Source organism: Amia ocellicauda, chromosome 18, assembly GCF_036373705.1.
Source record: "Amia ocellicauda isolate fAmiCal2 chromosome 18, fAmiCal2.hap1, whole genome shotgun sequence".
Lineage (NCBI taxonomy): Eukaryota > Metazoa > Chordata > Actinopteri > Amiiformes > Amiidae > Amia > Amia ocellicauda.
This window is the reverse complement of record NC_089867.1, coordinates 5,884,742-5,956,830: the sequence shown is the minus strand read 5'-3', so window position 1 is coordinate 5,956,830 and position 72,089 is coordinate 5,884,742. Positions and strand designations below refer to the sequence as shown.

The following is a 72,089-nucleotide window of genomic DNA, read 5'->3' as shown; positions in this document are numbered from 1 at the left end:
TCATTCATTCTGGGTGTAATGCCTTTTGTGCCCCACCCTAGATCTTATTGCAAACCCTCATGAGAAAATCAAAAGGTACAGCCAATCAATAACAAATACTGCTATACTGCTGTATGAGATGCAATTCTCAGTAGGAAGATTGGACAACTACACACTTTATAAATAGATGGTCTTATTTCAGTCTCTACAGTTTTACCTTAATTTCACATTCTAATATGTGTCTGGTGACACCTAGAAGAGTGACCCGGGCAATACTATGGCTGTCAAGGAGAAGAGTGGCTCTAAACTGGCCGCGAGTGTTATGGTGCACATAGGTGATGCCATAATAAACACCAACAGAGTCTTCTAAAAGGATTTGATGTTTTTTTTGGAGGCAGTAGTAGTGAAAGCTGGTGTCACGGGTGAATAAGGTTAGAGCTGAAGTAATGCATGTAGCTTGGACTTTAACATGTAGCTGGGAAACCTGTGGAGGACTAAAAATCGCAGAGAAAGAAAACAAATCACTGTTACAATGCACCATGTAAACTAATCTAATCTCATCTAACTGACAGGATTTGATTTAAACATTATGTGGAACAGGGGGGTGGGATGGGGGCATAAATAGAATTTCCAGTTATACGGATTACAAGAAAGATGTTCATTGTAATCCAAATCAATACAACAATAAAACCTTCATCTGCTATCTGACTTTCATCTGGCTTACCAGCAGACAGAAAGTCAAAGTGCAACTGCAACTATATATCCTTAAATAAAAGTAGGACTTTCATTATTTGTTCAGGTTTTTCTGGGAAAGTTTTACAGTCAACAGAATACTTTCACTTTAACTGTGCTTCCAATTTCCCATGATTGCAAGAATTCACATCAAGACCTGTTATGTTATGTAGAGGTGCAGCATATAGATTGACAAATAATTTGTTTTTGACAATACAGTTGTAGTAGTATTCAGACCCAGCGATTCAAGTAAGGTTCATCAATGTTGGATTCATGTAGACACCATCCTGTGCCAAAATGTTCAAAGAAAGATCAAATGAAGTATGTGTAGTTCCAGACTTTGTGCAGGGAAAAAAATGGCATTACATCAAAATTAATTAACTAATAAACTGAAAGTGTCTTCAACAGGCAGTGAATTGAGTCTTTTTGTGCATGTGAACTGTTAATTGATGTCCTTCCCATGCACAGACTCTCACTCTTTTAAATTTCAGTGTTAATCTTTCATGCTCAGAGGAGAGCAACCAGACTTATTCCATGTCTGAAGGGAATGTCCTGCTCGGAGAGACTTGAGGAACTGAACCTTTTCACCCTGGAACAGAGGAGACTACGTGTGGACTTGATTCAAGTCTTCAAAATCATGAAAGGCATCGACCACATCAAACCAGAGGAGCTTTTCCAGGTCAGCAGGGACACATGGACCCGGGGACACAAATGGAAATTGGGCTTCAAGACATTCAAGATGGAAAACAGGAGACACTTCTTCACACAGAGAGTTGTCACAATCTGGAACAAACCGAAAATTTGGGAACATTTAAAAATACACTGGATAGGATCCTTGGATCACTCAGTTACTAATGGACACCAAACGAGCACGATGGGTCGAATGGCCTCCTCTCGATTGTAAACTTTCTTATGTTCTTACGTTTTTCTGTTAACTAGTTATGCAAAATTGTGATTATGCGGGAAAGTAATATTCAATGCTGAGTACAATGTGCTAACAAGCATGCTAACATAAACAAACAAGTCACATTGAAATAGTTTTTCATCAAAGTTTTTGAGAATAACGTTTAACCAAATCACATGCTTCAAGTTGTGGGACTGCTAGTGAAAGCTCCATGAAACATGGTTGAGTTATAAAGAGACAGCACACCTACAGTGAGGGAAAAAAGTATTTGATCCCCTGCTGATTTTGTACGTTTGCCCACTGACAAAGAAATGATCAGTCTATAATTTTAATGGTAGGTGTATTTTAAGAGTGAGAGACAGAATAACAACAAAAAAATCCAGAAAAACACATTTCAAAAAAGTTATAAATTGATTTGCATGTTAATGAGGGAAATAAGTATTTGATCCCCTATCAATCAGCAAGATTTCTGGCTCCCAGGTGTCTTTTATACAGGTAACGAGCTGAGATTAGGAGCACTCTCTTAAAGGGAGTGCTCCTAATCTCAGCTCGTTACCTGTATAATAGACGCCTGTCCACAGAAGCAATCAATCAATCAGATTCCAAACTCTCCACCATGGCCAAGACCAAAGAGCTGTCCAAGGATGTCAGAGACAAGATTGTAGACCTACACAAGGCTGGAATGGGCTACAAGACCATCGCCAAGCAGCTTGGTGAGAAGGTGACAACAGTTGGTGCGATTATTCGCAAATGGAAGAAACACAAAATAACTGTCAGTCTCCCTCGGTCTGGGGCTCCATGCAAGATCTCACCTCGTGGAGTTTCAATGATCATGAGAACGGTGAGGAATCAGCCCAGAACTACACGGGAGGATCTTGTTAATGATCTCAAGGCAGCTGGGACCAAAGTCACCAAGAAAACAATTGGTAACACACTACGCCGTGAAGGACTGAAATCCTGCAGCGCCCGCAAGGTTCCCCTGCTCAAGAAAGCACATGTACAGGCCCGTCTGAAGTTTGCCAACATCTGAATGGTTCAGAGGAGAACTGGGTGAAAGTGTTGTGGTCAGATGAGACCAAAATCGAGCTCTTTGGCATCAACTCAACTTGCTGTGTTTGGAGGAGGAGGAATGACCCCAAGAACACCATCCCCACCGTCAAACATGGAGGTGGAAACATTATGCTTTGGGGGTGTTTTTCTGCTAAGGGGACAGGACAACTGCACCGCATCAAAGGGACAATGGACGGGGCCATGTACCGTCAAATCTTGGGTGAGAACCTCCTTCCCTCAGCCAGGGCATTGAAACTGGGTCGTGGATGGGTATTCCAGCATGACAATGACCCAAAACACACAGCCAAGGCAACAAAGGAGTGGCTCAAGAAGAAGCACATGAAGGTCCTGGAGTGGCCTAGCCAGTCTCCAGACCTTAATCCCATAGAAAATCTGTGGAGGAAGCTGAAGGTTCGAGTTGCCAAACGTCAGCCTCGAAACCTTAATGACTTGGAGAGGATCTGCAAAGAGGAGTGGGACAAAATCCCTCCTGAGATGTGTGCAAACCTGGTGGCCAACTACAAGAAACATCTGACCTCTGTGATTGCCAACAAGGGTTTTGCCACCAAGTACTAATTCGAAGGGGTCAAATACGTATTTCCCTCATTAACATGCAAATCAATTTATAACTTTTTTGAAATGCGTTTTTCTGGATTTTTTTGTTGTTATTCTGTCTCTCACTGTTAAAATTCACCTACCATTAAAATTATAGACTGATCATTTCTTTGTCAGTGGGCAAACGTACAAAATCAGCAGGGGATCAAATACTTTTTTCCCTCACTGTATTAGAGTAGCAGATACTTTTATATCTTCTCCCCCCTCAAGATCTTCAAATCCTTTTCCAGGTCATTCACCTATTTCTGGAATATCTTCCTTTAGGCACTGCAATGCATTACAAAGATTTGTATGTGTTCACTTTGGTTCAAGGTGGCTCTAAGATTCAGTTTCACGATCAAGGATTTCCCATCTTTCTCCAGTGGCTGTGGTCATTTCACTGAGGGCAGTTTTATGAGAAAACTCCCCAGCTCAGTAATTTGAGGCTAGAGAACCAGACATGGTAATTGGTTGTCTCTATGCCACAGACAGCAATGACTTCATACCTACCTCTTGTTTTGTTTTCTGTTTGTTTATTTTTTCACATTTGGTAGTGTTTACTTCAATATGTACTTTTTTGACACTTATCTATAGACACTTATTTTTCAACCTCAGATTTCTCTTAGCCACCACCCATTTTCAATTCCTTGCATATACTATTAGGAAAAATGTGAAAAGTGGCCTCCCCCGAGCATATTATCAATTTATGATGTACAACAGAGCCTTGGGGTCATGGTAGCCTCCAATAGCAAAGTCTCCCCATATTTGGTAACAACACCTGGAATTTATCCCTTTGCTCCTGCATAAAACTAAGATTTTAGACAGTGGCTTTTTAAATTAAGCCAAACATGTTAATACAATTAAACTGGCAAAAGAGAGAGACTAGACTGCGACCTTGTTTTATTTCTTCTATTTTGCTAGTTTTGGCAGAAGAAAGCACCTTTTTATTACCATGGCGATATTCAGGAAAACAAACAAAATAAAAGAGGAAAAATATATACAGACCATATGATATCTGATGGATCAAGCAAGCTATCAAAATACCGGTAACACTTTACAATAATAGGCATTAATTCCTCATGAATTCTGATAGTACAACACAGGAAAAACACATGAATACATGATGTAATTCATGTGAACTCAGATTAAATTAATTTGTAATTCAAGTAAATGAATTCATAATGATTTAAAGACTCTTATTCATATGGAATATTTTTTTATAAATCAAGTTGATCATATATATATTTCATGTCATCACACATTAATTCATGTTTTTCACAACCCCCTGGCGAGCAAGTAAGAGGGTATGAATTCATCTTGCAATAATCGGCGTTATGCCAATTTAAGTGTTCTTGTGAAGAATCATGCTTATTTACAAGCTAATCACATGCACTTCATGTTTACAGCCAATTATTTTAAAGTCATGACTTATTCATGTTATTTCCTAATGAACACTGCATGATCAAACAACAATAGTAAACTGAAATATGTGGGTATAGCCGCTTCATGCTATGCTGTTTATTTGTTTTAAATGTTAGCGCATATACACCGATCAGCCATAACATTATGACCACTGACAGGTGAAGTGAATAACACTGATAATCTCATTATCATGGCACCTGTCAGTGGGTGGGATATATTAGGCAGCAAGTGAACATTTTGTCCTCAAAGTTGATGTGTTAGGAGCAGGAAAAATGGGCAAGCGTAAGGATCTGTCACGATTTCCCCCTGTGCTTCTCCACCTCGCCACCAGAGGTCATCCTCACCTGAGTTCTAATCCAGTCCACATTCCTCAAACCCCAGTGCACACACTCTCACCTCCCTCAGCTCTCATTCACCCAGCACTACCCAGCACCAATTACCTTCCTTCTCCTGCCCCTCTTATAAACCCCTCACCAACTCCCACCCATCATGAAGTTTTGTCAGTGTTAGCTACATCTCCGAGCAGTCTCCCCGTGCCTTGTTATATTCAAGTTTCCTTGACCTCCTTTTTGACTTCCCGACCTCAACCTTGTGCTTCCCCTGTTTGCCTGATCACCTGACCATTGCCCGTGACCACGACTCCGTCTTTGCCTTGTCCTAGTTTGCCCTATCTGCTGGTACCCGACCAACGCCTGTCTGACCATCCCACCTGCACCGCAACTGGGTCCCCCTGTTCCTGTGCTCGCAGTACGCTACAGGATCTGAGCAACTTTGACAAGGGCCAAATTGTTAATGCTGGTTCTGATAGAAAGGTGTCAGAACACACAGTGCATCGCAGTTTGTTGCGTATGGGGCTGCGTAGCCGCAGACCAGTCAGGGTGCCCATGCTGACCCCTGTCCACTGCCGAAAGCGCCTACAATGGGCATGTGAGCATCAGAACTGGACCACGGAGCAATAGAAGAAGGTGGCCTGGTCTGATGAATCACGAGTTCAAGGTGTTGACTTGACCTCCAAATTCCCCAGATCTCAATCCAATCGAGCATCTGTGGGATGTGCTGGACAAACAAGTCCGATCCATGGAGGCCCCACCTCGCAACTTACAGGACTTAAAGGATCTGCTGCTAACGTCTTGGTGCCAGATACCACAGCACACCTTCAGAGGTCTAGTGGAGTCCATGTCTCGATGGGTCAGGCCTGTTTTGGCGGCAAAAGGGGGATCTACACAATTTTAGGCAGGTGGTCATAATGTTATGGCTGATAGGTGTATACAGTTGTGCTCAAAAGTTTGCATAACCTGGCAGACATTGTGAAATTTTGGCATTGATTTTATTTAAGGATAGTGATCATATGAAGCCATTTATTATCACATAGTTGTTTGGCTCCTTTTTAAATAATAATGATAACAGAAATCACCCAAATGGCCCTTATCAAAAGTTTACATACCCTTGAATGTTTGGCCTTGTTACAGACACACAAGGTGACACACACAGGTTAAAATGGCAATTAAAGGTTAATTTCCCACACCTGTGGCTTTTTAAATTGCAATTAGTGTCTGTGTATAAATAGTCAATGAGTTTGTTTAGTATCACGTGGATGCACTGAGCAGGCTAGATACTGAGCCATGGGGAGCAGAAAAGAACTGTCAAAAGACCTGCGTAACAAGGTAATGGAACTTTATAAAGATGGAAAAGGATATAGAAAGATATCCAAAGCCTTGAAAATGCCAGTCAGTACTGTTCAATCACTTATTAAGAAGTGGAAAATTTGGGGATCTCTTAATACCAAGCCAAGGTAAAATAGACCAAGAAAGATATCAGCCACAACTGCCAGAAGAATTGTTCGGGATACAAAGAAAAACCCACAGGTAACCTCAGGAGAAATACAGCCTGCTCTGGAAAAAGACGGTGTGGTTGTTTCAAGGAGCACAATATGACGATACTTGAACAAAAATGAGCTGCATGGTCGAGTTGCCAGAAAGAAGCCTTTACTGCACCAATGCCACAAAATAGCCCGGTTACAATATGCCCGACAACACCTTGACATGCCTCACAGCTTCTGGCACACTGTAATTTGGAGTGACGAGACCAAAATAGAGCTTTATGGTCACAACCATAAGCACTATGTTTGGAGAGGGGTCAACAAGGCCTGTAGTGAAAAGAATACCATCCCCACTGTGAAGCATGGTGGTTCACTGATGTCTTGGGGGTGTGTGAGCTCTAAAGGCACGGGGAATCTTGTGAAAATTGATGGCATGATGAATGCAGCATGTTATCAGAAAATACTGGCAGACAATTTGCATTCTTCTGCACGAAAGCTGAGCATGGGACGCTCTTGGACTTTCCAGCATGAAAATGACCCAAGGCCAAGTTGACCCTCCAGTGGTTACAGCAGAAAAAGGTGAAGGTTCTGGAGTGGCCATCACAGTGTCCTGACCTTAATATCATTGAGCCACTCTGGGGAGATCTCAAATGTGCGGTTCATGCAAGACGACCAAAGACTTTGCATGACCTGGAGGCATTTTGCCAAGATGAAAGGGCAGCTATACCACCTGCAAGAATTTGGTAGGTTAGATTAAAGTCTTTCTAAAGTCTAAAGTCCACCTTTATCAAATTATCCTGATGGTTTTACTATCGTTGTACCCTAGTTTGACAGTTGTTTTAGCAACATGCCTTATTTGGGCTTTATAACACTCTACCACGAATGCTGCATAATTATCAATACAGTAAACACAAGACATTTGAATTTGGTTTCTGTGGCACCACAGAGTGACTTTCCATTGCATTATGCCCTAGATGTCACAGTGTACCTCCTCACTTCTATTTGTAGCTGGGTTGGTCTTGTATAAACTAAAAGAATAAAAAATAAATGTGATTGAATTGTTGTTTGCTGTATCAATTAAACACATCCATTCATACTCAGAGACACTCTATGTTTACCCCCACACTTTCATTCCTTTTTTCCTGAGGATAAAAATATAACAATGCAAGCCTAATGACTTCACGGTAGTGTGTGGCAGGAAGTGTGAATTCAGAATATCAGCTAATATTTGAATTTATGTAAACACGGCGTCACAAAAATGGAAAACACAAATGGAACAAAACCTCATTTGATTATGTGTTCGCGTGTGGTCTCCCATGCATTTAACACCATCACAGGCAAGCCCGTGCACCTGAAACGCACAGGCCCAACAGATTGACACACCTGCTGCGTCAAATGAACAATGCTCTGGTCTTCCAACGCAATAGCAGATCCAGAGGGGAACAACGTCAACATAACAAGCTCTTTTTACACACTAATGTCAACTATTGGAACTATTTTGGCTTCTGATCTCTAAGTGATAAGAACAGCACACAACCAAAATAAAAGACCTGTTCTCTTAATGCTCAGAAACAGGAAATGCCTTTATCAGATCAATCCTGAAACGCAATGTGAGACATTAGACATTGGGCAGTTTCATTACTCATATTTGTGTATCAATATGGTATGTCTGGTGTCAATTACAGTACTTGAATGTTGAAAGAAATGTATTTAAATCTTAAGTTGTTCACTATGAAGTGGGTGAGGGGTAAAGTGAATAGAAGCTAGGTTTCTTGTGTGGGTTTTTAGTTGTGCAATTCTTCGCTGGGTGTATTCTGAGAGAGCAGCAAGAGAAGCGAGAGGCAGCTGCCCAATTTCTGCTGTTCCACAGATTCTAACACTCATGAACTCTCCCACTGGAATCAAGTAATACATGATGGGATGAAGCCAAACAAAACAAAAAAGAAAGCGCTGATGATTCAGAGTAAAATATATCTATCCATTGGAACATGGCTGTTCTGAGGGAAAAGTTCAAATGATTCTATTGGGATACTGATCTCCTTCCATAACAGTAGGTGAACCTAGAACATCATGAAATGTCTAGCTTTCCCTTTTTTCTTTTTTTTTAAACTTTTTCCAGGAGTTCTCTTAGAGACAAGGAATAATCCACATACATCACAGTCAATAGAGTCAATCACCACTCCCCTTCATCCAGAACCTGCTCCTAATCATCCCTGGACCCTAAGTGGTGGAATGACTTTCCCACTGAGGTTGGGACAGCAGAGTCCCTGACCTCCTTACGGTCTGCACTTTATATAACTGTTTCATTATACTGCTTGCTTTTACATTGCTAGTAATCTTGTTGTTTATTTGTGATTTCCCCTATGTACCCTTCACATTAGCTCCTATGACTTCAGGGCATCTTGTCTGCCATTAGAAATAGGATGTATGACTTATATTTTATTTTAGCTGTATATTTTACCTATGCATTTCTGTAATTTTGAAACTGTATTATGTGTTACTGTTTGATTTTTAATTTTGTACTGTATTATTGCACTTTGTATTGCTTTTGTATCCTATTAGCCACCCTGGATAAGAGTGTTTCCCCAAGAAATAATAATTGAATAAGTCTTCACCCCAAAGGACTTTTGTACTGTTACAATCTTGAATGAAAATTGATTTAATTGGGGTTCTCTCGCTTTGATGAACACCACATACAAAATACATTGAAGGTGCAAAATATGTTTCAATATGAGTCAATACTTGGTAGAACACCCTTTGGCAGTAATCACAGCTGTGAGTCTTTTCGGGTAAGTCTCTACCAGCTTTGCACCTCTGGTTCCTGTCATGTTTGCCCATTGTTCTTGGCAAGATTGTTCAAGCTATCTCAAGTTGCATGGGCACCGTTGGTTAACAGCAAATTTTCAGCTTCTCTGAACACCGACCTCATTGCCAGGATGTTCAGTTTTGATGGACAGCCTGTTCAAGGCAAAGTCATAGTTGTGCCATATTCTTTCAATTTTTGTATAATGGATTTAGCTGTGCTCCAGGGGATGTTCAAAGTTTGGAATATGTTTTTATATTTTCTCTCTGACTTGTTTTGAAAGCTCTCTGTTGTTCATAGTTTGGTTGTTTAGATATGCTCTCTGACATATGGAAACAGGAGTATTGAATGAGATCATGTGACACTTGAATTGCATAGAGTTGGACTCTATTCAACTAATTATGTGACCTCTGAAGACAAAATGCCATGACTTTCAGCAAGTTTGATAAGAAAGGGCTCTCAGGGAAGAGGAAGAGCTACTGAAACTGCAGCTAAATGTCAAAAGGTGAGTCAGTCCGCATTTATCAAAAATAGATTGACATTAACCTTTAACTACAATATACATAGGGAAATCATGATACAGTGCCTATAGATAGTCTTTCAAAATGTTCAACTTTTTGTTTCCTTGATTCCTTAAAATGCATTCAAAACTTTTTTTTTTCCCACATTTATCTACATATCCTACCACACAACTTCCAAGTGATTTTTTTGTGTGAAATTTGTAGAAAATGAAATACATTAAATTAAATAGCTTAGTTAGTGTCCACCCTCCTTGTAATAGCAATCCTACATTTTATCAAGTGTAAGCAATCACTTTCAAAATTACACACCAAGTTAACTCCCCCAAACTGTGTTAAATAGTGATTCACATGATTTCAAGATACATTCAGTAGTTCCTGTAGAATCCCTCTGCTAGGTACATGTCAAGTAATAGACTTAACCATGAACACCAAGGAGGTTTCAGAAGAACTCTGGGGCAAAGTTGTTGAAAGGCACAGATCAGAGGATGGGTATAGACAAAAAACAAATCAAAGGCCTTGAATAGCCCTTGGAGCACAAATCAAGATTATTATTAAAAAGTGCAATGTGTATGGCACCATCAACATCAGGCAACTTTGCAAGAGTTTCAAAATGTTTTTGACCAAGACTGGTCAAAGTGTGTATGTCACAACATCCCAAGCACTCCATAAATCTGGCCTGTCTAGTACTCAAGAAAGACCACCTTAAATACCGTTTGAAGTGTTTGGTGCAAACCCAACACAAACCCCTACTGTGAAGCATGGAGGTCCCAGCATCGTGTCATGGGAATGTTTTCACTGGCAGTGCCTGGGTCAGTTGTTAGGATAGAAGGGAAAATTAATGGAGCAAGGTATAGAAACATCCTTAAGGAAAACCTGCAGCCCTCTGCAAGAAATCTGAAACTGGGATGGAAGGTCATCTTTCAGCATGACAATGACCCAAAAGCACACAGCCAAAACTACACTGGAGTGGCGAAGGAACAAAAAGGTTAATGTCTTGGAGTAACCCAGTTAGAGCCCTGCATGAGTGACTCGCATTTGAGTAATGCCAAAACTATTGCGTTTTTTTATTTGCCTGGTGTGGTTTAATTATGCAAAATAGCATTATACCTGGAATATTGATGAGTAAACACATTACAATACCAGAGTACATTGCGTGACGAATAACATGTGATGGGGGGGTCACGGGGGGGCTAGAGGGACTCCCCACTAAAACCCAACCACGTCACTATACCTCCCTTCCGACCATGCCACCCTGTTTTATTAATGTGAGGGCGGGGGCCTCGCCAACGACCACTTCCCCTGTACAGGTTCAATGCTCGAGGCACCCAACACAGAGAAAACATCTATCCTTCCATGGTTTATTTAGCCATACATACAAAATGACACAAAACCACAAACCTTTCTAAAAACCCGGGCTATCCCACTAAACCTAAATTAAAAACGGTACATATGGTGAGAAAGGCCTGACACGAAGCTCCCCTCTAACCATCCCTCAGGCTGCAGGCTTTCCTCTCGGCTGCAGGCTTCTCTCTGGGGGACACGAGAGTGGACTGGGCAGCTGCTCAGGCGAGGGGAACACAAGGCACGGGAACCAGCACCTGCACTGCAGCTGTCTTTAGTTCCTGCTTGTTCTTGGGGCGTTTTGCCATCAGCAAGTAAAATGCATGCTCTATTGGATTCAGCTCAGGTGATTTACTTGAATGTTCTGCAATTGCCGTCAATCAACTGACCTGAAACCAATTGAACAGCTGCAGTGCAGGCCTGGCAGAGCATCACCAGGGAAGAAACCCAGCATCTGGTGATGTCTATGGGTTCCAGACTTCAGGCAGTCTGCAATGGATTTGCCACCAAGTATTGAAATACACAATTTAATTCATGATTATGTTAGTTTGTCTAATTACTTTTAAGCCCCTAACATTGGGGGGAACACATATAAAAATGGGTGTAATTTCTACACCGTTCACCCAATTTGAATGTAACTACCTTCAAATTAAAGATGAAAGTCTACACTTAAAGCACATCTTGATTGTTTCCTTTCAAATCCATTGTGGTGGCGTACAGAGCCAAAATTATGACAATTGTGTCACTGTCCAAATATTTATGGACCAACTGTATACTTCTAAACACAATGTTCAAATTTATTAAGCAGTATTTTCCGGTCCAAAAATGCATACAATCATAATTCCTGTGGATGTTTCTAGGTTATCTTGTATTTAATGCTGTGTGATATACTAACTGGCATCTTCAGTGTGCCTGCTGTATTGGTGATTGTGATGGTTGCATGTAAACAATACAGCTGGTCCATAGCAGTAGGAATGAGGGCATCTTATATGCTAATTGGTATAGATCCTGTTTCAAGGTTATTGAAGGTAACAGTAGTACACGGTAGTAGTGTTTTGTGGCATGCCGCATCCCTGACCAGGAAAGGGAAGCTCCTGCAGATTCTCATTTGTGGATCCTCACCTGTAGTGTGAAGTCTTGTGCCAGTCATGAAAACTAATCCACTTCCCTTCAATAGTTCTCCTTTTTCCACTCTAATGAGTAATATACATATAACCAAATGTGTATACTGATCATTGCTCCTGTTTACCTCAGAATACATAAAAACTGCAGTTTTACATGGTTTTCCTTTTGCTTTCAGAATGCCATGGGCTACAATGTCATGCCATTTGTCTTAAACATCTCTTAATCTCATAAACATGAATTATTTTCCCCCTGTGATGCAGGTTTAGCATTTGCAAAATACAGCTGCTTGGAATGTAGATTCTTACTAACCAAGTGCATGACTGTGCTTGTGTCCTTCCTTTTAATTACATCTCTTGTGCTTTAATAATAGGAAGAATGCCATATTCCTTAAAAAACTGATTCCAAAAACTTGGTCCAGAATATTTGCCTAAAAAATAAGTCTCAGAGGCAGTTATTCTCATGATTTTGAAACAGTAACAGGGCACTTAAAATAACAGAAAAACAGTGGTTATTCATATATACAGCAACATACCTTACCAGCATCTTACAATTTTCTGTTTGTCTTTCCAAAGTTGACCATTAAACATTTTACTGCTGGACTCATCATGGTCAAATCACTTATGCTAATTGTATTTGTATTGTATTGTATTGTAATTTTTATTAAAAAGGTCACTGAGCAGTTTGCATTATGTTCTCAGTCATGTAGAACATACAAAAAAAACAGCAGCCACTCACATTGAGGTGAGTCACACTTTGTCTTAGGTTAAAGAGAAACCACAATCTCCACCAATAAACATCTTTCATTAATTCAGATAACCATGGGCTGTCACAAAGAATTTCCCCAGCTACTCAGTTCCTGTTTTCTATGAGTTATTAACTGATTTCCTTGAATCTGGAATTTAGATTAAAAAAAATAGATTCAGGGAAACAGCTTCACCTGAAAACAAGGATGTTGGTCACAACCTTCACTGACTAAGCAGCAGGTGACAATTAGGCTACCAATATGTTACCACATTTACAATTCCCACTTTCTGTTGAGGAGGATGTAGAATATAGAACACTATCCTGCAATAAGTAAGTTAGTGAAGCAGCCATCTTTATCTACAGCAACTACACTGTCCATGTTCTCAGAAATCAGTTTAGGTGCTTTGTGAGATTATCTTTTATTATTTATAGGGGCCAGTGCAAAAGAGTGCTGCATCAGTGAGAGTAGTTTATAGATGAGAGATGGGTCATAGAGGGTGAGGTGAATGGAAGGGAAGCAGCAGGAGATAAGATGGGATATCAGGACAGCATGATAGGAAGGAGCAGTGTCACGGAAAGAGATAGGCAAGGACAAGATTGTTACATTGTGTGGGAAAGCAGATATCAGCTCTTTCCTGGCAGCCTTCAAGAGCAGTTTTGCAGTGGGGGAGCAAGGCAAAGAAAGCAGTGGGTGAGCAGCAGTCTTGGGAGAACTTGAGACATTTGTGAGTTGTATTACAAAGGACTAAGGCCTATACGGTATACGAGGAAGCAGCTAACAAACAAACAAACTGCTCTATGTGACAAAAAAGGGGGAAAGTCAAGGTCCAAAGCAGAAGGAAATATGGTCTTACTGTTAAAAAGATAGGAGAGTCTCTGTTGATCTTGCCGTCTTGACAGCAGTTTTAACAATCCTTATTGTCCTCTCTCTGCTTTATTCGGCTCCACAATTCTGCTACCGGCAAAAAGTTCACTTCCAACTCCCCTTTACTTTCCCCTTTTACTATACTATATTCTGTTATCTATTGTGTACTGTTTACAAGTTCATTGCTGCTATTATTGTGATTGCTATTTCTATTGCCCCTTATTGTGTGGTGACAATAGTATGTTCTTTAGAAAACTCTAGATGTGTCTTCTCAACTGGACATCTCCGGAGCGCTTTGTTATAGCTCAATACACTATTTTGGTCTAGGGTAACACTGCAGGGGATTGCAGTGCTGGAACTCCAACTACTGACACTGCAGGTGCAATATCATCATGTGTGCATACTGTATATATGCATCCTTGATCTCATGTTGTTTGTCTCCCAGGCCCTGATAAAATAAACACTGAGAAGGAAGACTAGCAAATGTCAATTGCTTTCAGTGTGTTATTGTGTTAATAACATTGTTTCTGGAAGCAAATTAATAGGAACTTCACATAATAGGACAGGACATCTGAGAAATGTTCTAACTTAATACAATACTAAAGTGAAACATTCTAATATATTATTGTAAAATGCCAGCATTAAGCAGGAGCTGTATTTTCTATTTTAGTCAAAATAATTGACAGCAAGATTACAACTGAGATTACAAACTAGACAATTAAATAATTGAATGTATTCATTTAAACAGATTTAATGATTATTATAAACCTGCAATATTAATTCCAATGTATACATCATGGAATTCTCAACAGGTGCCAGGATCATTCTGGAATTAAATTATTAAATTATAAGTTATTTAATTTGGATATGGTGTGAAGTATTCTGCTGGAATAGCCACTGAAATGCAAGAAATGCCACTGAAATGTATAGAATCTTATCTAATGGACTGACGTAACAGAATATTATATCTCCTTTTTTCAATATGGAATAAATTCCTCAGGGTCTGCGATGGGACCATCTTTTTTCATTTTGTTATTCACCTTCCTGAAATATGCTCTGTTGTGAGGTTGCAGATGTTTGCAGACAGATTTATGAATCTTTAACAAATCCCTCTTAACAGACAGCTTACTTGAATAGTGTGTCTCTTATTGTTTATATAAATGAGAGAAAATAAACAAAACAATTACCTTAGTGGTATTAAATAACATGTTATGTTTGAAGAACCATAAGTCTTTCCTTGTGTGTCTGTGTGAACAAGGTCACTGTATCATGGTCTTACTGTGCTATGGTACTGTGCCATAACATCAAAGTGATCAGAAATACAGTGTAGACTTTGTCAATGTTGTAAATGACTATTGTTGCTGGAAATGTCTGATTTGTAATGGAATATCTACATAGGCGTACAGAGGCCCATTATCAGCAACCATCAGTCCTGTATTCCAATGGCACGTTGTGTTTGCTAATCCAAGTTTATCATTTTAAAAGGCTAATTGATCATTAGAAAACCCATTCGAAATCTCAGACTGGCCAATAAAAAGAAAAGATTAAGATGGGCAAAAGAACACAGACACCGGACAGAGGAAGATTGGAAAAGTGTTATGGGTTAGTTAGTTTGAGGTGTTCGGATCACAAAGAAGAACATTCGTGAGACGCAGATCAAATGAAAAGATACTGGAGGAGTGCTTGAAGCCATCTGTCAAGCATGGTGGAGGCAATGTGATGGTCTGGGGGTGCTTTGGTGGTGGTAAAGTGGCAGATTTGTACAGGGTAAAAGGGATCTTGAAGAAGGAAGGCTATCACTCTATTTTGCAATGCCATGCCATACCCTGTAGATGACACTTGATTGGAGCCAATTTCCTCCTACAACAGGACAATGACCCAAAGCACAGCTCCAAACTATGCAAGAACTATTTAGGGAAGAAGCAGTCAGCTGATATTCTGTCTATAATGGAGTGGCCAGCACAGTCACCGAATCTCAATCCTATTGAGCTGTTGTGGGAGCAGCTTGACCGTATGGTATGTAAGAAGTGCCCATCAAGCCAATCCAACTTCTGGGAGGTGCTTCAGGAAGCATGGGGTGAAACTGAACTTCCACTCATCACGGGACAGACATGTGGGCCTGTTATCTTTCTCTCCTGTCTTGTCTCCATAAAAGTGCCTGTAGATTGTAACTTCTCTAAGACTGTTCTTGAGATCGCCTCTCGAACCTCTTCCATGCAGCTGCTAGTAATAAAAACCTTTTGATTGGAGGTGCATCTCTCTCTCCGTATTTCTACGACTCTTCATGTTAAAATTGCTTGCTCAGGGAATGAGGGATTTTGAGGGATAGCTTTTCTCGACAAACAAGTGAATGGGTCCCAAAAACTAAATTAAAAACTGATAACATGATGATATCAGATACTCATGGTCATTAATCAAAATAAAATATTCAAGACCAGGTGGCTTTCAACAAATAATATTTTAGTCATTTGATAGTGCTAATAGAAAAAAAAAACTAAGAACTTCACATCACAACATCTATCTTTTGATCTGTAGAAATTGAAAGAACTGCAAACATTTGAGACTATTAGCTGGGCAAGTTCACACAATGCAAAGTCTGCAAACCCAAACTGATGCTTTAATTACTGTCACTTGATGGGGCACCTTTGAAGCATGATTGTTGCTTCAGCCTGCCTGTGAAACAGCTATCTCCAGTCTACTAAACATTATGGGCTATTGCATTCCTTTGTGCACATACCCCCAGGCTCATTAGAAACCTTCAATAAAGTTTCCAATATAGCAACAAGAATTACTCACTTTGCTAATCTGTATACACTGGATATCTTTGAAATAGTAAAAACATAGCTTAATATCAACACATACATTACCCAACAAAACTTTTATTTATTTATTCAATCATGTTTATTTTTCAAGACAAAGATGCAGACACACACAGAGACACGCTAAAGTGCATGCAAAACATACTACAAAAAAAGAATATGAAAAGAAAATTGCATAACCAACTACAGAGAACAAAGAACATACAGAAACTGCTCTCCTGACAGGAAACCTCTCATTATGGTGGTGGGTAAGCAATCAAGTACAATATGAACACCAAAGCGGATTGGAATTGCATAGCTCCAGAAAAGTTGTTATACTGTAAGCATTTGCCTATAAAAATATATTCAGAAACCAGCGAAGGCATTTCAAATATATATATATATCATGTTATACAAGTAATTCCCTGCAAAGAGGGGTACAAAAATAAAAAATAAATCTGAATATAATGTTTGATAACAGTTTAAGGTCTTTAAATAAAGTTCACCTGACCACTAGGCACAATCCAGTTGCACAAAAAAGCACTGAATCTTAAAAGCAAGCCATTTGTGGTGTACTCCAGTGGATATGTTGGAGACATATCCTACACAAACTTTGATTCTCAATTTGAGAAAACCATTATTTGCCTAATGTCCTGTGACAGGGATTACAAAATGACTATTTATTTATTTATTTATTTATTAGTTGGTGTGTTTGACATTTGTTTCTCAGATAACCTTGCACAAGCTCTTAATGAGTCTTGTGCTTAGAATTCTTTTCAACATGACAGGGATTACTTTCGAAAATGGGTTTCAGTTTTCTCCCTAACTTCCTTGCTACTTTGTGGAGACTCGATTTCTTAAGCAGATCCATTATTGTCTTAACAGGATCTGTGCCTGTTTTCCGAAGAGACATCCACTCTATCACATAAACCTGGATGAGTTTCTGAGCAGAAAGGTGTGTATGGTCTTCCAAGAGCTTCATCCCTTCCTCGCGAAAAAGGCTGATTCCGAACCGGATCACCTTCTTACGTTTCATCTTTTGACGTGCAAAGAAATCTGGAAGGAATTCTCTGTATAAAGGCAGATTACCTAAACATACAGTGAAGAAAAAATCAGTTACATGAGCCATACTGTAAGCACACATTCACTATAAAGTACCAAACCTAATCAGTCAGCACAAGGAGTCGTCTTCCCATGCCATTTCCCTAGCCTTGCCAAACTGCCATGATGAAGTATTGAAGGGATTCTGAAGCAGATATAGATAATAAATTGAAATGACAACGCCCTGAAGTGCTGACTGAGTTTTATTGGGTGAATCAAGAGGGTGAACTCATGGGGATCTGAATGAGAATGTGTGACCACTAAATCTTATGGAGGATAAGGCGATGTCATTCAGAAATGCAATATAAGGCTTTGAGACACCACCCAAAGAGCTTAATATTCAGCTGAACAATTCTTATGGTTGACTGCTCAGCTTACTGATAGGTTTGCATTAAATATTTTATACACAAAACACTTCCCCCCTCATATTCATCTCTTTACTTGAGATTAAAGACTGTGACCCGAGCATATTCATGATCACAGTTGGATTCTATTCTCCTTGTGTCAGCATTGAACTCTCGTTTCACATGATCAACAGTAAGTGTCCAGATTAGTATATAGCTGACTCTTTGCATGGCTATTTATTGCAAAGACAGTTTCTTAATTTGGCAATAACAGAGCAGCTATGTTGAAAGGTTCAACACTGAAACATTCAGTGCAGATCCACTGAAATCTGATTGAAAATGTGCTTTTCAGCCATAACAGCATACTTAACACAGGAATCAAACAAAAAGCTTATTGATCACTAGAGGAAAATTCAGAGCACAAATCACTAAACCTCAGAAACATAGACTGCAACCAGTTTGAACAATTCACTTCCTCACATTCATGTCAGTCCAGTCTTTTTGAATGTTCAAACAATTATTTTCAGATTCAAAGATAAGCCAGCCTCAGGACAAATAATGCCCTTCACAAACAATGAAATCAATTCTAAATCAAAGAATTTGACAACCTCCATTCATATGCAAAGGGTAGAAAAAAGAACTTGTGTTCCTTTACAGTGTCAAATATTGTTACTGAATTAACAGGACTGAACCTCTTCTGAATATAATGAAATAATAAGATAATGGCCAATTTTGGATGTTGTGACAATGTAAGGTACTGAAGGTACCAATTAAGATGGCTCAGATTTAGTTTGCTACTGCAACAGTGAGAGGAGAGTGGTTAAATAGCCGGAGCACAGACTTGGCAGACTTGAAAGTGTTGTTCTGAAAAAATAATAAAATGTACCTTGAGCTTCAAGATCGTTGCAAGGGACACACAAGCTGTTGTGCCAGGCAGTGCCTTGGAGAACCTGTTTCAAGCCAAGAGTGGTGCAGTTGGTGTGCTTCACACACGAGAGGTGTCCCAAGGTTTTTGAAGAGAAGTACCCAGAAGGGCATTTCTCACACAGGGTATCTCTGTATGCAGTTCCTGGGGGTGAAATTTCAATAGTTCCAAGTTAGCATAGTTTAATTCCTAATACAAATCTTTTGCATAATCATCTGAAACACAACAAAAGGTTTGAAAGTTTATTTTAACCCCATCTGTTCACACAATATGGAATATCTGCTTATGCACATTAGACACTTCAAAACTTACATTATTACCTACTGAAACATAAATACATAAAATGGTCATGTCCTTCCTATAATAAACCTTTTTTTAGGCATACTCATGAGTATGTTTACACAATTTAATAAAAGCATTTTTTCCCCACGAAACTCTGATAAGGGAAAGGTACATATTGATATACAGTGCGCAGCTACTATAGGTGGATTTACAACCTGCTTCTTCTATATGCTATAAATTAGACTATCGCCTTGCAAAACAAAATATAATTTTACTGATTTCTAATCATGAAGAGATCACACATAGTCTTATACGTCAGCGCGCTTCTATGTGAGGACATTTACCAATTTAACTATCCAGCCCCCAGTTGGAACTACAGGTCTTAAAATACTGTCAGAAAGCTGTGAACACATAATGACCTTTCACTTTGATCCCATATCCTGAAGGGCACTCCGTATGCTTGAGGCAGAACTCCGAATCCCAGAAGTAGCCTTCCCTGCACTCGCAGATGCGGTTGTGAAGAGCAGAACACTCCTTCTTGACGAACTGGTTCTCGTTGCAGAAATTGTTGCAGTACTGGCAGCTGTATAGGTAATTCCAGTACTGGGTGTAGTGAGAAGCTGGACAGGGTGCGCAGACAGTCTGCCTGGTCGCGGTGCAGTGACTGTGCAGGTGTGTCCCCGGGGGACAGTGGTCACAGGAGAGCATCTTGCCAGTGACTGGATCTTGATGCTGGTATGTAGGCGCTTTCCCATGCACCACAACGTCAGTGTTGCAGTCAATACACAAGGCCACAGTACACACAGCTAGGAGCAACTGCAAAGAAGTAAAAACTTAAAATAGCAAGTGTAGATGACACAGCCCCTAAATCAGCCTGATTTTAACAAATTAAGACATAGATCAGACAGATATTCCAGTATTTTAATAAAAACATAAAATTAACCAAAATAAATGACAAAGCCACATGACAAGACCCTGAACTCTGAAGCTTCCTGATTAATTTGGATACTTGAGAGTGACAAGCGCTGTGTACAGGTAGCACAGTACTGCAAAAGGGATATAGTCAAGGCAGTATTTAACAATCTCAAAAATACTTAAACTACTAATACTACTACCAATAATAATAATAATAATAATAATAATAATAATAATAATAATAATAATAATAGTAAAAATGCAAAACAGACCACTTGCAAATCTCAACTTTACATAACACCCCCCTTTTCACTACAAAACTAGAAATACAAAATATCTAAAGGAATAGAGAGCTTAGTAATTAGAATTTGATTAGCAATTGTACAAATTAAAGTCACACAAAAGTGTCAGTCATTCATATACACTGAATTATTACACACATGACCTCATGACAAAATACCATTGCTTCAGAGTTTCAGAGTTAGATCTACTCGACTGGGAGGGGGAAAAAGAGCAAAAAGCGCCGGGTCTGTGAACTCACCGTTTTGATGAACATTTTCCCTTCTTCCGCGCAGTTCTTCATGCTGCTCGGTTTATATCTTTGTTTGGGGAGGAGGCGTGTGCTGTGACGCCTCTTATAGCAAAACAATGATCTAAATAGGAAGTAAGAATTCTTCGCTAATATGACCATATGAATCAGGTCCTATTATTCAAGTTTAAAATGTCATATATAAAAACAACATTACTGAATATAATGAATAAATATAGATATTCGGCATTGGTTATACAGATACAGATCAAATGCAGATCTTACTTCTTGGGCAGTAATGCAGTGCACTACTTAAACCAAATGCAATGCGAGGACGGCAATTAAATTATGATAAATATAAGTGTAATACAAAAATATAATAATCATTAATACGTCATAAAAATACAATTGAGTAAATCGGTAAGTTAATAACTCAGTCAATGAGTGCAATTATGGCAATAATAGCTGTTCAACATACAATGCATTTAGATTGTAATAGATTTTTCGCAAATACTGCCTTTGTGATTATAGTGCAAATTAAACCTACATTTACACAACACATAATGACGTTATTACCATCATAAGAACTGTATTACCAAAGAATCTGATTACTTTGCCCACACACATATATTTTGTTATTTCAAACTGTTTATTGTTCTCATTAAATAGCAATAAATATATCCTTACTAATATCGTTATCTCAATTTCTTTAGTATTGGCATCATTAATGCAGTATAATATAATTGACAACCATACACCCCCAACGTGTTTCAGATGCTGCAGAGCCAATCGGTATGATGTCTTCTTAAAGAGTCACATTGTAGGAATCCGATGCTGTAAGCCATTGTAATACTCACAAGATAAACTGATTTGTAATACAACCCAGTCACTGAACTGGGATGAAGCAGTTAAAGATGGATATAAACTCGATTGATATAAAATACAAATATTAAGTTCAACACACATTTTCAGGATTGTCATATATAACCATTATTCTAATTACTACCATAAATTGAAGTTCTACTTTCTTTCTTTCTTTCTGATAATTGCTCTTGAAAGATTTTTACGAAGTTATAAGCTTCTACATTATCGGATGAATAGTTAGGAGAAAGGAGTGCCATAGTTCCTTATAACGTAGTCATAATGCGTCATAAACCTAAAAATATAGTGTGATACCTCACTTTCCAAACCTATTTATAATAAACAAAAATAGGAAGAATATAACATATTTGCTTGGAAGATTTAAACCCTCTTAGGTTTTCATTTCCATAAGCACAGTACTGAGGGACTGAAGGTAAATATTTAGTAATCATTTACAGGATGCAAAACTGTCAGACTCTTCTTCCCACCGTGAGGCAAACGTTATTTCTAATCTTTAATATTCTAATGAGACCATTTTAATTATTGTGGGAACTTATATCCAGTTCTTGTACATTTAAATAATTAACAAGAATACATAGTTTTAGCTGTAGCAACTTCTATGATCAAAAGCTTTCACACCCTTCAAAAAGCAACAAGAGCATTTCATGATTGCTGCAAATCATTTTGGGATTCAAAGAGAAAAAAGACAACTAAAAAAACTCATGCACATTAAACTGGAAGTGTTATGTTAATACACAGCATTTCTTCTGTAAGATAGACAGACTATGGTCACGACCATATATCTGAAAATGGTATATGAAAATAAGTCTTGCTATGAGTCTGGTTTGGAGCGCATCACAATTGTCTAACGTACATGGACTAGAATTAGAAAGAATATGCACAAAGCCACTACTGTTAAGTTTGCATCAAGGCTAACAGGTTTATAGTTAACTGTATGAAGCTTGAATGTTTTTGCTGTAAAGGATGGTTGAAACTATTAGCTGGATGAGAAAATTCAGTTAATCAGTTTTAACTGTTGCTGCTGGCATGTATCTAAAGCCATGTGCTACATTAACAAAGTGCACCACTAGAGGAAGATGTTTCACAAGTTATATATTCAAATTAGTAACTCAGATGATGTACAGTATGAACATCAGAGAATTAACAACACTGTCAGTAATAAATTAATCTAGACTGCTTGATGGTACAGTGATAATTTTTTTCCTTTCTTTTTATATATAAAATAGTGTTGTCCACCATTTTGCAAGAGCACCTGCTTGGAAGAAGTACTTTAAAAACAACTGCTTTCTCTCCTCTTTTTAGGTGGACTAGTATTTGGCACTGATCTGATTTGTCAGAGAGAGTAACATAATGTTGAGCAGTGGGGCTTGTGTGTTTAATTCAAGAATGACAAGCAGCAGTAAAAGGTATAAGAATCACCTGGAGAAAATGCAGTTTTGAAAGTGCAGGCAGGAGCACAAGTATTACTGATTGTTCAGCTGCTTTTGGGAGTGACTTGCTCAGGGTGTTTATATTGGAGGATTAGATTCATAGAAAATAAATAAATGCATAAAAATGAACACATTTCTATAAAGGCACACTGTATAAGAAAGCATCAGTGGTAATTTATCTCCCTTTGCACCAAATGCTTCTTTCAAGGATTGTATGGGAATTCAATATTTTTTCCAGTGTATGGTCAGTAATATATATCCATGCTATTGCTGTGCAGTGCACATATGAAGGTTTTTGGATTCAGACACAGTAAGTTTGTAATTACACATTTGATGTGACAGAATGTTCCGTGCTCACTTGATGTCATGGAAATACTTATGGAATTTCACAGCACAAACATTTGAGAATGCCGGATTTCCCACGGATTTCATTCCCAGGACTTATATGTGGTAGATGATTCATATAAAAAAGAATGGATTATGACATATTTACAGAAAATGTACAGTTAGGGTGGCAATGGCAAATTAATAACAAAAGTGTATCCTTCCATAGTGAAGTTAAAGAACAAAAAGAGAGGGTTAAAGGAAAAGTTGACACACTTGGAAAAAAGACTTAAACATAATTGTATTAAAACATTTATGGCTGTAGTCACATGCAGATTACATAAACACCCGGTCTAATACAGAAATTACAATAAAAGATACGTGCTGTTTAATTCATAAATATGTAGTACACCATGTATTATACATTAACACAACCATTATGGAGTAATCAGATAGAAAGTTAACCGTAGAGATTTCAGTGTATGAAATAAATATTCATTCACCTGATCAAAAACAGCTGTCAAAAAGCACACTATTTTCACAAAAGAAGAACATCTTGTACTACAAAGCTATTACACGTACAAATGGAATATATAATTTATAGCTTAAGGCTTCCTGTGATAAAAAAAAACATTTAAATGTGAAAATAAAAATACATGTTTATACTAGGTTTAGGGTTAACTGAGAAAGAGGTGTGAAAGACAGGAATGCCAGTGAAAATTAAACGTGTTAAGAAAGCACAACATATGAAACAAATGTAAAAGATATTAAATAGGCCTCAAACACCAGAACAACAAATGAATATTAATCCCCCAACTTTTAGGTTGGGGTTTTTCAGTCCCAACCAAAATTAACTCCCAAAATAAAGATGAACTTTGGATCATAAAATGACTGCACAACATTCCTGAAGGGACTGATTATGCAGCAAATTTATGAAACAGAAATTTGTACATTCCTTTGCTGATCAGTCAGTGAATAATTTCTACTCTGCATTCACACCTAAGTGTCCAGAGACAAATATCATAGACCCATTGAGATCAAACATTTAATATTAGCATATAAGGGACATAGCTTCCTCATTTCATAATAGTTGTACGTCTCTATTCCTAACTTGCTGATTACCCTGCTGAAAGGGAAGAAAGGGAGAAATACCTTTTCTGAAAAACAGTTTATGTCAATTGCATTAACAACAGAAACTGCCTTTGAAAGGGCTGTTCCTTCTGCTTTAAAGCAGCTAGGAAATTGCCTGAGTGAATCCTGCCTCTCTGGAAACAGACCGATAACTTACAAATTTTTAACAAATTTGCTAATATATCCAGAAATCTTGTAGTATGCACATGCTTGCCTCGTCATATTTGACAGTCACTCGTTGAAAAACTAAAATATTCTTGGAAACCTATGTAGAATTACTCATTCAATTACTCATTCAGTGAGGAGTAGAAGTCAGGGCACTAGACTCAAGTGTGGAGTGTATTGGGTTCAATCCCAGTGGGGGTCACTGCTGTTTACCCTCAAGCAAGGAATTGTACCCAAACTGCTCCAGTAAAAACACAGCTGTATAAATGGTTAACTTTATGTCAAAAATCAAATGATATACTGTAGCAATTATAAGTTGCCCTGCTAAGAAATGTAACAACAAAAACTTGTCTTTCATTTGTAACATAACGTCCATGGAAAAACATCTCCAAACACAGAAAAATGCATTTGAAAGAATAATATTCTGCTCAGGCAATACTTATAGCTGAATATCTCAGAAGGCATAGATCCATAGGTTAAATTCCTCTCTTTGACTATATGTGGCATACCTTTATACACACATGCATACACACACACATAATCAATCCAGATGGGAATAGTTTATAAGCTTTGCAACAGGACTTATTCACTTTATCTTTCAAGTTCATTGAGTACAGCTTGTTCACTCAAAAAGAAGCTTCCAAAAGGCTATTACATAGTAATAAAAAACAAACCACTTCTTAAAACAACAGCATATACACTCACCTAAAGGATTTTTAGGAACACCTGTTCAATTTCTCATTAATGCAATTATCTAACCAACCAATCACATGGCAGTTGCTTCAATGCATTTAGGGGTGTGGTCCTGGTCAAGACAATCTCCTGAACTCCAAACTGAATGTCTGAATGGGAAAGAAAGGTGATTTAAGCAATTTTGAGCGTGGCATGGTTGTTGGTGCCAGACGGGCCGGTCTGAGTATTTCACAATCTGCTCAGTTACTGGGATTTTCACGCACAACCATTTCTAGGGTTTACAAAGAATGGTGTGAAAAGGGAAAAACATCCAGTATGCGGCAGTCCTGTGGGCGAAAAATGCCTTGTTGATGCTAGAGGTCAGAGGAGAATGGGCCGACTGATTCAAGCTGATAGAAGAGCAACTTTGACTGAAATAACCACTCGTTACAACCGAGGTATGTAGCAAAGCATTTGTGAAGCCACAACACTTACAACCTTGAGGCGGATGGGCTACAACAGCAGAAGACCCCACCGGGTACCACTCATCTCCACTACAAATAGGAAAAAGAGGCTACAATTTGCACAAGCTCACCAAAATTGGACAGTTGAAGACTGGAAAAATGTTGCCTGGTCTGATGAGTCTCGATTTCTGTTGAGACATTCAGATGGTAGAGTCAGAATTTGGCATAAACAGAAAGAGAACATGGATCCATCATGCCTTGTTACCACTGTGCAGGCTGGTGGTGGTGGTGTAATGGTGTGGGGGATGTTTTCTTGGCACACTTTAGGCCCCTTAGTGCCAATTGGGCATCGTTTAAATGCCACGGCCTACCTGAGCATTGTTTCTGACCATGTCCATCCCTTTATGACCACCATGTACCCATCCTCTGATGGCTATTTCCAGCAGGATAATGCACCATGTCACAAAGGTCGAATCATTTCAAACTGGTTTCTTGAACATGACAATGAGTTCACTGTACTAAACTGGCCCCCACAGTCACCAGATCTCAACCCAATAGAGCATCTTTGGGATGTGGTGGAACGGGAGCTTCATGCCCTGGATGTGCATCCCACAAATCTCCATCAACTGCAAGATGCTATCCTATCAATATGGGCCAACATTTCTAAAGAATGCTTTCAGCACCTTGTTGAATCAATGCCATGTAGAATTAAGGCAGTTCTGAAGGCGAAAGGGGGTCAAACACAGTATTAGTATGGTGTTCCTAATAATCCTTTAGGTGAGTGTATATCACAACACAAAACAAATCTACATATTTTCTAATTAAATCTCTGTATTAATCTACCATTGATATCTGAAACAAAATATTCAAATTGTCTGCTGAAAAGACCAAATCTGGCTAATGAACATTGAAGTTTGAAGAACATGACTGGAAACACCTGCTGAAGGATACCTCTCAATATTCCCATGATCTAAAATGTGAACAAAAGTGAACAATTTACCTAGGTGTCTTTTTTAATGCCACAACCAAAATACAATTCTGGAAAATAAACAACAGAACTATTATATATTGTACAGCAAGAGCAGTTTCTAGTAATGTCATGTTCTTGCACTGCCCTCCATTTATTTGAATGCAATACCACTCTTTGCATCTGTGTCAAGTATTAAATTTGGTATAGTGTTGTATGATATTACGATTCATATACATTTTGTAAGTTGACTTGATTAAAGGTGATGGCTAAATGAAAAAGTATCGGCCATTATGTGTCTTACACACTGTGCATTCTCTCTTCTCTTTGCTGGGATTATTTACCACGCTAATTACATTTTTCCAAATAAAAAACAGAGAAAAAGTAAACAAAAAGAGTGTAACTCAAGAATATACACCTAGCTCTGAAACATACGTACATGGGGTATTGGCATCATTAATGGCATCACGTTTTTATGATGTAAAAGTACGCAAGCATAGACAATAAGCCAATCGCACACCAGCATAGAAAAATAATGCAAAACTCATACCAGGATATGCCACAAGCAAGAAATTACTTGTGTGTTTTAGTCAACATGTGTAATGCATTCTAAAATCTATAAAATCTATAAAATCATACTGCAACTTGTGATTAATCACAAACACCGGCAGGAAATCCAAGGGCTTTTTAAACCATTAGAGGAACGGACAGCAAAGTGAATGTAGAATTAATTTTCTGAGTAAGAGGGAAGGGTGACTGCCTAACCACAAATTCCCAGCTGAACCGAGTAAGGGCGGTTTTTGACACTTTTCACTTATTCTTTCGCTCCACATAAATGATGATTCTGTTTCACATAGGTTATTCCCAAATAATTGTTAGGTTGTTTAGCAAGGCACAGTATTGCTAAATATAGGCTAGACTGTGGTATCTATGTCACCATAACATGCAGTTCCCAGTAACTGATATAACAGGCTTCTTGAGTGCATAGGCTATGATATAATCTCAGGTAAATTTCCCACACAACACTGAGTTATTTGGAATAGAAAGCAAGGCAGAAACTATGTATTCAGTTATCCCAAACACTGAAAATGTTTAATGATATTTCTGCAAGTCCTTTTTATGCCCCCCCCCACCCTATTAGCATAATCAATGATCAGATTTGTTTTAATTTTAAATGAAGACCTAACACAATTGTCTTCCCATCCACAAAGTGAAGGTAAGCTTATAAAGCAGAATTATGAGGTTTTTGGACATTTGATGATTATATACAACTTTTAAATAATACAATATTTGTTTCTCAAAAGATAATGTCCCTGTGTCTATTCATTGAGCGATGTGGATTTTAAACATGTGCTCCCCTGAATGATATCAAAAAACATTTTTTCGTACATTTTGTGTATAGACGAGGTACTGAAAATGTTTATGATGCGTTTAATGCTCTTCAGTAACCTTTTGGGGACTTTCTTGGTTCTGAGTTTTCGAACGCTTTGAGAAAGTCCTTTGGCAATGTCTTGGTCTCCATTTTGCATCTTCCATAAATGCAGGAGCTGCAGAACCCGGTGCTCCGAGTCACAAGCCATCATGGTTTGCCTAATGTCCTCCTCTTTCACTTTGTTTCCTGGCAGGCTTTCCATGACTGCTGTCAATTGGCTCAACGTTAGATTCTTAAAACTCATACACCTGGACACCACTCTCTCGCAATGATTGACATCTACAAGAGAAGACAAACAAAGGCAAATATATCTATATTTTCTGACAATATTTATACAAAATCAGACGTTATATTTTAAAGGTTTTCAGTTCTCTAAGGGTACACAGGATTGGTAATCATAATAACCACATGGCACTGAACCATTATCTGGGTTTCTTAATGCCTGGGGCATACTGTTTCTATAGGAGTTTAAGCTTGTAGTCCCATGCAAAACTAGGAATGCATTTTAAGAGATTTAAGAGATTGTAACCCCCCCACCCCTCCCCAAACACAAACACAAACACTCACATTTCTACTTACTAGTTCTTTGTTAACTCTCAAAGCAGGGGTTGACTTTCTTTTAGTAAAACTGTCACCTTCCTGCAGAGTTCTTACACACATGCAAATTGAGGACTTCCTAGATTCCCAGAACAAAATACATTTTTTTTACGATTCTAAAATAAGTTCCTTTGTTATCAAATGAATTGGATTAGACAAATAGTGGGTCACGGGCCACTGCCAGTGTCATTAGCCAAATATTGGTGATAGAAACCGAAGTCCAGAAGGGAGCAGTTGACCTCTCAGAAGGAACCTCACCTCGTATAATGCTGAGCATCCCATCCTGATCCCTGTTCTTCTGCATCCACAGTTTGAGCAAGTGCAGAATCTGTTGCTTAGGGCTGCATGTCTTTCGGATGCGCTCCATGTTGCGGATATCCACTTTCCTCCCAGGCAAGCTCTGAATTAAAACATCCAGCTGGAGGGAGGACAGCTCTTGAGAGGGGATGAACTGGAATATGGCCTCTTCACACAGTGTGATATCTATGGAGAGAGAGAAACGTTTGGAAGTGTAGGGAGTGTACTTTGCATCACAACAAAGAGCAAAAAGTGCTTTAGATTAAGCTTCAACATACAGATTTATTTAATTCTTAGCAGACACCCTTATGCAGTTCACACAAACACAACAAAAGTACACTATTACAGTCAATAATGAATAAAACATTACAGTATTACAAAAGCGCAGTAGCACAATCAATATAAAATACAATATACAATAAGCACACATAATGAGGTAACAAGTGCAGACATAATACTGTCATAATATGTGCTTAAGTTGAAAAGTATGGATATTCACAACCTCATAGGGTTTCTATTTCGCTATTTCGTCACCATGTTTAATTTCCTTAATACATACTCCCTATTCACCCAGAGTCTATTGCATGCCATCACTTCAACTTTTTGTTGTTGCTACCCTTAAATTTTTCCCCATATTGCATAACCTATTGCATTATGCTGTTTATTCAATCATTTCCTAACCCAGCAGTGTGTTATGTAACATTTGCCCTTCCTCCCAGTTCCCAGTGTGTGTTGCCTTGGTATTGGGGGGGAAAGCATCAGAAAACAAAAAACAGGGGCAGGTTGTATGTCAGACATTCAACCCACCCCTACTGAATATGGCAGGTGTCCATAAGCTTGATTGACTGCTTCGTATTGATAAAGAGGGCTTCTTTTATACTCCTAAATGACTGCACATTGTCTTATACAACCTGAAGCAAAACCAGATTCCAGTCATCCTACACAATCGCCATGGTTTACCTGTGTGACAGCGATGGTGGCGACGGAAGCAGTCCGAGGGGGTTTTTCTGCCGTGACTCTCGCACACTGCGTCGTGTTTTGGCGTGCCAGGAGTGGCGGTCGCAAGCCCAAGTTGTGTGCAGTTTTGATGTTTCATGCAGGGTTCCATCTCTGAATCTCTGTCTGAATAGTATCCCTTTGGACATTTCTCGCAAACTGTATCACTTTCTGTTGTGCCTGGATGACAATGGAGAGAATACACAAAACAAAAGAAAAATGTTTTTATTCTTGGAAGTATGATGTCACAACGTGATTTTGAAAGCCAAAATATATACATATGGCTGCATATTTTACTGGCATTCTGTTACAATAAATCATTGTTTTCTTTTTAATAGGTCTGATATATCAATGGGAACCCAACATCCTTCTGTTAACACAGCTGCAGAGGATGAGAAAAGAAAACCTTTGTATAAAAGTAATAGAAATAACCACACTCATGCAGTGACTCCTTCAGCAGATGACAATTATATATATTGACAAGGATAAAATCTAATAAAATAAAAATAAGAAAATCAATACATATAAAATAAAAATTGAAGTAGACTATTTCAAATCTAAAGCTGCCCTTAAAATATCTTGTTTAAATGACTTAGACATTTCCAGTCATACTTTGTGGAATATCCATGAACTAGAAATGAAAGAAGAAAGCCCACAGTCTTTTCCTTTCCTATTGTATATTAATCGGAAAGCGGTTGAGTTTATGGGTTGTTCGCAAATGCTGGTTCTCAGGTGATCCTAAAATACTTTTTTTCTAAGCCTATATAACCCTAAAGTTACATAACCTCTTTTTAAAAGGCCAGACACCTGCCAGCACAAAAAATAAATAAACGTATGGGTTAAGGGCTTTTCCAACTTCTTTATATAAAGCGGAAGCGAAAAAAAAAATGGTGTAATTTTACTCTTGGTTTTGTGGCATCGTTTCCTCTAACCACAACAAGGAGATCTTAAGTAATATACATTGTGTTACTGTAGATATAACTGTACAGTTGAATGTACGTATTATTGGAAAGGATTAAAAAAAGGAAATTAGCATATGCCTTTATCCAACATGTCTTAAATGGTTGAACAATAACGATTCCATTTCATTCAATATTACGAGTAACATCACGTAAAAAAGAGGTGCACTACTCTGGCCTCCATAGGACAAGGATCTGGAATAAAAGTTGGATACCCTGGACACTGGGACCCCCCCCATTTAAAAAGTTTTCAAAGCCTTTTCCACTAGTGCCTGAATCTGTGTTCGATTCATGAATCGTGACTAATGAATGCAACAGCCTCCTGCAGGATCAAAAGCCCAAAACAGCAGGAGGCTTGTTTTGAATTTGGATCGGCTCCCTAAACTGCCCAGTCACAGGATATTTTGGGAATAGTCTCAGTCTGTATGCAGTGTTTGATTCCTACTGATTAGAATTAAGGTAGTTAACATGTGGTTCTACTAGATTATACCATTAGGGGCTTTCAGTCTTACCAGAAATGATGCTGGTTGGGCTGTTAAAAATAACCACTCCTCTAGCCATTACTAGGAAACAAAACTAATCTGGAGGATATTATAAAGTCTAGAGAGGTTACTGAGCTATTTGAAGGGGCTATATTTTTATATAATTGTAATGTTTTACAATTTATCTGTTGAAACACCAGCTTTATCTCATAACTTAAGTCCCCAAACAGGAATGAAGCTAAAGTTCACTTTGAAATTCTTAACTGCCACATTTCAACTCTCCCACAATATGGAATCACAGGGAAAATATTTAATTTCTGAAGGCATAAGAGCCCTGTCAGGATTATGATATAATACAATGATTAACCATAACATAACAGAAGCACCTATTTCACAAAACACAGGTTCAGTGTCTTTGAGTCTACACAGGAGATATGATGGTAGCAGCAATTCTGTCAATGTGTCTCATTTGCATTTGTGTAGCTGTGGTTTTGCACATTTAAATAGGACCAGGAAATGAACCAAAGACCTAAGACGTGATATCTTTTTTTGCATGAGCCTGTAGCAGTGACGTCACTCCCTTGGACTTGGAATAATCAGCACACCCCCTGTGACAGGCAATCAATCTAAGGGCATAGAGGATGTCTCATTGCTTTCAGGCTGTAGGGGTCAGGTGTAAATGAAAAATTACAAAGTTTTACCCAAACGTGGTTTGTTGCATTGTCAGAGGCCATTTACCTCTAATTATGAATACAATTACAAGCAGTTTGTAATTTTTCATTCATGTGTCGGTCAAGGTTTTGCTTTGGTCCAGATTTTTTTTTCTCAGATGGATAGCAAGCAGCAAAGAGAAATGCGAGGACACTCATTCAGAAGCCTGTTTGCAAAACAAGGCACTTTAGTGTAACGGTATAATCAGCATTTTGGGACACTGGAAAGCTGACTGGGAGGAACCTTTGAATTCTGCCAGATCCATACACACTCTCATCAGTCATAGCCAGGCGAAATCTAAACTAAATTAACCATCAAAATCTCACTGCATCCATATTACATTGTGTTTATACCATTCCAAAGGCAGGAGGAAAAAATAATAGTGAGTCATTTCATGAATTTTAAGTGTATGTATGTGACACATTATGAAAATATCTAACGTCTTGTTGAATGTATCGCAATGGGTTCAGTGTCCTCTGGATACAAAATTACAATTACAACTCATCCTTTCCTTTTGTTGTTGTTTGGTTTTGGTTATTGTTGACCTGAGACCAAGCATAGAAAACTTTCCCTCATAACATTGAAGTAAAGTCAGTGAGTGTACCAAGCTATGGCTGACAAATCACTACATAGAACAGTACTTGAATTTCCAATCAATTCCTAAACTTGGTCCTCATACAAATAGGACCATAGGAAACATGTCATCCAACATCCTGTTACCATCTTGAACACTGAAAACATGTATGCAACTGCACATAAAACACCCACAAAAGGCATTGAGGACACACATAGTTGTCATACTGAGCCACCTGCTGGTGTGTAATGTATACTGTCAATGTCAGTGCTAACGAAATCTTATTGCTTCCAGGTGTAAGGTTTTTATGATATTGTTGAATAACAGACTACCCCCATTGACAATATCTATATAACATACACCTCACACACATAAAAATATACTATACATACACTATAAAATACTCTGTAAAAGCTGTCTCAGAAGTATAATAGTAATCCAAATCCTCCCTAGCATTTACAGCTTTCCCAGTAAAAGGAGGCCACATCAAGCATTTAGCCTGTACTGAATATGAATATGACTCAATTTCATACCAGCTGAAGATTTTTTTTTTTGTTACTTGTACTAGACCTGCAATTAAATGTCTACTGTACAGTTTCTGCAATAATTCAAATATACTGCTGCAGAAGAGCTGATTGAAACACTGCATAAGAAAAAGAGGTGTGTTTGCTTTCTTACAAAACTTTCTTGGCATGAACCAGGGACTTTCACATTACGGTTTAACTAATTCTCCCTGCACTCTGTGGATCAGGGCTGTGAAAATGTACTCCTGGCAGGTCGCAATGTCTGCTGGCTAATTACACAATCTCTTTATTTCAATTAATGCCCTATAAATCTCCTTCTCTCCCTCTCTCTCCCCCTCCTAGTCTCCCTCCATCTCCCTCTCAGTGGGACAGAACCATAACATTTGTCTGTATGTATATGGCAATACATCAGGGGTGGCCAACCCACTTGCTGGAGAGCCACAATCCTGCAGGTTTAACAGGTCTCTTTAAATCGCCAATCATTGGATAACCTGGACACTGGGACATTGTCTAATTAAAACCCACAATTGGCTCAATTAAGCAGTTAACAATCTGGATAAAACAAAAACCTGTTAGTTGATTCTGATTCTGAAGGACATCTCATAGGTTTTATGCTTGTTTATGAAGAGGAGAAAGGAAACAAAAATTTAAATACAGTTTGAAAACCTCCAAGGATCCGATTATACCTTAAAATACAACTGAAGTTACTGGTATTTTAAATGCAGAATAAAAGGTTAGCCCACTTACATTTCATTCCAAATCAAATGAGGATAAGAATACATACCCAGCACCTTCACGCCAAATCCTGGTGAGCAAGCCGTGTGTTTAACGCAGAATTCAACCTCAAGATGGTAGCCCTCAATACATTCGCAGACCCGGTTATGCGTGCGGTTACATTCTTGCTGGACAAACTGCTTTTCTTTGCAGATGGTGGTGCAGTACTGACATTTGTCATCCCAGTGCCAGTACTCGGAGAAATGGTGCTCAGGGCAGGGCGAGCACACGGTCGGACTGTTGGCAGTGCAGTGTTGCTGCAGTGCTGTACCTGGCGGACACTGGTCACAGGCATAAAGCTGAGCGGTTACAGGGTCCCAGTGCTGATACTGCGGTACAGGTACCTCGTGAAGAGCCCAGGAAAATGAGACAGCAAATAACTGGAAAGAGTAAACAAAACAAACAAAACAAAACAAAAAACATGTATTAATGTACAATCCTAAGACACCGTTTTCCTTCCAGTCAAACTGGAAAACCTGAAAGGAAGATCTTGCACCATTTCAAGTCAATTTCTGTGGTCAACAAAAAATACAAACTCTCTCAGGACTGCCTTCTGTCTTTCCCTGAAGTGCTGAGGGTAACCTTTCTGGATTGGAAGTAAAGGAATTAGGAATTACCTTTCTCATAACATCTTAGGAGGCCTGGCAATATATTGAACTATAGCTCTTTCTGTGTCATTGGGGAGGGGGCCTGCATTTTTAAATCATTCGCAGGTGTGACTTTCTTGACTATATATGATTCAAAGACAATCCCAAATTTAGACCAGACGACCTACATTCAACTAGCATTCACTAACCGGATTAATCTACCACGTTGGCTGTGCCATGCCATGCATGCAAAAAGAGGAAATGGCATTGTTTTGGAAGACAAGCATCATAGTTACCAACCATCAAATAATGAATTCCACATTTTGTTCAGTGAAATGGAAATATTATATTTTTCCTTTAAAACCTTTTATAAAGTGACCTAATTGTATTAAATGGCATTAATATTGTCACATATATTGTTTTCACAGATGGAAAAAGTACTTTTACTTTTAACAACTAAGTTTCAAACCAAAACGATTTTAATTTTATAGTGCCACATCACTATTTTATGAGCATAAAAATAACTGGGAAAACCTGTATGGACTCAGATGTAAGTGTTATTTAAAGGAAAAAATATATATTTTCTGAGGATAAGGGAGCATTAAATTCCTTTAGAACTTCACTTTTTTCAATTAACTATCTCCACCCTTAGTCCACCACATGGATTTCACATAACTATTTTGTACACTGTTCTCTACTTGGCCAACTAACTGGTCCCTCAACAACTGCTTCTGAAGAGGATGCAAAAAGTAAGGTGGGGATCCAGACTAATTATACAATCCTCTGAATGAGATAATATTCAATCGAGTCACTGCAACTCTAATCTGCAGCCAGACACTTTTGGCTGTAATCATAAGATTGCCTTATAAAGAGAAGACATCTAGAGACTCTGTAAGAATGAATGCAACTACAAATGAATGAGCAGCTTGGGATGGTAGTTTTCTTCCCTTTTCTACTTCAATAGCCTTGGGAAAAGGGCATTTGTATTCAATAAATGTTTTTGTATTTTTACAACACTAGGCGTTTTCTTTCTATTGTAAGCAGGTCACAGTAAATAAACACTGTGTAGCCTTTACTTTTGCTATATTTTGTCCTATAGGAAATGGGGAAGTTGCTATACAGTACTTCCTTTCTTAACTTTTTGTTCCTTGAAAAAAAAAAAAAAAACATTGTGACGTCAGCCCAGCTTAATGGAATACTACAATTTCAGTTATCCAATGGAATTACAATGGGGAACCAGTTTTACTTCTGGTTTATGGAGTTTCTTTCTAAGAACAACAGCACTGTGTGTTGTGTTCTCTTAGTTTCAGTACATCACATTTTCTCAACTGACTTTTAAATTGATTGACAGGTGGGAAGTTCACTAAGTTTGCTTTACAGGTGTGAAACTGAGACCTTTATATTACTGACAAATCATATTTTACAATTTGGTAGTAATATATATATACTTTTTTTTTTTTCTTTTTTTTTCCAAACAAAAATAATTTTGTAAATGCAGCATAAGACAAAGCTCTATAGATAGGATTTGTATACAGTACCATTGATGTAGTATATACAACAGCCAGTGTGTAAGAACTACATTTTGGGGAAAAAAGATACATAATAACTTGAATGTATTCAAATCATTTGACAACTAAGGAAAATGTAGTATGTGCAAGTAGACAGTATTTAACATTAGCATTGGGCATATTATTAAAACCAATTTGGACCTGGACATAAAAGGATGCATTAAACAGTGCTGTTTAGCTTAAAACAATCTGTCACTTAAAATCAGCTGTCTGGTAAATCACACTTCATTCCATTTCATTCCATGAATCTTCCCACAAACAGACTGCTTGAAATGAACCTCTCTTTCCTTAGATATTATACATACACTGCTGTTTCCCCTCAATAAATCGTTACATTTTCAGCTGAGGATCTTGATTTCTCAAAACAGGGATGTTTTTGCCCACAAATAACCGCAACTTCATTAAAATGTTTGCACTAGGGTTTGAGTGGGAGGACTGACTTGATCACAGCCTAGATCATTCTGCAACAGGACAGACTGTACCCTGCGGTTAGAGGTGCTAACTGTTTCCCTGCAGAGCCCAGTTAAAGCTAGTCAGAGAAAATACTACACTATATAACGAACACTAGATAGCATACAACCAACAGAGACTCAATGCATCAATCTGTTATCCCAAATAGATGCTTATTCACCAGTTAACACGTAAAAGATGGTATACATGCTGTTGGGGGGGAGGGATCAAAATATGATTGGAAATGATGTTATTTTCCTTTAGCCTTTGGTAAATTAATTATACTTTGTTTGTAAATACCGTCGCGTTGTTTAACGTCTGTCCTCGCTTGACATGTCTTATACGTGCTCATAGCGCAGTTTTTCCCGCAGTAGCTCGCTCGTTTAAATCTATACCATCCCTTTATTTTTCTTCAGTTGTCTCTCTTGAAACTCGGTCCTTCCTCGAGTAATGGGACTGTATAGAGCTACTGAAATGCTATGACAGCTCTGTACCCACCGACAAGGTTTCGTAGCATTTACCAGAAGAATATGCAATATAAAAACGAATCTTTAAACGTAAATGCCAAGTCTAGTCTAACATCCACCCAATGACAGAGTCGAGTCTCAGATGCTACTCACCACATGCAGCTTCATAGTTGTCTGCGACCTCAGCTTGCTAACACCCATCTCTTCTTCGGAGTAGAGGAGGTTTGGACAAGTTTCCATACTTATACTATAAAGGAAAAAGGGGAAGAAAAGTGTGCCCAACCCACTTGATGGTATTTCCAGTTGCAATATTTTTTTATTCTACCACACATAGGTGAAGTTTCATACTCCGTCAAAGATAAACACGTTGGCTAAGGACTGCATGTGTGCTGCGTTATTGAAAGCATCTAGAATAAACACCACCATTATAATTTAATTGAAAATGAGTTCAGATTTTCAAGACAGGTCAGGAATAGTGGGAATCACATCCTTACAGGTTTGTAATATATTTTCCTCTGTGTGAGACTAGCCGGACACACACACACTTCTGTGTAATAAAAGTATGAGTGGGAGGGGGCTGGGCAACCGTTGCATGAAAGACTTGGGGTTTAATAAGAAATATTAATATTAAAAATGTATGTACATGCGTTGATTAAGGAATCACAAGCAATTGTCTTTGTTATATCAGACAAATACATTCAGGCAAGTCAGCAATTTAGTTTATGTATTTAGGAAGACCACTATTTAAATATATAAGCAATAAGAAGTCTAGGCAGTTCTTGAAACATTGTAAGATGTATGTTGTTCATTCTTGTAAACAAAAATATAAAGTCTTACAGATTTGTTTGTGAGATGCATCAAAATGCAGCTTTTTAATAATCAGGCATGAAAACACTTTAGTGCTTCTTGAGTTTCACCAAACCAAATCCAAGTTGAATACTGTCAAAAGTTTGACCCCCCCCCCCCCCCCCCACACACACACACACACACACAAATCATGAATTGGGATGAAGTCTGGAATGATCTTTGGGATATAGAAACCAAACAGGAATCTACGCATAGGAAACAACGACAAACAAATTCCACGGGAATCTATCAGCTGGAAAGATTATGGCTGTATTTTGGGGCATTCTGATAGAATTATCTTAAATTACATGTTTTGCAAAACCACAATAATAAGGCAGGGGTGCTTGCAAACACACACACACACAAATTCAGAGATGCTGTCCGTGAGAAATGGCTTGGAAGGTCAACTCGTGGTGTGTTGCGCCTTCGGAACAATGCTCCATTTCGAAAAGACACAGTTTATCCAGGGCAGCCATCACAGTGTGGCTTTAAGGAGTCAAACCATCTACTGACAGCACAATCCAAACCTAGACTACTTTCTATTCATAACCACTGGTCATTGCTCATGGTGAAGACGTAAAATTGGATTGACCAGGAAGTGGTTTTCTTTTCTCCTGGGATAACAGGATATTGAATGTTTTGAGCAGAGGAGCAATTATATGAAAATAGTGCAAGGAGGTGTACAATCAAAACTTTTTTTATTTTTTTATCAATGAGAGTTGTGTCACTCCTCCCTACAAAGAGTTATCCCTATTATCCCTATAGCTTCCAGATAGCTTTGGAAAGTCATGCTTTGAATATTGCGTTTTACCTGCCTACAACCCTGCTGTTTCAGTAGAGGAGTCATAAGTGTTAAGACGTATATAATCAGCTGCCATTTCCAAATTAGCCAGTATTTTTCAAGTCTTTCCAGATTCTCAATAGGATTCAATTCAGGACTTTGATTGCATGGACCCCTCAAGGAAATTAACTTTCTTATTCTTAAGATAGATCATTATCCCGCTGTAAGTCTTTAGCTGACTTAAACAGGTTTTCTTCTAGTATTTGCTCCATCCATTTGTCCTTCAATCCTAACAAGCTTTCCTGTCCATGCTGAGGAGATGCTGCCACCACCATGCTTGACTGTAAGGATGGTGTTAACTGGGATATGTGCTGTGTTGGGTCTGCGCCAAATATACTGCTTGGCATTTAGACCAAAGAGTTGCAATTTGGTCTTTTCTAACCACAACAACTTAAGCCAAATTTTTGCAAGATCACTCACATGCTTATAAATTGGCTTATTTTTAGTAATGGCTTCCAACTGGTCACCCTGACCCTACCATATGTAGCTGGTGGGGGTTGGAGCTACCCGCATGGGTGCTCCACACCACACAGCTCCACCCAGTAGAGTGATAAGCCTGCTAAGCCAAAAGACCATGTCTCCCAATGCAGGAGATTTACCATTGTACTGCTTTTACAGAGGGGTTATGTCACCTGTAATAATGTAATGCACACAATGAGCCCCATATTTATAAAGTGTTTTGGATATTGTTGACTGATACACATGATGAAAAATTGTCCATGAGTCGACAATAGCTCTGGTACTCCACAAATCTGACCTGTATGAAAGTGTGTCAAGAAGGAAGAAATTTCTGGAAAATAGCCCATGTACAGTAACATTTTGCTTGGAATTTGCAAAAAGGCACGTGGGAGACTCTGAAAAGACGTGACAAAAGATTCTGTGGTCTGACTAAACAAGAATTGGACTATTTGGCCTAAATGCAAAGTATTATTTCTGGCACACACCCAACAGCACATCACTCAGGTAACACAATCCCTACTGTGAAGCATGGATGCGGCAGCATAATGTTATGTGGATGCTTTACAGTGGCGGGGACTGGGAAGCTTGTCGGGGTAGAGGGCAAAATGGATGGAGCTAAATACATGCAGTACACACTGGGACATAGATTTACCTTTTAGCAAGAAAATGACCACAAGCACACAACCAAAGTGGCATAAAAACAAGAGAGTGAATGTCCTAGAGTGGCCCAAAGCTCGGACATTTGTCTGATTGAGAATCTGTGGCAAGACTTGAAGATTGCTGTCCACCAACGATCCCCATCCATCTTGAGAGAGCTTGAATACTTATCTAACAAAGACATCTCAGTTTTTTTAATGTTTCATTAACTATTGTTTTACAATAATAATTCAAAGTGATCAGTAGGTTGGGTCAATCATAGGGGAAACAAATCCCATTTAAATGTATACAAATTTTAGGTTGTAACAAAATGTGAAAAAGTTCAAGGGGCGTGAATATAGGCACTATATATAAATACATTCAAATTTCTATATATGTAGTCTACAGCTTTCTCAAACGTACAGAACTGAGTCATTCAGTTGTAAGTTTGATCCATTTTTAAGATGTTGTATAATACACTGTACAGAACTGGATCATACTGAAATGAAAGTGCTATTTTTGTGATTTTTAGTTTCATTTATCTCGTGTGAAAAAAGGTGCAAGGAACTTCCGCAAGACCTGACAGAGCCAGTAAATCATGAACAGGTGGGGATTCTGAGTGAAATTGCTTCAGGGAAAGAAGAAATGGTTGCACTGTACATCAAAGCTTGTCAAGCTACAATTTTAAGCAAGCACCATAAATGTGTCCGTATATGGTCGACTCTACTGCTGTTGGGTGAATTGTGGGTGCTCTTCATTACTCTTCATTAGCTAGTGACGTCACAAGCTCCACACCTTAAGGCTCATTCTGCACTTTGACACTTATGTATATTTGCTCTTGTAATTTACAATTGGAACAGTTGCATATTTTTGGATGACTTTACTGTGTTGTTACTGTAGTATTGCAGTGGATTCAACATACATTCACTGTACCTGAGTACACTGGACCATGGGAATACCATCATACAGCATAAATATCTATACTATACTTTAGTAAACCTTGGATTACTTATGATCCAGTGTTGTAAAGTGCACTGAAGGCATGCTGACCCTGTAGGAAATCACTGCACAGCTAAACCTCCATATGGGTGAGTCCAGGCTTTTGCCAGATTAACCAATTGGCAGCCCCCCTTATATAAAACTTGACCGATCCCAATATAATCATGCTTTTATTACTTGCATGGAGCATTGGAAAATTGTCTGGCATCAAGGTCCCTATATCTATACTCCAGCCTGGAACACCATTGTGATTTGATGATATTTCAGTGTGAGAGCAGTATGAAGGGTATGACCACCTGCTTAGAAAGCAACGAATTACAAGAAACAGAAAGCAAATGTAGATCCCCGAAGCCAGTACAATATTCCCTGCATGTACTGCAACCATAACTGTCACCAAGTGTGTCATACTGGTTAAGCCAGTATAATAATGAAATAATGTTTCAGAAATCCTTGATGATGATGATGATTTCCATCCTATAATAAAAACAATAATAACAACATTTCATATTTATTAAAATTACAGATTTCCTGTTCTGCTGGAAACTGACCAAGTTAAATGATTCCTTATTATTTGTATTAGTTACTTTTTAGTCACTTTATTAAAAGATGACTGACATGGTTTAACAAACACCAATATACAATGTTATACATATACACAGCATTACATGGTAACCTGGGAAAAAAAAAAAAAAAACCTTTGTACAAAGACATAATTCAACTTCTTTGGCTGTTGCCCACTGCGGGTCAAAAAACAGGAAATCTAAAAACAATTCCTGAAGAGCAAAGCCTTTGGACTTCCTTTAAAAGGTAAAGTCAAGACTGAACAAATACATTCAGAAGAAACAGCTGTCATTAATCTAGTAGAAACATAAACCCAAAAGGATATGATTAAACACTTAAAATGTGCACCGCCTCCATTTTCCTCCAGCCTTTTTGGATGTCAACATGTAAATCCTTGAAGAGGATATTCTTTAGCTTTTAGGGGTAGGTTTAGGAAAGCACAATGTACAAAATGATATATTGTATACATAATGAAGTGTGTAGGATCGCAAGTCTTTTACGGTTAATAAGAAATCCTCTTTTGAAAATGCAATGTTTTTCAGTTGTTTGTTTTTCACAGCTGGTCATGATGCTTAATAAGAGAATGCCTATGATTGTTTTCTAGGGCATTGCATAATTAGAGATTTGGCAGCTCTGCAGAAATGATCTGAAAGTACATATTCTTGCAGTACATGTCTGAATACTCCTATAGAAAACACCTGTACAAGGGCCAAAAACATCTGACATAAGTGTGCATTTTGATCAAATATGTTACATATTTCCTGGGTACCAAATTAAAAAGTGATTTTGCTCATCCGGTACTGAAAGTGGGTGATGTGGGTTACAAGCTCTGTGGTTTTCAGTGAAAAGGGAGAGAATATTTCCTAAAGCAGACCCCACATTGAAAATGAATTTGAGGCACTGTATATTTTACCTCACTGTCTTGTCTATAGGTGGACACTGTGACATCCCTTAAACTGGATTACTATGTTAATTTGAATGAAAATGAATGAATGAACAATTTGATAGCTAGTTGGCAGAGTACGTGGCACTTGTACACCACTTCCTCTTAGGATAAACACAGTGCCAGGTGAAAGCAGGGGATGTGCCGGGCATAATTACAGTGTGGAAGAAAATAACAGGGACTTGTAATGATAAAGGAACCTGTGCTTACATAGTTCACTAGCAGGTGGAAGCCCCTCTCAGGAACAGGAGCTACATTATGCTACAGCATAATCAATTCAGCTTATCATCTAGCTTCATGCCCAGATGATGCTTTCTTTTGGCATTTCAAATAAATAAATAATAGCTTCACAATGCCAATAACTACAGAAGTATATTTTTCTATTTTACTAAATTTACATGTTAGTGGTGAACTTTTACCTAAAGCACTTTTTAACACTTCAGCCACATACTATTTGTTTATCAGGATCTGAACAGTTTAGATATGACATTTTCCTTTGAAATCCTTTAGCCCAACGTTGAATGTTATTTTGTAATAACAATAATATACTGTCTATATCGGATGTATACCTAACTCTCATGTATACGGGACTGGCCAATCTTAATTGTCAAAGCAGTTCTACAGCAATAGGCTTCTGAGTCAGTTATTTCTGAGTTGACACTATAACCACACACAAGAAGTAAAATGGGAATTTAGACTTTGGAATCACAAGCTGTAATGTTTGTTTTGTTTAGTTTTGTTGTCTTCTTCTCAAAATGGCAAGAGGTGTTGTAAACAAAGCAGTAAACATGAGATGAGAAGCTTGCATTGTATTGAAATAGAAGCACTGGTAACAAAAAAAAGAAAAAGATTTCCATCTGAAATCAACAAAACAAATTGGGAAAAAACAAATAAAAAAACAAACAAACTTATTTTCCCCCTCAAAGGGATGAGAAATAGCTAAGAAACCAAAACTACTGGAACTGCTACTCAGCTTGGCAAAAACAGCAGAGAAGATGTACTGAATTTCACCTTTGTGAACCATATGTGGAGTCAGACTTAGTCACTCACTGTCTGGCCAGCTGTCTAGGTAACAAAGATAACACTGCAAATGTGTTTAGTAGAACCCTGACTCCTGTGGGTAACCAGGCACCCACAAGACTGGCCAAATTCTGTACAAGCCGTGTTATCTTCCAGTTGTCACCGAAGTGCTACTTTTCCTGTTTTGGTTCTTAATTTAAAAAGTGGCCACCAGCTTGGCATAACTTGGTCTCTGATTATATCATGCACTTGTCTATAATTTTAAAAGTCAGGTTAGTCTAAATCCGAGGGAATAAAATGAATTATTCTATATGTAATAAAAAGGAAAAGAAATGGTCCATATAAGAGCCCATGTAAAAATAGTTTGGGGTTGTTGTTTTTTTTTATTTTGTAACCATTGTTGTTCTAGAAGATAAAAAATAAAAAAGTTTGAATTCTTTTGAAGATGTGCAAATCCCCAGTGACAAATATTATTCTCGTGATTAAACGTCCGACTTAAGAAAAAGCACGCACAATTCATCCCCGAAATCTCCACCAGTGAAAGCAGTGAGTCAATAATAATACAAGATCGATAATAATCTTGACAGAGTGAGAGAAGAACAAGTAGGTTCAACTGGTGAAAACCATGAGCCAGTTTTAGTCAACACACTAAAACAAAAAACTGTTGTTTAATATTCAAATAGCTGAGGTTAGTACTAGACCCAATTCCAAAAACTAAAATTAACAAAGCAGTTATTCCTCCACTTCAATCTGACTGAAGGCACCTATAGAAGCAAGACAAATACTAGTTGCTGCTACAAACTTAACAGGGGATTTCTGAGTGAAGATGTATAGCACTATGGGGTGGGCTTTATAACCACAAAATTGTCTTTACTTGAGTGTATTTGTCAGAATTTGGGTGTGATTCTCTGTCTGCTGCGAGAGGTGGGTCCCGACTGTGACTGTGGTTGGATGAGAGCTGTATTTAATTTGACTATTTGTCAAGAGAGGATGTTCTTCTGTCAGATCTATTGTCATTTTTGTTTCCACCCTTTTCTGTAAGTGGACGGAAGGGGATTTGTTTTAAACTTGATGAATAATAGTACTGGCTGTAATATACTTAAATATCGAAAGATTCACTGGAGCATCAGGGGATATATTAAGGCCTTATTCGGAAGTTATGAATATCTAACATGCCATCGTAATAGAATCACACAAGAAAAGAATGTGAACTAAAATAGTGAAGGGGAAGGCTGAGGGCAAATTCACTTCAAGTGTCAACCTGCAAATGGAAACCTCTCCGGAAAGGCTCCATGAGAAAGTATACAGGGGATACACCACCTGCTTCAGGACTCTGGCAGGTAGGTCTAATGGAGCTAATAAGTGTGACATCATTGACCAATTTATCCTAGGGATTCCTCAGAGGAAATCACAGAGTATTGTTTGGAGAGGGAATGGTTCATGGTCAATTAAAGTAAAACTGAGCAGGCTTCTCAAGAACTTAAATTCAAAACAAAAAATCCAAAATGTACCAAGTAATGAATCTGGGTTGTGCAGCCACAAAACCCTGACACATACCCTGCCTTAATTCGGCACTTAAAGGAGTCTGAACTGGATTTAAGCTCTTACTGAAAGCTAGGGTGAGTCACTTCAAATTACTGTTTTAAAAGGCAACAAATAATAATTTAGGTGCTACCTTGGTAAGAATCCAATTGCCGAGTAAATAGACCTCTTCTATTCGCAGAACATACTGGACTTGGGATTGTTGTACAGCCAACTCAATCAGGGAATGTACAGTCAGTGACTGGCACATAAAACCGTATAATTTGACCAAAGACTTCACAAAATGTAGCTAAATGAATGAAAAAAAAAAACGAATTTCATACGATTATTCTACATTGGGGTGTTTTCGTCTCATTGTTTCACACATAGGTGAGAATGTGTTGATACTTGACTTTCCTGACCCGTCTGTGAATTTTCAGACTGACTTTCTTTCCACATTGCTGCCACTGATTTTTATAATCTTTGTATACTCTGCCAGTTCTTTCTTTGCAAATATTTTCATAAACCCAGAGCTCCAGATGGGAATGTCTTCTCTTGCCCAGGAAAACACCATGGATATCCTTGAAGTTAACCAATGCTGAATGCCAGTAGTTTTGTTAGATTGAGTCCTGCCTGCTTTACTCAGGGGTGTAAGGAGTATTCACATTACAAAATTATATACAGACATTGTAATGTATACAGAAAGTTAGTGACCATGTACACATTTGTATCCTTTTCCATATTATCATATTAAGTGTTTTGACAAATGTAATATGTCTCCTTAATTCATTTCAGATTTGAAATAAAATAAAAAATAATTATATTATTGTGAATAATAGATTCATATTTTATTTACATTACCTTTTACTGTGTCTTCCCAAGTCCCAAATGCTTAAGATTTATAAAACAGGAAGAAGAAAAAAACAACAACGCAACAATGCCTCCTTAAGAAAACAGATACAAAAACGGCATATCCAATACACGCATATGTTGCCCTTGTATTGGGGGTTCTGAAACTTTGGATGTTCCAGATTTTGATTAAGACTTTTTTATGCTGAAACCATTTTTGTGTACACCGATCAGCCATAACATTATGACCACTGACAGGTGAAGTGAATAACATTGATAATCTCGTTATCATGGCACCTGTCAGTGGGTGGGATATATTAGGCTGCAAGTGAACATTTTGTCCTCAAAGGTGATGTGTTAGAAGCTGGAAAAATGGGCGAGTGACTTTGACACGGGCCAAATTGTGATGGCTAGACGAGCGGGTCGGAGCATCTCCAAAACTGCAGCTCTTGTGGGGTGTCCCCGGTCTGCAGTGGTCAGTACCTATCAAAAGTGGTCCAAGGAAGGAAAAGCGGTGAACCAGCGACAGGGTCATGGGCAGCCAAGGCTCATTGATGCACGTGGGGAGCGAAGGCTGCCCCGTGTGGTCCTATCCTACAGACGAGCTACTGTAGCTCAATTGCTGAAAAAGTGAATGCTGGTTCTGATAGAAAGGTGTCAGAACACACAGTGCATCGCAGTTTGTTGCGTATGGGGCTGCATGGCCACAGACCAGTCAGGGTGCCCATGCTGACCCCTGTCCACTGCCGAAAGCGCCTACAATGGGCACTTGAGCATCAGAACTGGACCACGGAGCAATGGAAGAAGGTGGCCTGGTCTGATGAATCACATTTTCTTTTACATCACGTGGATGGCTGGGTGTGTGTGCATCGCTTACCTGGAGAACACATGGCACCAGGATGCACTATGGGAAGAAGGCAAGCTGGCGGAGGCAGTGTGATGCTTGGGCAATGTTCTGCTGGGAAACCTTGGGTCCTGCCAGTCATGTGGATGTTACTTTGACACGTAAGACCTACCTAAGCATTGTTGCAGACCATGTACACCCTTTCATGGACACGGTATTCCCCGATGGCATTGGCCTCTTTCAGCAGGATAATGCGCCCTGCCACAAGGCAAAAATGATTCAGGAATGGTTTGAGGAACACAACAACGAGTTCAAGGTGTTGACTCAATCCAATCGAGCATCTGTGGGATGTGCTGGACAAACAAGTCCGATCCATGGAGGCCCCACCTCGCAACTTACAAGACTTAAAGGATCTGCTGCTACCGTCTTGGTGCCAGATACCACAGCACACCTTCAGAGGTCTAGTGGAGTCCATGCCTCGATGGGTCAGGGCTGTTTTGGCAGCAAAAGGGGGACCTACACAATATTAGGCAGGTGGTAATAATGTTATGGCTGATCTGTGTATTTCATGTATTTGAAATATGTAGAATACAAGCAATTTGTTATATATTGTAATGCATTAATACACACAGATGTCATTATTGACAAGTTTTTAAGGAGTAATATTGCAAATCTTTTCTCATTAAAGCTGAGTTAAGCAGGGATGTTTAGTTAAATCACCTGTGTTTCCATTTCTAAATATTGAACAGGATCTGAATTTTGCGAAGTCATCTATAGGATTCACAACATAGTAGTTATTTTAGACTAAGGTTATACAGAAAGATGCTTTGACTACATCAAAATGCCAAACGAGGAGGCCTAAATAAAATGAATTCACTGCCAGTAAAAGGGCGTTGAAAACTATATTTATCTGCCGAGGTTTTGTGACTGGAAAGAGAACAGAAGAAATAGTTGAATCCGTCAGTAGAAATTGATAGGTACAGAATGGAAATAAGTGTCTCATTCAGAAAGGATATTCAGTTCAGAAGGAAAAAATAAATATTAGTGAACCAGGCCTCAGTTTTTGCCATAGTGTATTTGTTTAAGGGGTTGTCAAGTGAAGTTTTCTTAAGCTACTCTATCCAGAAGCTGGGTGCCGAGATCTGTAGAAAACCACATCGTGGTATAGACGGTCATCCTGTGGCTGAGTTCTGTACCAGTTCATCTTTTTTGGAAGTATAAATGTACCACAAAATAAGTTTCAGGGAACCCAAGAGTTTCGCAATATTTAGAAAAAAATGTTGTGGATGACGAATCTCGTCTGGGGATAACCTGGGTATCTCCAGACATTTTAGTGTGGGGCCATGCAATTCATGAAAAAAAGCATTTCATTCATTTTTTTTCTTCTACCCAGACATAGAATCAACTTTATATAGTACCAAGTGTGAGAACAGGTGTCTTTCCATTGACTTCATACTGTAAACAATCGTAGCACTTTAAATGTAGCTTGGGATGGCAGAAGACCGTGGTTTTAAATGCCCAGATGAAATCCCAGGGAAGGCAGACAAAACCATTCATTTATTTGTATTTATTTATTTACTTTAAAATGGTAGCACTTGCTGTCTGCCTTTTTCTTTGCTATCTTAGACCTTAGTAGACAGGGCAGGATTTACAGATTGCTTGTGGAATTAACCCATTTAGTTCCCATCATAGTAATGGGACTATGAGGTTCAGGTACCATGTAGAAGGAAGCAGTGGGATTGACCAAAAAAGGAAGGAGGTTTCTTGTAATTCTTCTAGGAGACCATGGCTTTCTTGTAGAGAGATGTGGCAGCTTTCTATCAATGCACAAACATACCAGGCAATTCTCATTAGAGATCCTAACATTGTATGATGCATTTCTAAATATACTCAGTATACTGTAGTTGATTATCCTTTAATCATCTTGCCTGTAGCCCAGATCACATACATTAGTCCTGATTTCATTATCACTGAACATGAACCAGTTCATGTAAAGAATCTAAGTGTTTGCTTATTGCTTAAATGGAAGAAATTAGACAAGAACTCTTCCATATATAAAATGAACAAATTTAAACAAAGTTATTTTTGTTTTGACCCCTCCCCCCCACCACACCCCAACCCCAACAAAATAATAATATATAATTATATTATATACAAAATAATAATTAAAACTTCTGGATTATGAGCTAAATTTGGATATGTTAACAACACAATGATGCAAGAAAAGTGAAGTTAACATCATTCAGATTTGTTTTGGAAGACTTTGATATTATCTGCATGGTAGTTTTACATCTCCATGGAAACATAAGAAAACCCTCTGGCTGAAAGCATCACAGCAGGATTAACCGAATTAACGACACTAATATTAACACTAATTCACACATTCTTCAAGATTAAGGGGTTTTATTGTGTCATACCCTCAAATTCAATTTCACTTTTGAAATGTTTAACAAAGCTAATGAGATTATTTTCTCCCCCGAGGAGGTGAAACGTTCCCTTCATTGTTAACAGTTTTATTGGTTTCATCTGGACTATGCATTAATAGCGATTGTTGTTAAGTGGGAAAATCAAAATGAACTCTATGAATGATATTTAAATTATTTTAATAAAAATGTTAGTGCAACAAGACATTTAAGCCTTGTTTAATATTTTATTTGATAGGTAGCAGATAAGACCTTTTATTGGAATATTACTTTATTTTTTAAATATATATAATTTGAACTCAAGTGAAAGGTAAGCAAAGGATATAAGATAAATTAAGGTAATTAGACAGATCCAGGTCTGCTCAGATAATTGTGTGTAGTGTTAAATCAATAAGCTGTAAGGACATTTGTCTAAACCAAAAATCCTGTGTGGTCCTGAAGACTTAAAAGCTTTTTGTATGTTCATTGCTGTCAGTTGTAGTGAATAAAATCCTGTTTAATGACTGGTGTCAGACAAAAACACAAATACAAAGGTAGCAGTGGCCTGGTAAAACCAAAACAGAGCAGTTTATTTGTTCAGCTTGTAATGAATCCTTTGGTTGTGATCCCATTACAAGAGGTTCAGCAGTTTGGACCAAGGCAAGGCCACAAATACACACACACACACAAACACACACACAGAGGAGATCAGGGAATTTCTTAGACCAATGTATTATACAGTTCGTCCCCCTTCAGCAACTATATTAAAGCCATATACAAATAGGAGACATTTACACTTTTTGAAAAATCATCCTCTCCACTTTTAGAAAGGCATAATTTATGTGGTGTGTGTGTGTGTGGGGGGGTCATTCCTGCTGCCATATAACCATATATGGTTTGTGTAATGTTCTACATTTGGGGGATTGTGTGATGTATTGCTGGTAAAAACTGGTTATTATCAAACCCTGTTATTCTGGGTATCAACGTTGAACAATGGCACAGTACAGTAGCATAATCAGTGACCTTGTTCACAGACACACAGGAAAAAACATGCAGTTCTTCAAACAGCAAACAGATTGTGTTTTCTGAAAGCTCGCTACTTCTGTTGACAAAATACATAAGTTCATATAAACATTTATAATATATAAAAATGCAATTAGTAGAAATAAAGCAGTTATCATACACAGTCAAGGCCTGCAGTAAATAACCCATGGTTGATTTAACCAGATACTCAAGTGAGAGTATTTATCATCATCGTCAACAGCAGCAGCATTTATTAGCAAACACCAGTGGTTCACAAAGGTCCTCCAGGTGGTCTGATACCAATGCAGGTTGATCTGCAAATAACGGCAATGTTTATACCTTTTGTTTTTGGATATTACTTGATATTTCACTCATTGTATTTTATCTAAAAAGTAAACTACCTGGATTAAATAATAGCAAACATTTTCTGTTTAATGATTTTCATAAAAAAATATATATAAATAAATATAACTGCAATAAAAAAAAGAAAAGAAAAGAAACGAAACAATGTTATGCTTTTGAATTACTGGTACATAGAGATTAGCGAATGTGATCTGTCACCAGGAGCCGGCTGCTGGGCGTTCTGTGGAAATGGGTCTGTGGGCCAAAAAGTTTGAAAAACACACTCCCTTACTCAGGGCAACCTTCAGCTGTCAAAATACACGCATTTCTAGAAAATTGTACATCAAGAGCTAGAATATACAATATACAATAATTTCTAACTGAATTAAAGTAAAAAGTTGGTATCAAGTTCATTTAAACCTACAGTTTAAGATACAGGGTCTATACCTCTCATGCTCAAGGTGTTAGCAAAAATATATGAATTCAACTACCTACTAATTTTACACTACCTAAGCCTGACCTATACATCAATCAGGGTTTGATCTACCCAAGAATCTGTGTGTGTGTGTATATATATATATATATATATATATATATATATACACACACACAGATGAGTCACAAATTAAAGGAAAAACCTGAATAAATGAGTGGAGGAACAGATGCCTCCAAACTGGTGTCCTGCATGATGCAATTAATCAATTAACATCCTATCATGCTCTGTGGCATGTATAAAAATGCTGAGCAGGCCCAGTTGACCTCGATTTTGGATCAAGATTGCAACAGGAAAGGATCTAAAGGACTTTGAAAGAGGGGTCATTATTGAGGTACAAATGGCAGGAGCTTCAGTCACAAAGACTGCTCAACTGGCTAGTGTTTCAATAGGAGCAGTGACTAAAGTTACATCTGCATATAGATCTATGGGAAAGACATCAGTAAATAGGGTTGGAAAATGTGGTCGGAAGTGCACATTCGATCACCGTGATACTTGTGCATTACTGCGATATGTAAGGAAAAACAGAAGAGCAACTCTTTCCCAGGTGACTGAGAATGTCAATGCAGGACGTGATCAGACTGTGTCAGCAAGAACTACACAAAGGGGGATATTATAGTAGGGTTGCAGTGCATAAACACCTCATTACAAAGACAAAATGCACATCTGAGAGTTCAGTGATGCAAAAACTATAGGCACTGGTGTACAGAGATGTGGAAAAAAGTGATATGGTCAGATAAGTAATCTTTCACCATATTCTCGACAAGTGGGCAAGTGCATGTGTGAGACACCAAGAGAACGGTACAGGCCTGACTGCTGGACCCCTACAGTGAGGGGGTCCAGAAGCTCTGTTATGCTGTGGGGGGCATTTTCCTGACATGGTTTGGGAGTCCTTGAAGTGATGGTATGGCCCCCACAGAGCCCTGATCTCAACATCATCAAGTCTGTCTGGGATTACATGAAGAGAGAGAAGCAACTGAGGCTGCCTAAATCCACAGAAGAACTTTGGTTAGTTCTCCAAGATGTTTGGGCCAACCTACCAGCTGAGTTCCTTCAAAAACTGTGTGCAAGTGTACCTAGAAGAATTGATGCTGTTTTGAAGGCAAAGGGTGGTCACACCAAACATGAATTTGGTATACATTTTTCTTCTGTTCACTCACTTTAAATTTTGTTAACTGATAAATATAATCAATTTTATATATATATATATATATATATATATATATATATATATATATATATATATATATATACTTAACTGTTAATATAAATACTTGTACAGAGTCTTTGAAAGACTTAAAACCATACTGAAAGATTCGGACAGTATTAATGGAGGTTCCCTTGCGAATCGGAAAGAGATGAGGAAGAAAGCAAACATGCTTTTAAAAGTATTTTAATTGATGACTACTCACTTGCTTTCCCTATATGTATTGGTTCACAAATCAGCCAGAACAGTGGCTCAGATCACAGTCAGTCATGCCTTTATCCATATACATCTACACTGGAAATTAGTCATACAACAGTGTAAGTTTGCACAGGAGGCCAACACTGTGGTAAATGCTGTCAGAGAAGGTCAACATAGAAAGACCACTGGCAGACCTAACACAAGGCTATAATCTGCCTAGTGCAGAGGAAGCAAAATACATCATTACTCTCCCAGTGTTCTGCGGTACTTGCATCCATTGGTACTCTGACTGGCACATGAAATCATATGTTACAAGCTGAAGGATGCCTGGCTGCATTTGAAAAAGCGGCTGGGGAAAAAGCCCTTCATGAGCCCATAAACCACAGAAACGGTCTTAAATTCACACTTGTCAGGAAGGGCTCCCAGAAATTGGAAAAGAGTGCTGTGGTCGGATGAGTCAAGCTTGATATGTTTGACTCCGATTGGGTGTTGGGTGCTATGGTGAAAGTCAGGTGAGGAATGCCAGCCCGTTTGTCTGCACAGGACTTGGAGGATTTGTGGCTGGGATGCTTGGGTCAAGTTCTGTGCCATGAACATGGAGGAAAGCTGATTCAGATGGATGATGAAAAGATCAACTATGCATGTGGCAGAGAAAGCAAAATCAGGGTACAAAAGTACAAATCCAAGCAAGGCGAGATTGTCAAGGTTGTACTGGTTGTAGAAAATATTGGCTGATTCAAGGTATTAAACTTTTTTTCTGATGCTGATCGTGCATATACATTTGTGAATGGCTGTAATTGCTAGCAACAAAATGCATCTTAGTCACACTAACATTCATAATTGGTTAGTTTCATATTTGATCTGCTATCCCACACCATAGTGGGTCTCCAGTGAGTTGGCAATTATTCCGGGGTCTGTTGTAATCAACCACTGCTCTAACCAGTGCACCCTTTTAGAGCTGAATTTGAAGGCCGTCTATTGAAACATCATAATGTACAGTTCCCAAGCTGATTCAAAGTTGAATACATAGAAAATGGATGACTGTAGTTGTAACATTAAATTTAAATATTCAATCAGTTGTAATTGAAAGGGTGATTTTTAGTGATGCACATTAACAACAAACTTTTCTACCACCAAAAAATATTTCAAATCATAATTTAATAATCACAGTTATTCTGTAAGCTGAAGGAGTCTATACAACATTTTTAAACTACACAGAACTAATATTAGCTGCATTTGCAGCAAAGGCTGAGATCATTTTCCAGCTTTTCCACCTTGGCACCCATGCGCACCATCTCCTATCAGTCTGTAAACGTAAAGGTTTGAGTTTCGTGCCATTTAACTTCTCTCCCTCTGCAGCAATTTCTTATTGTTCTGTATCGCCCCCTGGTGTCATGATTGACTTAATAAGATCAGCTTGACTTCCTTTCTTCTCTCTCCATTTTCTATCCATCTTTATTTTAGGAGATTCTAACTAACTTTCAAGTTTCTGATGCAAAGCACTCTGGCTGCCTTTCCCTAAGTGTTTTGTTCAACTCTATCCCTTATCAGATACTAATGAGATGGTAGACAATGGGAGCTCAGCTCTCCCACCTCCTTCTCTGTCAGTATTAACCATTATTTAATCCCCTTTTCCCATCTTTCCCACACCCAGTTCCTTTTCTTACCCTTCTCATCGAGACCTCCATCTACCTCTATCTCCCCAAACCCAATCGATTGCTTGTCTCAGCTCTGCACTTTCTACATTCTTCCTCCACAGCCCTAGAACTCCTTCACTCTCTGCATAGCTCATACCAAAGTGCATTCTAGCAAACATAAATATATTATCTCTGATGCCATCTGATCAACTCCCAGCATAGGATGCTCCCATGTGATCAATGTCACCTATCCATTCCATCATTAACTCCTCCTCTCATGTCCCCCAACCACTCTTCATACTTTTCATCCAATTCATTCAACCTCTTCTTCTGCTGTAAATCCCGCGAGCACTTTATGAATTCTCTCCCCAGTGTTCTATCCCTTCACCTGACTCCATGTGTACAGTCTTCCAACCCATGCTCTCTAAGTCATGTCTGTCTACTCCTTCCTCCTCTATCAGTGTCCAACTGTAATCCTTGATCCTTGATCTTCAATTAACATTTGTCTCAAGCCCCCATCCACATTCCATCTCTTACAGAGCAATGTTCCTCTCATTCTGCCTTTAATTTCCTTTAATTTATTTATCTACTCTCAGGTTACTTTGCTTCTGTATTTAAATAGGTTAGCACTAACCATTCTTCTCAAGAAGTCTCTCTCCTTAGAACGGTCTACCCCATCTCTGAACTTTCCATTCAGGTGTCTTCCATTCCAAGTAATCCTCAAAAAACTGCTCGGACCCACCACTAGCTCTCTACTGCTTCTCTATCCACATTCTTCTTGACCTTTCATCAGGTTTTACCATCACTGACATCACCCCCCCCCCCATGCTCAATCTCTGACCTTGGAATTACTAGTCTTACATTATTTCTTGCCTTTCTGACTGCTCCTTTCAAGTCTCATTGTGTAGCACTCTCTCACCAGATGTTCCCCAAGGATCACTGCTAGTATCCTCTCTCTTCTCAATTTACCACCACTTCCTACATCTTAGCTCCTGTCAAAGGCATGCATCTCCTCCTGCAGTGACTCCTACCACGACTGTGCTGCTGTTGATGCCAAGATCATCATCTCCTTCGCCTCCTTTCTTGAAACCCATCTAATTACTATCTCATCTTTCCGCCTCTCATCAACTGGAAGTCCACCTTCCTAAATCGGATGTGGCTCGTTCTTCCTCTGGCAATGGCCTTGGTGTTATTCTCATCTTGCCCGTCTCTTCCCTGACAAACTTGTGCCATCACTTGCACTTGACTTCTACCGCTCTCTCCTGGTAGGCTTCCTACCTCTGCCACCGACACTATCCAACTCCTCATGCTTATGTACAATTCCTTTACCTTGCCACTTCTCTTTTTCAGATTATTTTGCTATCGATCCCTGAAATACATCCAATTAAAAGTAATTTGCCACTTGAATAAAACAACTTCAGAACAGTTTTCCTTGAGTTTAAGGGCGTTATACAAAGCACCTTAACACACTGATGTCAATTAAGGAAAATCTGTTGTTTTTAACAAGATAATTAATAACTGGATTTATGCAACTGGCCCTTAATTCTTGCCAGTTTTTTCTCAGTTGCTCTGCTGCACTATTTTCAGTCCCTCATCCTTTCCACTTTCCTTCTTTCTGGTTGCTTATGTGTATTTTCCCCTCACTCTCCTCAATGCCACGCATTTCCTCTCCCTGATCCTCAGCCCAGCAGTTGACCTGCACAATTTTCCCATCTGTCACGTTTCTAGTGCCCCCTGAAAAAAAAAAAAAAAAATCTGATTGCACCATTGCACACTACAATTCATCTTGCTGTTTTTTTGCCCTGTGACCCTTTATTACCAGGACAGTGCCCTGTGACCAATCCCCTCTCCCCAAATTACAAGCACCTCTGGTTCAGTTGTAGTTCTAAAAGCTCACCATTTAAATGTACTGTACTCTTAAAACAGGTGTGCTATTTTGTCTTGTACTGTATAGGTCTATATGTATATGTTTTTCGTAGGACTATTCCTGTTTAGAAAGCTAACTGCAAGACTAGGACAAAGAAATCATTGCACTAAATGGTTTCCTTGCTTAAAAAACAAACAGATTTGCTTTGTCTGGCTGTGTTCCATGCCCTTAAGTAGTGCGCCCCACCTCAGAAACAAGAATTCAATTAAGGCTTTCAGATTTCCCTGAGAATCAACACAAGTATTACTGTTATACACAGTAGTAAAGCAGTGTTAAATGTGCATTTAATGTAAATGTCATGTGAGATGATAGAGTCTGTCTGTATGTTCTGGAGTATTTCCTGTATTTCATAAGGAATGAATCAACGCCATCACAATTGCATCTCTACTAGTTCCCCCCACCCCCTCCACCCCCTGTATGAAACATGTATTTTCACTTGTGTTTTATTCTCAATGCAGCAGAAGAGTACAAATGAAATCCATTTCACATAACTAGGATTTCGGTATTCTTATGTATTCATCCTCAGTTTTCCTTTCATTCGCAGTTGTGCCAAATGTTCCCAGTCAGTACAGGGATTTTTAGAAAGTGATTTTGGTGCAGCACTCCACAGTAGCACTGAAACTCATGAATTTAATTTAAAAAAGTAATAAAAAATTCCAAGAATCACAGCTGCCAGGAAGAAGACCACAGGGGCTTCTTTAAGCATTTGGAATGAGTTGTTCAGAAGCTTCTGTCTCACTACCCACAGACACACCCCACACACCAGCCAGCAGCTGGGCTTAGCCATTGCGAAACAGAGATGCTTCATCGAGCACTTCTGAGCTTTTGTTTTTCTGCGTTTTCATTTTACTACTCTGTATTAACTTCACGGCCATGCTGTGGTTACATATTGTACCAATTTCCTTTTTTTCTCCTTTCTTTTGGGTTGTATAAAGAAACCACCACATTAAATGTCTGTAGACCCAAGGGCTTTGCAAGTGAAATCATTATACGAGTATAATACCAGATTAGGAATGACTTGGATAGCGTGAACGGGGATGGTGTGTTCAGATGGGAACACTGGGTGAGCTTAACGTAATTCTCAATATAGGGTCTACAGGTTTAGAAGTTGTAAATGTACTCTAGCATTTCATACAAAATATCACGTGTATGTGAAGTAATACTCAGACATTTGATTATGGGTTCTGCCAATATTTGTTAAATGTGTATTCTGTCCTTTGAATTCATGGAGGTGGGGCTAACTGGACTGATGACATTTTGGTAGCAAAAATGTATTATCGTCAAGTATCCCATCCCACTTCCAGGTATTCTATTATAAATCACATCATATATGAGAAACCAGCCAATCACAGAGCAGCAGGTCCAAATAATTGTATATCTCTTATCTTGTGTATGAATGTCATCCTTTGCAAAACATTATTAGTATTTAAAAATGAAACATGCCTCGTAATTCCATTCCTACACTAAACCAGAGCAACGGTTTCAACTCTTCAGTTACCAACGAAGTTTGAGGACATTTAATGCTAGTGATGCAGGTTTCACAGGATGTACATTTGTTATTAATAAGTCGTTACATTACATTTAACTAGTATGCAAACACAACAATGATCAGCTACTATAGGTCAGCTACAGAGGATCTTGGACCAAACATTTTTAAGGAAAATAAGGGGGGTTATAATATGAAACAAAAATAAGTGACTGTAAAACTGTGTGTGTGTGTGTGTGTATCTAATCCTTATGTATGTGATTTCTAATATGTTAATATGTAATTTATGACCTTATAGACATGCTCTGAAATGATACTGTGCATGATTGCATCAACTACCCTCACTTGACCCTAGCAACCACAAAGTGTGCATATTTATAAATGAGGTAAAGCCTACGCCATGTGTTTATGAAATGTTTGGCTTTGGTCAGCCATTATCAAGGCAGAGAGAAATAATATAAGCAAATTACATCCAACTTACATTCTACCAAAGCAGCTGCAGTGATAGTTCTAAGCATTTGGTTTTATAAGGTTTACAAACAACCCACAAAATTAACCCCCGGCTTTCGTCAGACGACAATTTACACTTCAATCACTTGCAGTTAGTTTAGACTTTTTAATCCAAAACAATAACAATATTGAAACATAACTTTCTGTTTGTTTGTTGTTTAGTTAGATTTGAGCTTGTAGATTGAAGCATTATCATATTGACTTCATAGCCTGGGAAATGTAGTGGTGTGAGCATATTTTTTGGAGTTCAAATAAATGATTCCTTACATTTGTTGTAAGATTGCTGACGTACTCTGCAAATATCACTGGGTATGAGTTTAATTATACTGGAGAAGGACTAATTAAGCAAGATCTAAATAATGCACTTTGAATAATTTATCCAACTAAAATAAATGTTATAATTTGTTTATGAAAACTGAGAACTTAATGTTCCCTGGCCTCACAAAAAATCTCTATAAAGATTTTAAAAGAAAAGCAAACTACATTGAAGAGTCCTCTTGTAGAATGATAAAAATCATTTAAAGATACAAGACTACATTCTTCAGACTAAACTTTGTTTGACACTACAATCTTTAATTAAAGAAATACAGAGAGATAACTTACTAAGCACAATAAAAATTATGCTGTGAGCAGTAAGCCAAAATAAAAATTAAAAGTATCTGGAAGTAGACTGGAAGTAAATTCTTCCAGACAAATAATATTCACTTGTGCCATTAAATCAGGACCTTCTACTAAAATGGGGAAATTCCAAACTTATGAATAGGTTCTTTGTAAGGTTAATGCACACCATCGTGTTTGTTTGGATGTCAAATTCTTCAATTCAGGATTATTACGGTGGTCATTCAAAGGACAAAGTAAAGGTAAGGGTTAAAATCACAATCTGAAGTCACGATCTGGAATAAATAAAATTTGGGAACATTTAAAAATAGACTGGATAGGATCCTTGGATCACTTAGATATTAATGGACACCAAATGAGCACGATGAGGCCTCCTCTCATTTGTAAACTTTCTTATGTTCTTATGTTCTAAAATAAGAGAGGGGAATAATCATTCCTTTGCATTCTTTTACACTGATCACAGCAGGCCAATGAAGAGGGTGCAATTACTGAGGATATTGATGTCTTCGTGTGGCAGAGTGAACCATTTTGGTGAAAAAACTAGGGGAAATGCTTTGGGATTTTCACAAAAATAGATACTGGGACAGGTAATGAGTATTCCTGGCAAGACGAGAAATTTGAAAAGATACAGACTTGGCACACAACCCTTTTCTTAAGGAGGATATAAGATGTATATGTTTCATGCTGTAAAATTTGATATAGCCAATAGATTCAGAGGTGACAAGACCACAGGGAAAAAATAACAGTTTCAAAATTGAAAGATAACATAAACACTGCCAGACAATCTTCAGAACAGGCTACCTTTAACAAACAATAATGTGACTGTATACAGGCAGATAAAAACGAGTCTGAGTTTTAAAAGCTTCTGCTGTTGATTTAACACCAGGGCCTTTATTATACAAAATTATGCACTTAAAGGTAAACTAAAACCAAAAATTATAGCTTTATGTGTCTTAATGTGTTGTAAGATGGTACATACCACTCTTCCAGATCTAGTATATTTTATAAGCAACTTAAAAAATATATCAAACTCCATGCATGGATGCTCTCTTAGGTTGTTCAGATGTGTCATGTCATAACTTCCAGGATAGTAGAAAAATTACACCAGATTTGTCTTCCCCACGGCAACATGGCAACCGAGTCCTAAGGCCGTTGCACAATGGATCTGATACGTAATTTGTAGTCCATCATCTGAAAACTTGTCTGTCAAGGACACTGGACATTGGATCTAGTATGTTACATTAGTGTTTCAGTTGGTGCTTTTACACTGCCATTTCTGATCCGGATCATAGGCATCGGTACATTTGTTCAGGATCAGTGGTTTTGAGTCTACACTGCCATTTGATCAGGATCAACTGTCATCCACCATAGGGGTCTTTGCATGCTCACTAACACCAAAGTCCAATTATATGTATATATTAAATGAGTCCTTTAGAACACAGAGCTTTATCAAAATCTGATGTATCATCTTATATAATTGTACAATTAATCTAAGTAAAACCAACGCCCTTAACAGAAGCATTTTAAATTAAATACATTTTGGGGGTGGGGAGGGGGGGATAACAGTATGAGGTAAGCAGCGGCATAGCCAGGAATTCATGGCAGGAGGGACAAAATGTGGGTGAAGCTGAATGAGGTATTAACGGCAGGGTGTCTGGTGGGCCTCCCCCAGAACATTTGGAAAATTGCGGAGTCATTTTGAAGCAGTCATTTTGAAACATATCTTTGCTTCCCAAACACACATCACTACAGTGAGGGAAAAAAGTATTTGATCCCCTACTGATTTTGTACGTTTGCCCACTGACAAAGAAATGATCAGTCTATAATTTTAATGGTAGGTATATTTTAACAGTGAGAGACAGAATAACAACACAAAAATCCAGAAAAACGCATTTCAAAAAAGTTATAAATTGATTTGCATGTTAATGAGGGAAATAAGTATTTGATCCCCTATCAATCAGCAAGATTTCTGGCTCCCAGTTGTCTTTTATACAGGTAACGAGCTGAGATTAGGAGCACTCCCTTTAAGCTCGTTACCTATATAAAAGACACCTGTCCACAGAAGCAATCAATCAATCAGATTCCAAACTCTCCACCATGGCCAAGACCAAAGGGCTGTCCAAGGATGTCAGGGACAAGATTGTAGACCTACACAAGGCTGGAATGGGTTACAAGACCATCGCCAAGCAGCTTGGTGAGAAGGTGACAACAGTTGGTTCGATTATTCGCAAATGGAAGAAACACAAAATAACTGTCAGTCTCCATCGGTCTGGGGATCCATGCAAGATCTCACCTCGTGGAGTTTCAATGATCATGAGAACGGTGAGGAATCAGCCCAGAACTACACGGGAGGATCTTGTTAATGATCTCAAGGCAGCTGGGACCATAGTCACCAAGAAAACAATTGGTAACACACTACGCAGTGAAGGACTGAAATCCTGCAGCGCCCGCAAGGTCCCCCTGCTCAAGAAAGCACATGTTCATTGGCAAACTTCAGATGGGCCTGTACATCTGAATGATTCAGAGGAGAACTGGGTGAAAGTGTTGTGGTCAGATGAGACCAAAATCAAGCTCTTTGGCATCAACTCAACTCGCCGTGTTTGGAGGAGGAGGAATGACCCCAAGAACACCATCCCCACCGTCAAACATGGAGGTGGAAACATTATGCTTTGGGGGTGTTTTTCTGCTAAGGGGACAGGACAACTGCACCGCATCAAAGGGATGATGGACGGGGCCATGTACCGTCAAATCTTGGGTGAGAACCTCCTTCCATTAGCCAGGGCATTGAAAATGGGTCGTGGATGGGTATTTCAGCATGACAATGATCCAAAACACACAGCCAAGGCAACAAAGGAGTGGCTCGAGAAGAAGCACATGAAGGTCCTGGAGACCTTAATCCCATAGAAAATCTGTGCAGGGAGCTGAAGGTTCGAGTTGCCAAACGTCAACCTCGAAACCTGAATGACTTGGAGAGGATCTGCAAAGAGGAGTGGGACAAAATCCCTCCTGAGATGTGTGCAAACCTGGTGGCCAACTACAAGAAACGTCTGACCTCTGTGATTGCCAACAAGGGCCTATTGGTCTGTATGTCAAGCCCCATTGTATCCTTTCAAACAGAAAACAGAGAGTGCAGGCATTAGCGCTTCAGCCTGGGGAACGATTCAGGATAGGAGACATGGTCTGATATTCTGGACATGTTAGTAAAAGTTTGATTATTTCCCTGTTTTGCCAGTTTACTTCAATTGTGTTTAATGGGCTTTTGGTTTTAAGCAGGGTGCCAGTTCCGTTCGTACTCACTACTAAGAACAGATAGTCAGGAGGGAAAAGTAAACGACACGTCAATCTAGGTGCATTTTCGTGCTATGACCAGGTCATCAGGCTGTATGGTTGTGTGTTTTTGCTGTGTGGTCAATGAACTCAGCAATCAAAAATTATTTGAATCAGTGAATCCGGTAAGAGACTCGGCTCTTGGTTCATGGTCATGTAACAAGAGGCATTGTGTGGGTCTTGATATATACTGCAATAAAGTTAAATCAACTAAAATAAATGAAAAAGCATGACATTACATTGTGTGTATATCTAGATCTACCAAAAGTCTGGGAGTACAGATCTGCAATTGATTGATTACTCAGAATAACATCTTATTTTAAAAAATAATAATAATAAGTTTGACATTACTGCTTTGAATAGGATCCTTGGACACCAAACGAGCAAGATGCCCTCTTCTCATTTGTAAACTTTCTTATTTTCTTAAAATCAAATTAAAGAACTCAAAACAAACTACTGTCAGTTTATACTGTAATGCAATCTAATACGTTTGCCTATGTATAGAGATATTATATTTTGCATGATTTATCCATCCATGCATCCATTTTCAAAACCGCGGGTAAGCTGGAGCAGTTCCCGGCAGGCATAGGGCGCAAGGCAGGAATACACCCAGGACGGGAAGCCAGTCCATCGCTGGGCAACACACACACACACACACACACACACACACACATACCTACAGGGCAATTTTAGATTAACCTAACTCGCATGTCTTTGGACGGTGGGAGGAATTTTGCATGATTTTGAAGAAGGTATATAACTTCTAATATGTGTGACAATAGTTAGCATTACATTCATCACCAAACTGTTGGTTCGGTTTAGTTGCCAGGACTTCATTATTATCAAGCTCCACAATTTTTGCACCCCTATTCTGATTGGTTATGTCAGATAGCTGACGCACTGCCTCAACAACGCAAGGACGTGATGTGTCATATGCAGGAATTAGTTTTCCTGCTCCATTCACACAGCCCCATTGCCAGACAAATGCAGGCATTTAGACTAGGTCCCAAGGTGGAAAATTGCTGGTGTCAAGATGCTGGTATAAACCCTTTCACACTGGCAACAAAATGCCACCAATAAGCTGGCATTTGTTTCAGTGTGAATGGGGTTTTACACCCATTTCCACATAAAAAAAAATATATTTACATTTTTAAAACTTATGTGATCAGTGAGGAACACCTCCCCCACCCCCCAAACATTTTAAAAATAAAGTAGTAAAGTAGTATTTATGCTACTGCATATTTTGTATCAACGTGTTACTCCCTTAATACATTGTTCATATGTATTTATTGCATTATAGTGCTATCTTTTAATTAAAATTTAGCATTTGTGGCTTGTAATTGTGGAAAAAGGGGTCTTGCAGCCCAGGCAGTAATTTGACAACCGGAATTGCAGCCCACTGATTAATGTAGTTTGCTCACCACTGGATTGGACTAGATAGAGTGGTTTGTATCACTATAACACATTAATATCGCATAAGACCGTGATTTTAGGAACCATGATAGTTCCACTTTTAACATAAAGCCATAAAACTGTTGCCAGTTTTTGACATTATGCTATCATCACCTAGCAAAGCTGGACGTGTCTATAATATACATAGACTCAACACCTGCAGATTTGATTCAAGAATTTAAATTTGATCATACAGGGGAAGGAAATAAGTTCAAATTCAAATAGTTTCTTGTATCAAGCCTCCATATAATTTATACAGATTCATAAAAACAAATAAATTATGTTGTTTCAGAAAGACAAAAGGTAAGTGAATCTGCTTTTACTAGCAAGGGACAGGTTTTGTTCAGGTTTATATTTAAATCAATGACAAAATAACATATTGTAACGTGTCAGGGGGGTTATTGGGCAAACCATATGTGATTAGTCTTGTTGGGGACTAGTTCCTCTTGTATAAAGGTGTAGGAATACGCCGTATGCAGCAGGAGTGCAAGGACACGGTGGGAGGGTCCCTGCTAAATTGAGGTCGGCAGAGAGGGCTAAGTCCCTGTGGGTACGGCCGACAAGGGGCATGATGTGGGGGGCACCCGCACTGGGGACATCCTTCCAACGTTGGGAGGACTGGCCCAGTTATAAGGGCCACTATATGTTGCCTCTGGGGATGGAGGAAGAAAGCGAGGCGGAGGAGACGCTGTCAGACCATGAGGAGGAGGCCTCTGCAACACCCGGAGAGGAGGGGGAGCTGCTGCATAGGGTTGGCAGTGCTCCGGGTTTGCTGGCTCCGACTCTGCAGTGGCTCTAAAAGTTCAGCTCCAGCTGCAGGCTGACTCCGGAGTGGATGGAGACCCCTTGCTCCAGCTCCAGGCCGGCTCCAGCAACCCCAGCTCCAGCTCCGGTGCAGCTCCACACTGCTGCTCCAGCTCCAGCTGCTTTTAACCAGCTCCAGCTCCAGAGCCACAAAAAAGCGATCATTATTTATAACGTTTCCTTGTTTACTCATTTTATGTAAATAACTGTTTAACAAAACAAGAATATTAATTACAAACATCTGTTTAACCATTCAAATATGAAAAAGTTGTAAAGTTGTAAAGATGTCTGTGGCAATTAGGGTTGCCAGCTGGCCAGTATTTTTCTGGACTGTCCGGTATTTTTACACTACAAGATCAACAGTATGTGGACACCCCTTCTAATTAGTGGATTTGACTATTTCAGCCACACCCTGTGACAGTATACAGTGGCTCTCAAAAGTATTCACCCTCTTGGACTTTTCCACATTTCATTGTGTTACAACATTAAATCAGAATCAGAATGGATTTAATCAGGAGCCACTGATAAACCCAGAAAATGTCCATAATGTCAAAGTGAAATATATAATCTGCAAATTGTATAAATTAATTACAAATACAAAACAGAAAATAATTGAATGCATAAGTAATCACCTCCTTCAGTCAATATTTGGCCAAACTGCCTCTGCAAGCAGCGACAGCACAAGAACTGTTCGCTGAGTGTCATGAAATGGGTTTCCATGGCCGAGCAGCTACACAAGCCTAAGATCACCATGCACAATGCCAAGTGTCGGCTAGAGTGGTGTAAAGCTCACTACCATTGGACTCTGGAGCAGTGGAAACACAGTCTCTGGAGTGATGAATCATGCTTCACCATCTGGCAGTCCGATGGACGAATCTGGGTTTTGTGCATGCCAGGAGAACATGAATGCATGAATGCATAGTACTAACTGTAAAGTTTGGAGGAGGAATAATGGTTTGGGGCTGTTTTTCATGGTTTGGGCCCCTTAGTTCCACTGAAGGGAAATCTCAATGCTACAGCATACAATGACATTCTAGACGATTTTGTACTTCCAAATTTTGGGCAACAGTTTGGGGACAGCCCTTTCCTGTTTCCTTTGCAATGCCCCTGTGCACAAAGCAAGGTCCATACAGAAATGGTTTGTCAAGATTGGTGTGGAAGAACTCCAATGGCTTGCAAAGAGCCCAGATCACAACCCCATTGAACACCTTCAGGATGAATTGGAATTGGAGTGTCCCTCCAAATTGAGTTCCTATCATGCTTCTATTATGTTATGTGATTGGTTAAATGGGTTTGGTCACGTAGGGTAAACGAGCAGGGATAGGTGTACTACAGGCAGGGGGGTGGGACCCACCGATGGTCATGCATAGTCAGGGATATATAGTGGGGGTTTCGCTGGGTTTTAGTTAGTTGGCACCCCAGAGTAGTGGAGCTAACCCTGTACCTGTCTTGGTTGAGCACCCTGAGGCATGACTCTCTGTTTAAGTAAAGAAACCCCTTTGACTAAGTAACGAGCGGAGTGCTGCTCGCCATTTTCGTTAGTATATTTCCAGTTTCTCTATCCTGATAGCTGTCCCCATATTCAAACTTGACTAGAGACAGTTGTTCCTTTTAAAACTCATCCATTTCATAAGGGTTTTAGCATTTGCAACCCGTGTTCTTGGATTTGAGCTTTATTCTTTCTTTGATATCTATTTTTTTGCTTTGTGTCCACATACAGTGCCTAGAGTGGGTGGTTATCAAAATGTTATCAATTGAATGGACTTCCTTCTCACACAACAACCTGCTCTACATTTTTTTTAAAAAAAATCACCCTGGTTGTCATGTTTTCCTTGGCAAGCACTTGTTCAAATTAAGGGAAAGGTGTGGGTAGATAGTGAAATCTGGCCATGGGTTGGACAAAAACTAGTTCTCAATGGTTTTGCAGAAAGTCTACAAAAGTGGTTTTCATGCACACAAAACATTTATGATTTGCCTTTTTGGATGACAAAATACACAACTTGTGGTTACAGTTTGTTTGAATTGTTTAAAGAAAGATCAATTTATACAATGCTGTAATGTATAAGTGCCACATGTCTGGCTGTCTAATACTTTTAGTGCACTAGCCAATATTTCTCAAATGTCATGGATAATGAATAAGGTCATGGCTTATTTAAATGGTATTTCAAGAGTTGACCAATCATTTTTAGAAATCTAAAATCTAATCTAATCCACATTTTAGGCTGGAAAACATTTTTTTTTTTATCCCAGGAGATTGAACTTCTAAAAATCCTCCCTTTTTACATATCCCTGTGTCTTTGTATCCAATGCAAAATGCAATTCAGTCACATACACAACAGCAACTGACCTATCCCAATGCAGATTTTAGGACTCCAATACATAAGGACAAAATAAATGAGCATTCAGAAAAATCTGATGCATCTATATGGGGGCAGATATTTCATATGTTGTCATCCAAAGCCATGTGGAAATGAGATTCACTATATATTGAGCCAACAAGCAAAATCGTCACTAGCACATGATTTTGTGACAAAGCCTAATGGGATACACTTCAAAATACATGGTGAAGGCATGTAAGTACTGTTTAAATCATATAACCAGTAATTACACTGTACTATTACTACATATAACAACATTACACTTAATTATGTTATGATTTATAAAAATAAAAAAACTTGCTGTAGGTACACTATAATTACAGTTAATGTGGTGAATACATTTAATTACGTGATTGATTTTTTACTTATTGATAGGAACAATATTGAATTCCACTTAGTTAGTTACAAATGTCCCCAGATGATATCAACATTAACATAAGTATATCAACTCTTAATGAAAACTTGGGTTTAACCCCATTTTAACATAAACCTTGTAATGCATCTGTTCAATTTAACTATGATTCATTTTCTTAGCAGAAACCCTTATCCAAGACATAGTCTATATCCCATTGTTTTAGACTTACAATTACCCATTTTCACAGTTGTGTTTTTACTGGAGCATTCTAGGAAAAGTCCCTTGCTCAAGGGTACAACAGCAGTGTCCCCCACCTGGGACTGAACCCCCTGCATTTCCTTGCCTTACCAACAGAGGTCACCATTGTCTACTTTTGGATTGCTGATCGCTTTCAACCAGATTGGTTCAATTCCCTTATTATCATAGTGTAGCGATCTTGAGCCTCACTAAGAGGCCTGGGCCTTTTAGTGGTGTGGTGAGATTGCTGCATTGTGCCATGGGAGAACCCCCAAGTCATCACAATATAATTCAGCATGCCTGTCCCCAGTTACCCCTGCCCATTCAATCACAATTTATACATCACCATTCAAAGACATCCTCGCAAAGTCTTGATTACTCTCCTATGTCATTTCTGAGCCTTTTCTACTTGTATTGCCCCAATAGTGTTTTGACCCTTGCCAGTTTTTAGCATATTATGATTCCTGGATTCCCTATTATAGTTTGTTTTCCTGATCACCTGACCTTCTGACCGAATTCCCGACCACGACTGTGGTCTCATCTCCCTTGTTCCTGTTGTCAGCCCACGACCCTATGTTTGCCTAACTATTCTGTCTGTCTCTGCACCCGCATCCTTCTCCCCTGTCAAAGTCTCTCATCACACTTACATTGTGTGTCATGGTAATTACAATAAACCCAGTCTCACTAGAGAAACTTCAACAGGTTAACGCTAAGGCATTGTGGTTTCCTGGTGGAAAAACCTTAACTGGATAACATTTTCACTTTCATCCACAATACCTTGCAGCTGTTTCTACCACAGAGAACTCTGAGATGGAATTAATACATAAATACATATGCACTAATATTAGGCTACATAAACCTAACTAAAATCATCATAATCATGCTATTTCTTAAAAATATCGAGCAACTGTAAGCTGCGCAATTATTTCCTTATGTATTTTATAATAACCATATTCAAATGCTAGTATTTATTCAATGCAAAATGGAAATATATAAAACAAAATATTTTAGTTATAGTCCATGGTTTCACAATTAAGGTCTCGCAGACAATCGCCTGCTTGTATAACGTTTCCAAACTCCAGTATTCTCTTTTCCAGGTCTCTTTTTTAAAATAAACTTAGGTAATAGTGATCACGGAGTGGCCCCAACCTCATACTGTTAAAGACATGCAGCGTTACTTGGGTTTCGCTAACATTTATTGCTGCTTCATTAGAAGCTCTGTTGCCTCTCTGTTCACTTCTCTTCTCAAAGGATCATCCCGCATTCTTCCCTGGCCCACTCCACTACCAAAGCGATCAATCATCTCAAGACACTGTTCTCGTCTATCCCCATCCTGAAACACCCAGACCCCTCTCTCCCTTTTGTTGCTGAGGTGGATGCATCGGAAACCAGAGTGGGAGCTGTGCTGTCTCAAAATCAAGGTCAGCCACCCAAGCCTCACCTGTGTGCCTTCTTTTCCAGGAAGCTCTACCCAGGGGAATGAAACTACGGTTGGGGGCTCCTGGCCATTAAACTGTCATTTTAGGAATGGAGGCATTGGCTGGAGGGCTCCAAACACCCCTTCCTTGTATTCATGGACCACTGGAATATCCAGGCGTCAAACCAACTTAACCCCCTCCAAGCAAGATGGGCTCTCTTTACACATTTTCATTTCAGACAGACCTACCACCTGGGGTCTAAGAATATTAAAGCTGAAGCCCTCTCTTGCCAGTTTGATTGCCACAAGGAACTGTTGCCTGCAGAACCCATTCTGCCTTCCTCTTACATACTGGCTCCAATCAAATGGAACATCTGGGATCAAATTCAACACAATCTTGCCTCTGAACCTGCCCCTCCTACTTGTCCCACTAACCGGACCTACATCCCTAATTTGATGGATCCATTCTGTCTCTGCTTCTGGACACCCTGAGATCAGACTCCGCAAAAAGTTTTGGTGGCCATCCCTGGCACATGAAGTCACCTGGTTCATCAATGCTTGCTCCGTCTGCACCCAGTCAGACTCTTCACAACAATGCCCAGCTGGTCTCCTTGATCCACTGCCTATTCCTGACTGTCCTTGGTCCCACATAGTGATTGGCTTTGTCACCGATTGATAGGGGATCAAATACTTATTTCCCTCATTAACATGCAAATCAATGTATAACTTTTTTGAAATGCGTTTTTCTGGATTTTTTTGTTGTTATTCTGTCTCTCACTGTTACTGACTGATCATCTTGTTTGTCAGTGGGCAAACTTACAAAATCAGCAGGGGATCAAATACTTTTTTCCCCTCACTGTAATGCAGCTCTTCTCAAATCGGACTAGAGTCAGTACTTACTGTGGGAAGATTATGCCCAGAAATCCTTGATTAGCTCATCCACTGGTCTGATGCCCTTCTAATGCATCCTTGGTTACCAGCCCTCCCTGTTTCTTTGGGATGAAGAATCCACAGAGCTCCCCGCATTAGATGACTGGTTTCACCGCAGTGCAGCCATTTGGCAGGCAGCCCATACCGGTCTGCAATGAGCCATATGCCTCCAAAAGATTGAAGCAGATTGTCATCGATGCCCAGCTTGACAGTATCTCCCAGGACAAGAAGTCTGGCTTTCAACCCGGGACATTAAACTTAAACTGCTTTCCAAGAAATTAAGTCTGTGCTGCATAGGTGCGTTCAAAATCTTACGCCAGATCATTCCTGTCTCTTTTCATATACCGTTGCACCCTCAGTACAATACACTTTTCAAGATTCCCTGCTCAAACCATTACAGTCAGATCACACTCCATCCTCCTCTCAAGACAGTGAGTCGTCTCCTCCTCCTCTTCCTTTGGACCTGGACAATGGTCCCGCCTATGCAGTCCAGTCCTTAATCTGATCCCATTGTCACAGAGGGCGCTTACACTACTTAGTCGATTGGGAAGGATACAGTCTGGAGGAGCGATCCTGGGTCCCTGCATCTGACGTCCTCGACCTTTCTCTCATCAGAGACTTCCACCAAGACCATCCTGATGTGCCAGCTACCCCCCCTCACAGGCATTCCTGCCATCACCGGTCTCAGTTGGCTGGAGCTGCTTGTGGGGTTGGGGATACTGTCATGTCCTAGATCCACTCATCCCCAAGTCCACCGCCAGATGTCGCCCTTATCACAATTCAGTCTGGCTTTTCCCCCATCATCTGGTTATTGCATTATCATCTGCAGCTTATCAATACATTACCTCACCTGTCCCTCGTTAACCCGGCTCATCAAGCACTTACCACACCTGTCCCTCATTTACCCAGCTCTCTTTTTAAACTTCTTTGTCTCCACAAACAATTGAAAAGTCTTGTCTTACATCTGTGGCATTTCTGAACATTTTCCTTGCGAGTTTTCCTAGTGTCCTGTATTAGCGACCCTCGCCTGTTTCTCCATCTCCATCTGTGGATTATCCTACTGCACTGCACTGTCCGCTTTATCATTTGACCCATGCGACCCTGTCTACATCTTTTGCCTACTCTATATTGCTGTTTGCCGGTTTCCTGGCTTGTGCTTGTTTTTGACCTGCCTCTGTTGCCTGCACTTGGGTCCTCCACACCAGTCTGCTCTATTGTGTCCTCCAGTGTGTATCTTTAAATACTTAACAATATCTTGAAATGCAATTGACAATCTCTAACTGATAATTTGACTTGCCATAAATTTGGCTTGTCATAGTCCCCTGCTTGTATTTTAAAATTTTTCAAACGAATGACATATTGTGACAATATCAGGGGAGAGAGAGGGAGAGGGAGAGGGAGAGAGGATGTGTTTGAAATAGGGCTCTAGCACAATTATTGATGCGTTTTATTTTACAACATAAAATAGTTGATACATATTTTATTAAACTTGAAATATTTTACTTTTTATAGAACACAAGTTCTGGTATGAAAATAGGTCTGTAAAAAAATACAAACTTAGAAACACAAGGTTAATAAAACAATGAAAGCACTAAAGAAAAATGTCTCCTAATGAACACTTTAATAATCACATGCAATGTTTGATATAAAACTAAAATACAATATTTTGTATTGTTTACATGTAAATGCTACGGTTTGCTTGGTTTTGTTCTAAAATAAACATTTATATTTTTATTTTGTTGGTTTTATTAAGATTGCTGCTTGCTGCAGAATTCCACAAACTTGCATGGTAACAAGGACATTTGTCATGTCACACATTCAGTGAACTTTACATTTGTTGTTCTCAGCACCACTTAGGCTTCGTCCCAAATCGCACACTTGTTGTAAATGATAGTCAAATTATTAAGGAACTTATTATTAGGGACTTTATTTATCAAGATATACTGTAGGTCACAAACCATTAAGAATCTACACCAAGAAAAATTGATTAACCAAAAATCATAACAATTATAACTAGGTTCTCCAAGTTGTCTGTACACAAGACATTCTGGCAAGTGTATCTGTCCTGAGTTTATTGACTGGGCCTTAGAAGAAACAACGTGGAATTATGTTAAAATATAAATAAAGTTCAAGAAAGAGGGTATAAGGGCTGTGAGGCAAGAAGTGCAGTGTGACTTGTAACTGCCAATGTGTGGTTTCTCTACTTCACTTGTTTGTTTCAGTTGTTTAATCAACTTTAGACAGAAATGCCATGTATTTCCCAAATTACATCCTCTCCATTCACAATAACCTGAAACCACTACATGTGTATTTTTAAACATGTGTATCATTTCTTAGAAACATGTAAATCGCTTCCGTGAAATCTTCAATAACCAAATGGGCCTGTATACCCTATGTGGTACAATACAATTCTCGCTTTGAAGACAAGGCACACATGTCTATATGGCTATCCATTACATTGCTAATTGATAATAACTACTGTCAGATTATGTTTGTTTAAATCAGCAGTGTATAGATGTACACAACTATTTCCTGAAATACTCCATCTGCTTGCCTATTCATGTCTAGGACATTCTCCATT

General features: G+C 38.8%; 2 protein-coding genes across 2 annotated transcripts; both read right to left on the bottom strand.

Annotated features, from left to right (window-relative positions):
• Positions 1–16,773: 16,773 nt before the first annotated feature.
• Positions 16,774–20,905, bottom strand: tnfrsf11b (tumor necrosis factor receptor superfamily, member 11b). The gene is made up of 4 exons (XM_066691162.1): positions 20,806–20,905; positions 19,769–20,165; positions 19,029–19,211; positions 16,774–17,786 (listed from the first exon to the last, which is right to left on the bottom strand). Exons 1-4 carry the CDS (start codon positions 20,845–20,847, stop codon positions 17,446–17,448), a joined length of 963 nt encoding a protein of 320 aa, XP_066547259.1. The 5' UTR covers positions 20,848–20,905; the 3' UTR covers positions 16,774–17,445.
• A 5,118-nt stretch (positions 20,906–26,023) lies between these two features.
• LOC136713800 (tumor necrosis factor receptor superfamily member 11B) lies at positions 26,024–37,730 on the bottom strand. The gene is made up of 5 exons (XM_066691016.1): positions 37,400–37,730; positions 34,185–34,554; positions 30,115–30,330; positions 29,116–29,340; positions 26,024–28,539 (listed from the first exon to the last, which is right to left on the bottom strand). The coding sequence occupies exons 1-5, from the start codon at positions 37,484–37,486 to the stop codon at positions 28,148–28,150; spliced, it is 1,290 nt and encodes a 429-aa protein (XP_066547113.1). The 5' UTR covers positions 37,487–37,730; the 3' UTR covers positions 26,024–28,147.
• Between the last annotated feature and the right edge of the window lie 34,359 nt (positions 37,731–72,089).

Excerpts from the sequence above, each read along its gene's own strand:
- tnfrsf11b (XM_066691162.1), bottom strand. The coding sequence starts at position 20,847 with ATGAAGAACTGCGCGGAAGAAGGGAAAATGTTCATCAAAACG. Across the intron at positions 20,166-20,805 it reads GGAAAATGTTCATCAAAACG|TTGCTCCTAGCTGTGTGTAC; the intron begins GTGAGTTCACAG and ends ACTTCTTTGCAG. Across the intron at positions 19,212-19,768 it reads ATATGGGATCAAAGTGAAAG|GAACTGCATACAGAGATACC; the intron begins GTCATTATGTGT and ends TTTCACCCCCAG.
- LOC136713800 (XM_066691016.1), bottom strand. The coding sequence starts at position 37,486 with ATGGAAACTTGTCCAAACCTCCTCTACTCCGAAGAAGAGATGGGTGTT. Across the intron at positions 34,555-37,399 it reads CAACTATGAAGCTGCATGTG|TTATTTGCTGTCTCATTTTC; the intron begins GTGAGTAGCATC and ends TACTCTTTCCAG. Across the intron at positions 29,341-30,114 it reads CCACCATCGCTGTCACACAG|ATATCACACTGTGTGAAGAG; the intron begins GTAAACCATGGC and ends CTCTCTCCATAG.